General features: G+C 40.8%; 4 protein-coding genes across 4 annotated transcripts; all 4 read left to right on the top strand.

Annotated features, from left to right (window-relative positions):
* The first annotated feature begins 1,720 nt into the window (after window positions 1-1,720).
* LOC146635246 (butyrophilin subfamily 2 member A2-like) lies at window positions 1,721-6,026 on the top strand. Its single transcript, XM_085346151.1, has 3 exons — window positions 1,721-1,787; window positions 5,342-5,695; window positions 5,791-6,026. Exons 1-3 carry the CDS (start codon window positions 1,721-1,723, stop codon window positions 6,024-6,026), a joined length of 657 nt encoding a protein of 218 aa, XP_085202277.1.
* A 4,410-nt stretch (window positions 6,027-10,436) lies between these two features.
* On the top strand, window positions 10,437-14,164 carry LOC146635245 (uncharacterized). Its single transcript, XM_085350064.1, has 3 exons — window positions 10,437-10,488; window positions 13,319-13,672; window positions 13,944-14,164. Exons 1-3 carry the CDS (start codon window positions 10,437-10,439, stop codon window positions 14,162-14,164), a joined length of 627 nt encoding a protein of 208 aa, XP_085206190.1.
* Window positions 14,165-17,066: 2,902 nt separating this feature from the next.
* Window positions 17,067-34,823, top strand: LOC146635244 (uncharacterized). Its single transcript, XM_085350063.1, has 9 exons — window positions 17,067-17,097; window positions 17,869-17,904; window positions 21,436-21,696; window positions 21,776-22,021; window positions 22,108-22,347; window positions 22,493-22,582; window positions 24,087-24,171; window positions 34,481-34,606; window positions 34,760-34,823. Exons 1-9 carry the CDS (start codon window positions 17,067-17,069, stop codon window positions 34,821-34,823), a joined length of 1,179 nt encoding a protein of 392 aa, XP_085206189.1.
* Window positions 34,824-35,366: 543 nt separating this feature from the next.
* On the top strand, window positions 35,367-37,634 carry LOC146635243 (myelin-oligodendrocyte glycoprotein-like). Its single transcript, XM_085346505.1, has 3 exons — window positions 35,367-35,609; window positions 36,931-37,263; window positions 37,495-37,634. The coding sequence occupies exons 1-3, from the start codon at window positions 35,540-35,542 to the stop codon at window positions 37,632-37,634; spliced, it is 543 nt and encodes a 180-aa protein (XP_085202631.1). The 5' UTR covers window positions 35,367-35,539.
* The last annotated feature ends 23,314 nt before the right edge of the window (window positions 37,635-60,948 follow it).

The raw sequence follows: 60,948 nt of genomic DNA, 5'->3' as shown, positions 1-60,948 counted from the left end.
ACATTTCTCAGATATTTTGGGCCAAATTGACATGATACCCAAAGTTACTGAAGATTTCCAGAACATCCTAAAGGTTTGTGTTTTATGTGGTGACTGCAGAGGCTGTCTGATCACAGTGAACTGATCGTGTTAAAGAAAAAGTTTAAAATAAGTGGTGTGTTATCCTGCTGGAAGCAGCCATCAGCAGATGTGGTCTGAAAGAGACGGACATGGTCAGCAAGAACACTCAGGTAGGCTGTGATGCTCAGCTGGTACTAAGGCAGGCTGGATCCATTTTCTTGTTGTTCACACGAAATTCTGATTCTACAGTCTGAAAAAACAAATATTTGGTTGGTTCCTATCTTGAAATATGAACCATGTGTGTTCACAGCGAGGTAACATCCAGTCAAAGGCACCGCCTGTCGACGCTCGGCTCTTTTATTTTTCTAAAAGAGGAAACAACTCAGAGCAGCGAGGTTAAAGAGGTCAAAGGTAAACGGTTCACTACTACAGCAGCCAATCAGAGTGAGGAGCTGCAAGAGGAGATCATACAGGTCTCTGAATCCCTCCATTCAAACACAGAATATAAACAATACGCTGTGAAGCAGATCCTGACAGTCTGTAGTGAACACAAGTGTAAAACTCATTTCAATGCATATAAAACATCTTCCTGTTACCTCGACGTTCGACAGAGTCACAAATAAACCAAGATAACATTTTAAAGGATAAAAGACAAACAGGAAACCATCAGCTTATTGCAGGCACAGCTTTTGGTTATTTATTGAAAGAAGTCACAAAATCATTTGGTCATATTTAAAACAGTTTCATATTTTTTAAGTCAATAAGTTGTGTTGTGATTGTTAACATAAAAACCTGCTCTGCAGAGGTTCAGTGAAGCTGTTTGTTCCTGGTTCCTCAGTCAGCATGACGCCTGTGTGTGGTTACGCCCTCTGAGCCCTCCTACACTCCTCTGATTCAGTGAACACAGCGTGAGTCATGACTTTGATCTTGTTAGTGAAACTGAAAGTGAGTTGATACAAATATTCCTCTGGGCTGCTCACCAATAGCTGTGTGTGTCAATACATGCCAGAGAGCTTTAAAACAAAGTTAAACATATTTAAAACCCTCTCAGATTTCTTCATGACTTAATTTAAATGTTTTTGCATTTGTTGTCAGCTTCATTTCTGCTGCTGGGTTGTTCAATAAATATACAAATATGGAAGAAAGATGACATGATTTTAATGTCAGCTCTGAGATTTAGACTTTAAACTGATCTTGCTACAGGCTGTTCAGTGACTTTGGGTCTAACCCTGAAGAATCTGTAGACATGGATGACAGGTACTCTCAGGTATTCTCTGCAGCACAAACAACATGCAAAGTGACACGCAGCTTGTGCTGCTGAAACTTTACCCCTTGGCTTTTTTGCTGGTGTCAGTAACGTGAAACTCAACAGATGCACATGAAACCTGATTCTTTAAGCAGAGAATATATCTCTCTATTATACACACATATATATATATATATATATATATATATATATATATATATATATATATATATATCTCCATGAAGTCGTCATTGGTTGTATTTATTTCTTACATTTAATTTGGTGTGTTTGTAAACAGAAGGTCACTGACTCATTTCCTTTAAATCCTCCACTCACGGATTTACTGTAAGTCAGTATCATTTACCAGGAAGTCTCTTTCTGTTTCACTCTGGACTCTGCTGCTCTGTGGTATTCATGCTCCTGTTAAACATGGGATATTTTAAAATCCTTCTGTTTTGTTTTCTAATTTCTGCATTAACAGGTGAGTAACGTGTTTATATTTTTACTTCTACAAGTTCTCTATCTATCTATCTATCTATCTATCTATCTATCTATCTATCTATCTATCTATCTATCTATCTATCTATCTATCTATCTATCTATCTATCTATCTCTAAATGTCATTTTTAAAGTTAACCATTTTCAACTAGTTTTAATGTGCTCTGTATGTATGTATGTATGTATGTATCTATGTATGTATGTATGTACAGTGTTGGGGAGTAACGGAATACATGTACCGCCGTTACGTATTTAAAATACAAAATATGAGTAACTGTATTCCGTTACAGTTACCGTTTAAAAAGGTGGTATTCAGAATACAGTTACTTTGTTGAAATAAATGGATTACACTGCGGTACTTTCCTGTTTCATATTGTCGCGGGTCAGGACTGTTTGGGTTTTGTTTGACAGCTACGTTCTGTTGTTCCAGGCGGCAGCGTTACGGTTGCCATGGTTACAGGGCGACGAGCTCTCTCTCTGACTGTGTGTTTCCTGGGTGAGAGAGCGCCTTTTCGTTGTTGTTGTTGTTGTGCTAAGCTAACAGGCAGAATGCTACAAGCATAGCTCTAAAGAATGTAGCATCATGGGCAGTGTAGTCCGTGTTGCAGGGAGAATGGACTGCCATACACGTTATGGGTCTGTGAGCGCGAGGAGGGAGAAAAAGGGGAGTGGAAAGGTACGAGTTGTCATCGAGGAAAAACGGGAGCTGGAAGCATGTAAATATAATAATAACCACTGCAGCCAAGAAGAGTGCCTGACGAGCCCGGTTGTAAGTAAGCTATTAAGACTCGACTGTACACCGTGTTCGTGTTTTCCTCCAAAAACAACAAGTTCCGTTGGAGCAGTCTTTCAACGCCTCTCTCTGTCTCTCGCAAGAAAAGTTGACCCACACAACACTGTATTCAGCACAGATGTTTCTGTATACTGTGCTGGACACTTGGTTATGTGGTTCCATGTATGTTCCATGTGGCCTTCTTGTAATCAATCCACAAAGTGCACACGTTGGTCAGCCTGGTTTTACAGTCTCGGGCAATGGCTCGGTCTACCAATAGCTGGTGTATGTGCCTCTGGTATTCTTGCCAATCCTGGTGCTGTCCAGCTCTTCATACTGGAGACGCTTTCTTGGATGTCTGCCACTGTGATGGTTACTGGTCCCTGTTTAGGGAGCTTGCTGTGGTCTGCCCTCAGATCCACTAGCCACTGAGCATTGCCGTTATGGGTTGCATCCTTCTCCCACATGTTCTTCCAGTATTGCTCTATCTCCAGCCTTGGTGGTGCTGTTCCCCTGCCACTGAGAGTCCACCTTGGCTGGTTCTGTGGAGAACAGCTGGTTTATTCTCCTGAGTTGTTGCTTAGCAGTTTCCAAGGCCTCAGGTATGGACAGCTTCCTGTACTTCTTAGGCACCTTCTTCATCGCACCTTTCTGCAGCTCCAATGGTTGGCTAACCTCCCTTCATGCTACCTTGACCTTGGCCTCTAGTCTCTAGTCTCCCCATGGAGGTACCGCTCCTTGTGGCTGTTCAACTTTTAGCCGAGCATCTCATTGATCACTGCTGCCATAGTATTTTTTAGCTTGTTAGTCTTGGTAATCGTGGCTGTATCGTCTGTAGTGCTGCATTCACATCATCTACTAGATTTTCTGAGGGTGTTTCACGTAGTCTTGGTAACCGGCTACTGAGGATCGAGGTTTCAAGCTTCGTCATGATTTGGTCTCTCAGGTCAGTTTCTCTCGCACTCAACACTTCTTCTTCTATTGAACTTGGGGCTTGGCACCCAGTCTTGGGTGGGTGTGATTATATCTCCCCCCGACCTGTCGTCCATGTGGGATATGGTCCTTAGTGCAGCGTTCAGTACTGCTGACCATAGTATTCTATTAACGCGATTAGTGCACGCTGTAGATATTACAGGTACTGTGCTATGATATCTATGTAATAGACTCCAATTTGTAAATGTAAATGGAGAGTCAATTAAGGAGCTTGGAAAGAAAAGCGTCTGGACTTCTTTGAGTTGTTTGAAGACGTTTCACCTCTCATCCGAGAAGCTTCTTCAGTTCTAAGGGTCAATTGGTGGAGAGTCCCAGATTTAAACCCAGTGGGCGTTTCCCCCCAAACAGGGAAAAAGGACCCCCTGATGATCCTCTAACTAATCACATGAGCCAAGGTGTGAAAACGGGTGTGGGTCACAATCAGCCAGGGTTTCGGGGGAGCTCATTGTGAAACCTGGCCCCACCCTATCATGTGATTATGTGATTTCCTGAGGTCAGATGGCCCAGGATCCCCCCCCCCCCCCCCATCATATTCCTTTTCAAGATTTACTTTCTTTAATCACTACATATATCTACATATATTTATAGATACATATATATTTAGTCATCTTTTCTCTTTTACTACGTCTCTCTAATATTTTGGTCTTTTCTATTTTTCTCTTTATTTTTTTATTATTTTATTTTATTATATTTTCTCCTACTGTACCATGCTGCTGAGTGACTGCTGCTCGTCAAACACATTTCATTGCAATGTTGACCCTGTGTGTCCGAAAGTCTCCTTATATTTCAATTGTATCGCTATAAGTGCAGTGTTAATTTCTGCCGATAAGTTCCACTTTGTTCTTACTGTTTGCTGCGGTGATGACGTCACATGCTTTTACGACGCTCCTGCCGTATCACGAGTCCGAGGAGCACTAGCCATGTTTTTCTCCATGAGTGTGGGGGAATAGCGATCTCCAGCCGTGTGCGTTCCTGTGCAAATGTGCACATCCATCTTTTCATGGCCGACCAACCTGCTGCAATTGTTAATGGACACACAGGTTCACCAGTTGCTTCTTCATAAAGACGTCCAGAATCCACAGACATTAAAGTTCATGTTTGGAAAAGTGACACAAGGAGGGAGAAACAATAAGGAACTCTGTTAAGCCTGACAACAACAGCACCACAGCTTAGCAAGAAGGGAATGAATGCAGGAAGGTTCACAATTCATTACTCAAGCCAAGTTAAAAGAGATTTTGCATGAAGTAATAAGTGCATTTCTGCCAGAGGTTTCTTCCTGTTAAAAGGGAGTTTTTCCTTCCCACTGTTGCCAAAGTGCTGCTCATAGGGGGTCATATGATTGTTGGGCTCTTGTACGATCTACTGTACAATATAAAGCGCCTTGAGGCGACTGTTGTTGTGATTTGGTGTTATATGAATAAAATTGAATTGAATTGAATATGTGGAGCATGAGTGGACACTGGACACTCCAGGACTTTTCCTTCCTGTTGAGTTTGGCATCTTTGTAAAAGGTCTCTACAGATTAGCTTTTGGAGACTGTGATTGTGTTTCTCTATGTTAAATATAAATATGGATAAAATATGAAATATGCAATGTAATTTATTTTTGTTTGATTGCCTCATTCTGTCTGAGTGAATGTTTTATTGTGGTGTGAATGGGAGCAGCTGGTAAGCCTTATTAATTAATTACCTTCGGGATTAATAATTAATAAAAAGTGTTTTGAAATGAAATGATAAAAACAAGGGAAAAACACATTATTTTCATGTATTCAGCTCTTCAGCAGGATGTTCAGGGGAGAGTTGGAGATGACGTCACTCTCCAGTGTCAGATTTCAACAGAAGAAATAATCTCAGTGCTGAAGTGGAGCAGAGCTGACCTGAACACAGACGGCTACGTCTACTTTTACAGGAACAAACGCTCCTATGAAAATTACCAACATCCATCTTTTCATGGCCGAGTGAAGCTGAGGGACCCGGAGATGAAGGATGGAGATGTTTCTCTGATCCTGATGAATGTTACATTTAATGACACTGGGATGTATGAGTGTCACATAGCAGTGAGGAAATCTGGGAGAAGTAAAAGAGTTCACACAGAGATCAGTCACTTCATTAACCTCACAGTTACAGGTGAGTTTGTGGAGCTCATCAAATGTAAACTAAAAACTCCAGCTTTATGATCCAGTTAGAATCCTCTCCATCTGTGACTTCTGCTTTCTCTGCAGCTGAAAGACATGAAAGCGTGTCGGAGAAACAAGTGATGGAAAAAGGAGATGGAAACATGCATGATGCTGAAAGGGTCAGTGCTCTGACTCAGCAGGCCATTATTCCTGTTGTTGTTGTTGTTCTTGCTGTTGTTGTTGTTGTTGTTGCCATTGGTTTTGTGGTACACCGACGAACTTGTCAACATAAGAAGCAACGTCTAGTCAAACTTCCTACTGAGGACTCAGCTGAAGTGTAATGAAGCTGCTACAGAAATGCATAAGCTCTGTTGCTGAAAACTAAAGCACGCTGTTACAGCATGAACACATTTATTTTTATACAACTTTTAACAAATTATTAGATCATCATCATAAACCGAGAAAAAGCACCCAGCGTTACAAACTGCTTTAATACGGGCTCTTCAGTGAGTTCTTGACTGATATAATATATCTCCAAAAGTTGAATCTGTTCATCATAGCGTTTTTGTGGGAGAAAGGTCATTGAGACTGTATATTTTAGCCATGATAATTGTCCCGCATCTTCACAATGAAATGAAAACAGTTGTTTTATTATTATGTCACGATACAACCTGATGTTATAATATTTAGAGGGATTGTTGAAGCTCACTGTGAACTAAACTAAACATGAATTAAACGATGCAAACAAATGTGTACTGAATGATCCCACCCTGGGAAGTAAATAGGAATAGATAAGTTTGTAACATTGATGAAAGTCAAAACTTTAATATTTTTGTTTAATGCTGCTCAAAATTGTTAGTTCGGTTATAAGAGCTGTTGAATTTTCAGGTAACTGTTGTTTTCATATCAACACTAAGTTATTGTTTGAAAATATTAAAAAGTCATTCACACTGATGCTGGTTGCCAGATGTGGTGGAAGCTGCTCTGTGACAATGAATGTATTTATATTTGGCTTGAAAGATCTGTGAACGTTTGCATTGGTGATTTTGTCTGTCTTTAAATATACATACAAATATACTCATAAAACAGAGCAAACAAAGGAAAATTAAAAAAAGACAAGAAATAAGAAACGTTATGTACTTTGTGTACTATGCACTATGCCTAATTATAACATGTTATTGTTATTAACACACCTGTGTGTAACATATATTTATCATTAAAATGCTTTAAAAAAATAAGCTTTTTTTGACACATGGTGTGCAAAAAAAATAAATCAAGGAACATTATATTACATATGTCACATTTCCCAGTGCATCTCATCGGCTGTCCCCAACATGTGTCATGAAAGTATCGGGGAAACTTCACACAGTGAGAAGAAGAAACAGTTGGTATTTCCTGTTTCTCACCCTGTGATTTATCAGAAAACCATCACATTATAAATCACTTCTTAAAACATGCCCCTTTTCAGTGGCCACAGAGTGACAGCTGATTTTTAAATTGTTTTAAAGTCTTTTCACATAAATGATTTTGTATTTTTATTCTGTTGTTAACTTTGGTCAGCACTTGCTGTTTTAAAGAACTTTACTAATAAAGTTGGCTTGGTCTATCAAATATGTAAATTAGTTATTTACTCAGGAAGTCTGAGTAAATATTGTTTATATTCCAGCTACAGGCCAGTATTCAACACAGTCACAGATGTGCATCAGTCAGCTTTTTGTTAATATTTATTCCTGCTGGATTCTGAAGTCTGTCTTCACAGCCACATCTTTTCCTCTTTTGTTCATTTTTTCCCTTCTCTGCATTTAATACTTTAATAATCATGCCGTCACGGTTCCTGGGCCTTTGACACAGCATTTGGCGTTTCTGTTGTGGACTCCTTCATTCTTTTTGGACTTTGAGATGTGGCTTATTTTTTTTTATTTTTTTTTTTAGTTCAGTCTGTTTGTTCCCTTATGTGTTGTTCTGCTTCTAAGTTTCTCTTATTCCTGTTCTATTCTCACTTTCTGGTGTCTTGCATGCTTGAGTTTAATTCTACATGCCATGTCTCCTTATCCTGAGATTATTATCAACTGTGCTCCCACCTGTTTCCTTTTCCCTCATTACCTGTTGTGTGTATTTAAGCTTTTCAGCAGCCATTCAGCCTTTTTAAAGACAGGAATAATCGTTGGGACCATTGTGTGCAACACTCCGGGAGCCGTTCAGTATGGCTTCCACTTCACAGAAAACTGTATGATGCCCATCATCATCCCGGGTCTGCTGATTTAAAATGATGCGTTCACACAATCCACCAAAATGAGATTATTTTAACCTAATTTAAGTCTGACTCTGCTTCCCTCCACGCTCAAAAGCCAGTATAAAAACTTTGTACTCAAGTGAGTTTCCATCAGCACGTCTCACACAGGCAAAGATGACGAATGACAGCTGCTGTGATCTCCTTCGGTTTTTGCTTTATATTGAAAATGCCTTCAGGTGCTTCCGCCTCGACTTTTGGCTGCATAGTTTGCATTAATCCCTAAGAGAGAACTGATGGTGCTGGCTGTTTTTCATGCACATGAAGCCCATGAAGAAAATCACAAATATTTTGACTTAACTGCATATTACCTGCATCTTTCCTTACAGCGTCCTAAAAGTGAAAATGATCCCTTCCTTTAACAGACTCTGTAAATGGATCGTATTCCTTTGCCACGGAGTGAAGGGTGTTAGAAACTGCAGGTTGCCGAGTCTTCCTTTCCAGGTGCACTGTGGCCGATGATGCAGTTATTTCAGTCTAAAAAACACAACCTACACACTCAGTCGTTGACCCTGTTTCTCCATCTCGTGCTTCTCCATCAGAGCAGCTGTCCCAGTTTCCTCTGTAATGCGTGCAGATGCAAACTGCCTTTACATTCGATGCACCATCCACAGGAGAAACATCCTCACCCACCTCGATTTGACTTCCCTATTTGGTCCTTACATGTGACCCTGTGTGTAACTGAGGAAGTAACAGCTCTTGACGTTTCCAAATGTGTAACAACACAAACTACCAAAGAAGGGAATAAATGACTCTTACAACATGCAGTGAAACACAGAGGCTTCCCAGAGCTGTCTGTGGTTTCTGTCTACACATAGAAGACTCTGACACTTTGACTCATTGTCAGTTTCATTTCTTTTAAGTTTTATTGTGTTTTAGAAACTAACTGTGAAACATTTCAAACATAAATACAAAATACAAAGAACAAACACACAAGTCAAACCTTTATATGATTCAGAGACAGACTTAACTGACTGTGTCAAGAGATTTTTTTCTTATGAATTTAACTTCAAGGTAAAATTTGTTGTTTCACGTTGACATTTTACTGAGAAAACCATGAACCAGGTCAGACTTCAATCTCTGAGTCAGTTGTTCATTAACTTTGACAAACTTCTCCTCATTGGACCACAGATGCAAATCTATTTCAATATTCAAATAGTCAAGCAGGGACTTGACACCTTTATACTAGTGTACTTATTAAATGTGCACTCATTCGAACTGCCCTATGAGAGCATGAGGGTGGGAATGGATGTTTGTATCTGTGTGTGCCTGTATGTCTGTGTCTATATGTCAGGTTGGGTGTCAGGCGCCACCTCTCTGGGGACATCTCAGGCCCTCCAAGGTTTGGAGGCCTATCTCCCCCTACCACCACTTCCCCTGCCGGTGGCGGACTCCCTCAGGTGTCGGTGTGTTGGTGGTTCTTTGTGTCTGGGGGTGGGCGTCCAGGTACACACCGGCTCACTCCTTGGCGGCCGCTTGTCGGGGCCTGGGGCCTGGGGCTCGCTCGGGCCCCTTTGGAGGTGGGGTGCCCCCGGCCTCTCGGCCTGGGGCTCGGTCACTCAGGCACAGCTGGGGGCCGGCGGAGCTCACGGGCGCGTCACTGCAACTCCCCCTGACTTCTGCTCCGCGGCTGCTGGGCGAGCCCTCATCTGGGACTCTCCTCAGCTCTTACTGGAACAGTGGCGCGGCTGCCCCTCTGTTGGTCTTCCATGGTCTCTTGTGTTCTGGGGGCCTCTGGATGTCTGGAGTTTTGATCTCCTCCATACCCGCTTCACACCCTGGAGGACGGGGCTGTGGCCCCCCCACACTCCCTAGCAGATCATTACATGGAGAAACCTTTGGAATGCAAGCATGCTGATCCACACAGGTATGCACACATGGGTATTCACAGACGCGGACTAAAGCTTTCTTGGCTGCTGCCTCAAAGCACACTGTGCGCTGTCTATCTTGCGTGCTGCACAATATCGTTTATTATTTAGTAAATATTGATATCTATGGCTAGCTAGTTTATTGTGATGGTGCTTTGTTTTCTCTATTATTATGTTGCTCTTTGTTGTTTGCTGTCTCCTCTGTTTGTTTTTTTTTTTTTGTTTTTTTTTTTTTCTCCATACAGGTGACCCAGGAGTTCTTTTTTTTTTCTCTCTCTTCCCCCCCCTTCTCACCGTCTCTTCTCCCCTTTGGTTTTCTTTCTTTCTCTCCCCCTCTTTCTCTCATTCATTCCCCCTGTCCTATTTATTAAAAAAAAAAAAAAAAAAATGACAAAGGATGAACTGAAGCTCTGCCATCACGTAATGTCGCATACTGCTGTTTCTGATGTCATTTAAGAAAAGAAAAGAAAAAAAAAAATGTGCACTCGTGAGTGAAAGAGGTGTGAACTTCTCATCTTGTGCTTTTTGGTAAAGCTGCTCTGTTTCCTTTCAATCACCACTTTCCTCTCTCAGTTTCTACCCTGCTGTCATGGATGGCTTCTCTCAGCATGCTCCTGTCCCTGTGTTTGATTTCAGCATCTGCCGGTGAGTTAAACCAGAAAACAGATTATTTCTAATTGTAAGTAATGTTTAATCTGTATCATTCTGAGTAATTTGTTTAACACGTTAAAAGATAATTTGAGGGGTTTGTTTGGAGCAGCAAATGTTGCAGTCAAATAGTCTAAAATATAACATTTTCTGTCTTCAAATCACTGTTTAATCACCTTGATGGAGATTACAACAGCTAATAATGAGACGGTAGCTGTTGTTAACAGTCTCTGTTTTGAGGATTTTTTTTTAAAGGAGTGGAGATATTTGATCAGGAAAAAGCCTCAAATTCAGCCCTTCTGGATAAGTGAGAAACAAGATTCAAGATTCTTTATTCGTCACATGCATAGTTATACAAGTACAACACGCAGTGAAATGTAACCTGACACGCTCCTCGACTGTGCAAAAAGGGAGAGAAGAACAACATTATATATTATATACATTAAGTGACTGAACAGACTGAAACATAGGACCTTAGATGACCATGACCAATTCTGAATATCTACACAACGTCTGAATTTGATATGAACTGTGACCTAACCTGGACGTCAATATGACGCTCAAAATTTTGACTTCACACTGGGTAATTTTTTTGGGGGGAGCCAGGTGCAGGGAATTTGAATGATTAATAGATCAAATATTTTTTTATTTATAAATAGCAACATCGTTATCAACATGATAAATATGATAATTTATAAACAAACACAATTTATTATGTGTTAGCCTATTGATTTATTCAGGTTTTTTCTTTCTTATTTTACACTTTTCTTTAACTGTTTTATTTATTTGGATTAATCTTAATTAAAACGGTAATTTATTAAAGTGTATTTAAATATAAAAGAATACTGATTAAAGGATTTAGAAAAACATACTGAATTCCTTTTACAGGGAGTACAATGTGTTTAATAAGTTTAAAAGAGCATTTGTATTTATATATGGTTTTTATTTTAGTGAGGTGTGCATCTCGGAGATGGTCCAGTGGTCACGCTGCTCTCCTTCACACATAACTGTTTCTGTACAGAAAACATGATCTCCACTCTCTGGAAACATGGGACTACAGAGCCTATACGTGTATAAGCATCATAAAAACCATGTCTAAAATGAGTTTGAAGTTTGACGTTGAAAAGTCGTCCACCACGACCACATTTGGACTATAAATAACCCGAACATGGTGGTCCTACAGACGTCAACCCTAAAAGTGCAGTAGACAAAAAAAGGTGTTGCCTGGTGTTACAAAACAACTTCAGTGGATCGAAACCATACGTCCAAATATGACAAAATGAAATGAAATGAAAAAAATCACTTTGCTCAGTGGGTATAGTGCTTTTATACCCTACCTGAGCCATTCACGTCCTTTCATACAAGCACTGTTTTCTATGCTTAAGCACTTTCTGTCTAACATTCACACTCTGAAGACTGCACAGGAGGGAAACTTGGAGTTATTAAGAGATCAAACTACTAACCTTCCAATGGGTAGGTGACCTGCTCTACCTCCTGATCATCCAACATAAAAGTAAAGTAAAAGTAAAAAAATAACCACTAACCGACAGAATCATATTCCCTGTTTAAAACAACACAAAAAACTTCATTACAGTTAGAGTTCAATAGAAGCCCCTCAGCACCTGAAGCTAACATCACGGGATGCAGAAAACCGATGTGTACGACCACTGACCTTTAAGAGCAACAGAAAAGGTCAAGTCAAAGATGAAATGCTCAGACAGAAAAGTCATCTCAGCTTTCCCTCCACAGGCCCACCTGCCTTTGAGGGGGATTTTTTTAAATGAAATCCTGCCTGAAGTATGACTATAATGTGAGACCACTTGAGAAGAAGGGGCTCATTACTGAGCATCATGTGATGAGTTGGACTGTTTCATGCTAACACATCAGGCAGAGCTAAAACCAAAAGGTTTTACAACATTAGTCGAATAACTTCTCAAATACAGGAAAGTCAAACCTCACACGAAGGGAGGTGGAGACAGTTTGTAACCATATCTGTTCAAACAAATCATATTTAACATGTTGGCCCTAAACATGCGTTTACCTAGAAATTAAAAATATATGACATAAGAAATGAAAAGCATTTCCATGAAGGTTTAATCACTGACTGTTATGTGAAAGTCATTAACATCAGTCTGAAGTCACTGTCTGACGGCCAGGAGATAATTCAAAGGAGACATGTGTTCAAGTGTCCATCTGACAGCTGGATACAGCTGTGATCACATCTGCTCGGGTCTGGTGTCAGAGAGCAACACTGGTTCATTATCTGGGTGGAGACCATTCCAGGTGTTTTAAATCTAACTCGGAAAGCTGGTGAAGGAAACTCGAAACTCGATATGTCACGAACATCTTCAGGGAATTTGATCATGTTTAACACAAATGTTTACCTGATCTGAAGGACCAGACTTTTGTTTCCAAGAGTCAAATATCACTTTAACATCAGAAAAAAAGTGTTTTTGTGTTTCCAGAGCAAATCTACAGCAAAGAGGCTGGAAAAACAGAAAAATCTGACGCTGTAGTTGCAGAGTTGTTGTGTAAACATTTCAATGAAGTGAAGTAACATTGTAAAGAGTTGCCCAAAATTCCTCCACAGAGACATGAAGTCATACAGAAAAAACCTAGGGCATTCCTATCAAGTCACTGAATCATGAGTGTGCTTACATACCTTACTGAACACTGTGGGCGGATTAAAAGAAGCACGTTTGTTTGACTCACTAAAAAAAGTTTCTGGTGTTTTCTCACCTGAAACCACGTGATTTATGTTAAATGTTCCTGTGAGTTCAGGTCACTGAGGTGTGTTAAATATTAAAAATATCACTTTTTGCTTCAGCTCTTCAGCAGGATGTTCAGGTGAAGCTTGGAGATGACGTCACTCTTCAGTGTCAGATTTCCACAGATGAAATAATCTCAGTGCTGAAGTGGAGCAGAGCTGACCTGAACACAGACGGCTACGTCTACTTCTACAGGAACAAACGCTCCTATGAAAACTATCAACATCCATCTTTTCATGGCCGAGTGAAGCTGAGGGACCCGGAGATGAAGGATGGAGACGTTTCTCTGATTCTGAAGAAGGTCATGTTTAATGACACTGGGATGTATGAGTGTCACATAGCAGTGAGGAAATCTGGGAGAAGTAAAAGAGTTCACACTGAGATCAGTCACTTCATCAACCTCACAGTCACAGGTGAGTTTGTCACCTCTGAGAAACTGCAGCACCGCCCATGTTTACAGCCCTGCTAGAGTTTCCTGCACTTGTGATTTAACACATGAACATCCAATAGATGCTGAGCTAAAACGCTTCACTCACAGCCGCCTTGATGTTTAGATGTTTTCTGTGTCTAAGCTGAAACTGCTCAGAAACTGAAGCTGTTCACTTGCAGAACTCACACCTGTTAGTTTGCTGCTGTGCTGGTGTGTGAAGGACTTTGCTCTGACAGCTGCTGTTTTCTCTGCAGGTGAAACACATGAAAGCGTGAGGGAGCTGGATGGTGTGAAAGAAGAAGAGGCACAGAGAGATGTGGATGACACATTCGAGGTGGAAACTTCAACCACCCTGAAAGTCGTTCTTGCCGTTGTTGCTGCTGCTGCTGTTGGTTTCGCTGTTCTTGGTTTTGCGGCACTTTGGAGATTTAAAAGAAGCAAGAGTCAGCTCACTGAGGTGGACAAGGAGGTGTGAAACCTCCTGTTCTCACCACAGCAGCGATCTGGTGTCTGTGCAGGATCAATAAACTTTGGTCTCACTGGGTCTTCTTCTGCTCTTGTGGTTCTGTTGGTAAAGCACAAAGAACAAAAAAAACTTGACCTCAGGACTCTGTTTCACTGTGAAGTACAAATAACATGATTTAATACCTCAATATTAACGCATTACATGTTGTAGATCATTTGGTTAAATGATCACTCCACAATGTTTGTCTGTTGAGAGCTGCTGTACCTACATCTCTTACAAACTACCTCCAACGCTTCAGTGACTGGGATGCAAGTGAAGACGGATGTAACATCGCACGAGACCACGGTTTCATCTGCCTTCATAATGACTTCTCTCACCTTCTCAACAAAATCCAACGTGTGGTGTTCAGAGCTGAGGATCGAGGCAGAAACTTAGAGATGTGACGGAGTTGATCATACAGACACCTGTATAAAATGATGACCTGTTTATGTATCTTCAGTAAACCACACAGACCTGGTGTAAGTCTGATGTCATTAGCTGTTTAAGAGTCCAAACTCTGCTTCAGGTCCCAAAAGTCAAACGAACACTGCAGCATCCTTGCGAGTTAAAAACTGTCTAAATTCTTTCATCTTTAATAAAATGATCAGTTTTGCTGCTTTGCCAGGTGTAACAATGGAGTTTAACATCCAGGCATCTATGAAAACAGAATTTATTAAATTAAACAGAGTTAGAAGTTAGCAGGGAGTTAGCTCACTCGTCTCCACCTAAACATGATTTACTATTATCTGACTGAGTGGTTTCAGAAACAATTCAAACATACAGCTCTGCTATCACTTCCAACATAAATGAGCCTTATGCCCATGTTCTGTTTTGCTTCCTTCCTGTTGCCTCATGTTTAATTAGGTTCAGATGTATTGTTTGCATGCCAATTCGTAGCTTCCCTCATTACCTTGCATGTTATAGTGTGTGGATTCCTTTGTGCATCGTTGGACACTCTTGACACTCTTCAACACCCACATTCATAGTACATGTTAAAGTGAAGGTACTATTTATTGACAGATGAATGAAATACATCACTTTTAATAGGAACAGCACAACCTGAGCCTCTCATTTCCTGTAATAAACTATGGAAGCATCACTGATGACCTGCTTGTATTCAAGAAGTACTTAAAGACAATTTTCTCCTTCTAGTGGTCATGTATGAAACTATCAGTGTGTCCCTGGACAGCTGTGAGTGGAATGATCCAGTTTGACTAAATCAATAAAAATCTAATAGATTGTTGGAATAATCTGTAATCAGAGGTGACAAATCATCAGATCTGTAGTGACTGAAAAACTGAACACAAAATGTTTAATTTTGAAAATGATCGCACAATTTACATGTGAGAACTGATTATTATGAAGCAAACTAGCATAATCTCCATGGAAATCCACACTCAGAGACAGGCGCTCATTGTAATGTTAATACAATTGAAACTGGTTTAAATCTTCACTGCTGACAATAAGAATATAATAACATATGCTTTGTTGTTGTTTTGAGGTTGTTTTGTTTGGTTTCAGATGAAGGTCATACAAATATCTCTCTCTCAATTTTATTTATATAGCACCAAATCACAACAACAGTCACCTCAAGGCGCTTTATATTGTACAGTAGAGCCTACAATAATACATACAGAGAAAAACCCAACAATCATATGACCCCCTATGAGCAGCACTTTGGCGACAGTGGGAAGGAAAAACTCCCTTTTAACAGGAAGAAACCTCTGGCAGAAATGCACTTTTACTTCATGCAAAATCTCTTTTAACTTGGCTTGAGTAATGAATTGTGAACCTTCCTGCATTCATTCCCTTCTTGCTAAGCTGTGGTGCTGTTGTTGTCAGGTTTAACAGAGTTCCTTATTGTTTCTCCCTCCTTGTGTCACTTTTCCAAACATGAACTTTAATGTCTGTGGATTCTGGACGTCTTTATGAAGAAGCAACTGGTGAACCTGTGTGTCCATTAACAATTGCAGCAGGTTGGTCCTTGGCGCAATGACGCAATGTCACCACCAGGGGGTGGGAATCATGCAGGTCCGAGTTCGACTATCACTCCACCTGATGATGTCATCATTAGGGGTAAGGTCTTTAAGTACTGGAGCACTACAATAATGTGCATGTGTATGAATCACCACCATCAGTATTTCTATGACGACAAAACAGCATTAATATAACTGTGATGAGTTTTGGTCTATTTAACTTCTTTGTTCTTTAAATAAGACAACAACAATATTTTGTTCTCTCATCTCTAGACTACACAGTGTAGAGATCTCCATAGTTTCTTTTACTATTGTGCTGAACAGACACACAACAAACATACAGTCACATGAACAAATGAATGTAATCTTTATTAAGATTTAAAGAAAATAAGGCCATTTCATTAAGAACAGCAAGCGTGCTGAGCGTGTGATTTATTCGCTTATTATAACAAACTGTAAAAGAATTAATGATCTAATTGTATTCATGAAGTATTTAAAGTCAAGCATCGCCCTCTAGTGGCCATAAACAACCCTTGCGGGAGGATTAATGTAACGTTGCAGTTATTAAGCGTAGTTTCATTATTATAAAACACTTGTTTCTTCTGGATGTTTTTAGCTTTTAATGATAAACTCATCATCTCTTGGTGTTGTGTGTTTGTTTGTCAGATCTAAGTCAGTGTTTTAATTCAAATTATTTAAAAAAAACACACTTCAGGTTTTTCACTGGTGAACAGTATATTTAAATAATTGTATTCACTTCTATCTTTAGACAAGAAAGTCAGTCTCCCACTCAATGTGTTTGAACCAATAGAAAGCTGGTGCTCAGAGGAAGAGGGCGGGCTTTACTTGGTGTCAGTGACAGAAATGACAAAAAGCTCAAATGAGTGAGAAGGACGATGAAGGAAACATCTGTGCTGTGTCTGCTCTGTAAGTAGAATCTCTGTGTTTGTTTGAATTCTTGTACTTTGACTGTCTGCTCTCCTGATAACTGATGATGGAGGAGAAGACATGAAAAACAAATCAGGCTGAATTCAAGTTCAAAACACCACGAGGACCAACTGCAGGTCTGAACTGACTCTTTATCTTTGCTCAGGAGTCGAGGAAACACAGCAGGCAGTGAAAAGATCAAATCATTCACTCATTATATCAACACAGCTGCACAGTGGACACATGACTTTTAAAAGTAGTTGATAATTTTTACTCACATTAAAGTCAATGCACATAAAAAGCAGCTTTCAAGATATAAACTGTGAGAACAGTACAAAATTACATCATTACTTGTCAATAACTGTAAGATAAACCTCAAGACATGTTAATAAAAACAGAATTTAAAGATATGTAAATGATATTAAAAAGTACAGATGTGACAGATGTGCAGTGGTTAGTGTCTATGTAGGTTTCCTCTCACAGTCCAAAGACAAGTTAGACTAACTGATGATTCTAAAGTGGCTGCAGGTGTGAATGTCTGTAATGTAATAATAATAATAATGTAATAATGTAATAACAGCTGTGATAGAGTCTAAAGTGGACAAGCAGCAGAATGGATACATGGTTCTGTTTTTTTTTTTTTTTTTAGTTTTACACATTTTTCCAGTATTTTTTTCCAGTGAGTTTGTGTGTTTGTGTGTTTGTCAGCTGTTTGTGTGGAGTTGTTCTTTATGTTCACCTCAAATCAACCTGAGTGTCATTTCTCTTTAGTTCTGATCTCACTGCTGAGCTGCACAACAAACCAAGGTCAGTAACCTTCTTCTGTCGTCTCATCTGTAATCCTGTTCTATTTATCATTTAATATATTAATGTAAATTTTAAACACTAAAGTTGACAAGTTTCACCAACATCTAACCACTAACACCTGCGACACTTTGCCTTCACCACTTCCCTCAGACCCGTTCACTTGCATACTTTCAAATCGGAAACTTTTCGCTGTTTCTACAATTTCTAACCTTATTCAAAAATTCAAGTAATCCACTCGTCAGTTTGACCCTCTTAAAACTTACCCTGTGTTCACCATAATAACTGATATTATTCAGTTTTCCTTCACCTTTCTAATCAGCCTTTACAACACCTGTACTTAAGAAACTGCATATAAAAAAAATAAAAACAATACCTCTCATCCTAAATTCAACTCTTTGTAACTAACATCCTATCTCTAAACACTCTGTGGCTTGCAAACCCTAAACATGCTGCACGAAAATTGGTCCACCCCAAGGATCGGGTCCCCCGACACAAACAAAGGAACATAGTGTTCGCTGTTATGTGCCAAAATTTATACATCGGGGAAACCAAACAACCTCTAGTGAAGCGGATGGCACAACACAGAAGAGCTACCTCGTCAGGCCAGGACTCTGCAGTCTATTCACACCTACGGGCGTTCCTCTGTACACATCCTGGACAGGGAGGAACGCTGGTTTGAGGGCAGAGTAAAGGAGGCCATTTACATGAAAAGGGAAAGACCATCTCTGAATCGAGGAAGGGGCCTAAGGGGACATCTGTCACCATCTTACAATGCTGTGATTGCAGCCATTCCCCAACTCTCTGTGAATGGTACTCATGGCCATTGATCAGTGGTTGTTGATCAATGGTCATGAGAATTTGCATATTAATGATCAAGGAACTGACCTCCCAGCCCATTGTTCCTTCAGTGGTGCTAGTTTCACTCATTATGCAAATATAGTGTTTATAAACCTGCAGTCAGCTGAGACTGAAGAAATCACTTGAACGAGTTACAAAAAGTTTCCCCCACTGAAAACATTATGTCCAGATGAACAAAATCAACCTTTTGGGATTCTTTCCATAGTTTTTCAGTTGGATTCAGGTGATTGGCTGGATGGATTGTACTTTATTGTACTTTATTGAGCCCCGTGGGGAAATTGCTCTCTGCATTTAACCCATTCACTCAGTGAAACAGTGGGCAGCCATTGGGCGCCCGGGGAGCAGTGTGTAGGGACGGTACCTTGCTCAGGGGTACCTCAGGGTAGCTGTTAAGGGGAATCGAACCCCCGACCTTCCGATCATGGGGCAACCACTCTACCTACTGAGCTATCCCGGCTGGACCATTCTAGCAGCTTTATGGCGTTTTTGTGAAACCAGCTGAGTTTCCTTGGGTGTGTTTTTGCAATCGTTGTCTTGCTTGACTCTGTTGACCCTCGCTTCATCTTCATCACTCTGGTAGACGGCAACAGATGTTTCTTCTTGAGCTCTCAGCGAAGGCGGTCGCACTTTCTCCTCTCCTCCTCACCCTTATCTTCCCTGCTTCGCCTCTATGTCCTTGTCTTGTCTTGTGTGAATTTACTTTCCCTGGAACAGTCTCTCACTGTCGTTCTCTAAACCTAAAAGAGAATTATGGATTTGATCAACTGGTCTCTGAGTGCTATTGACACCCTTTTCTCAACGAGAAGTCGGGGCTCGGGAGAGCCTGAGTGCCCTGGAGGGACTTTCCCTGCCGGTTACACGATGGACGGGTGGCAGAACTGGAGGACCGTGTGCCTGGCGGGACTGTCGATCGAGGACGCTGAAGATATCTACCTATTCGGAACCATGATAACAGGGTTCATGCTGATCGGCGTTGGCCTAGCCCTGCTTTATCAGAGAAATAAGAAAGCGGAACCGGCTGTTCAAACCCCCACAAGGCTGCCCGCTGGATTCGAAGCGACGGGACGAGGTGCGACCTCTCACAACGAACGTAATATGGTCAACACCTTGGAGACGCTTACAGCTGCTGTGAAGGCTCAAAACAACACCATTGAGCGTATGAGGGGAAACATCAGAGAGAGGCCTGCTCAAAATGAGACCCTTGAGCGACAGTTGGAAAACATCGCGGAACGGATCACTGCAGGACTGATGGTAGTGTTCACCTTTTTCTTCTCCGGACAGGCCTTTTTCCAGATGCCCCAAACAATCGGAAAGGGGCTTGATCAGAGAATATGACTTCACCCCAGTCCTCAGCTGTACTTTTTGCAGAATACCAGTTCTTCCCTGATGGTTTTTTGGAGAGAAGTGGCTTCTTTGCTGCCCTTCTTGACACCTGGCCATCTTCCAAAGGTCTTCACCTCACTGTGTGTGCAGATGCGCTCACACCTGCCTGCTGCCATTCCTGAGCAAGCTCTGCACTGGTGGCACTCCGATAGCGCAGCTGAATTATCTTTAGGAGGCGGTCCTGGTGTTTGCTGGACTTTCTTGAGCGCCCTGAAGCCGTCTTCACAATAATTGAACCTCTTTCCTTGAAGTTCTTGATGATCTGATAAATGGTTGATTTAGGTGCAGTCTTAGTAGCAACAACATCCTTGCCTGTGAAGGCATTTTTATGTAACACAATGATGGCTACATGTGTTTCCTTCCAGGTAACCATGTTTAACAGGAAGAACAATGATGTCAAGCATCCAGTCTGCTATTCTAACTCAGTCAGCATAACAAAATGATCTCCAGCCTTGTGCTCGTAAACATTGTCACTTGAGTTGATGAGAACATTATTGAAATGATCTCAGCAGGTCCTTTTATGGCATGAAATGCTGAATGATGAAATGCAGTGGAAATTGAATTTTTGAGATTAATTTCATTTTCATGACAAAGAAGGATTTTGCAATTCATCTGATCACTCGTCATAACATTCTGGAGTATATGGAAATTGCTATCATAAAAACTGAAGCAGCAAACTTTGTGTCATTCTCAAAGCTTTTGGCCACAGCTGTACAGTAAAAAAACAAACACTGCATAAGAACTATTCATTGGTTTTAATCATCATGAGATGTTTCTTGTGTGACATTTTGATAATGAGACACATATGGAAGTGAACCAGCTGATATTAATTTGCACTAACTGGCAGGATTGCTTTCTAATTATTTATAGATTTCAGCTGGTTTCATGACTGCCCATGCCTTTCTACCTCTCTCTCTCCCTTTCCTCTGTCATTTCTCATTATTACGCACAATTTATGGATTTCTACGGTTTGATTTCTTTGCGTGTGTGGATCGGTTGTCACCCACACCTGGTGTCAGTAGCATCTTTGGAAATAAATTTACTGAAGAAATTATTGTACTTATTTTTACTTATTTTACCTGCTGGTAATCCTCTGTTATTAATGGTTTTATGTATTGCAAACTTAAAATATTTTGGTTTATTCGTATTGCTTTTAACTTAAGTTAATGTTTCCAGAATGGATCTCAGATATAAAACTGATGAAACAACTGATTAAGCAAAACATGCTAACAATTGTGTCAGATTTCATAAAATAAACAGATCATTGGTTTTTCATTGTAACCCTCACAGCTCGTCTGACTGTGAGTCCCAGCAGCTCTCAGTTCTTTAAAGGAGACTTTGTGTCTCTGAGCTGTGAGGAGGACGACAGCTCTGCTGGATGGACTCTGAGGAGAAACACAAGCAAACAACAGATGAGTCAATGTGAAGATGGGTGGGGGGAGGCAGTTGGTTCCTCCTGTGACATCAATGTTTTCCCATGGGACAATGGAGTTTACTGGTGTGAGTCCAGAGAGGGTCCCATCAGTAACATGGTTAACCTGACAGTCACTGGTAAGCTGAGTGTGTGGAGTTAGTGTTGATGAAGCTGTGTGTAAATGGATGAAATGCTGTAGTTTGTCTCTGTGTTGAGGTGGATCAGTGATCCTGCAGAGTCCTGTCCTCCCTGTGATGGAGGGAGATGACGTCACTCTGCTCTGTAAAACAAAGACCACTCCCTCCAACCTCCCAGCTGCTTTCTATAAAGATGGCTCCCTCATCAGGAAGCAGCCTACAGGTCACATGACCATCCAGCATGTTTCCAGGTCTGATGAAGGCCTCTACAAGTGTGACATCAGCGGTCATGGAGAGTCTCCATCCAGCTGGATCACTGTCACAGGTGACACACTCACCTGTCTGTGTTTCTGCAGCTTTCAACATTCACAATGTGACGACAACTTAATGACTGAGTTTGCTTTATTTTAGGGGAACACACCACCACACCTCCACCTACATCCACACCTCCACCTACATCCACACCTCCACCTACATCCACACCTCCACCTACATCCACCTGTCCTCCTGGTTCCACCTCCATCACTCTTCCTCCATCACTCTCTCCTCCTGTTCTCTCTGTGTTGTCATCTGTTGGATCAGTCTGTGTTGTGGCTCTACTGGTTTTGCTGGTTCTGCTGATGAGACGATGTGTTCACAGGAAACCTGAAGGTGAGACTCAGACTTCCTGATGTTTCATGTCTGAGTTTGTTTATTAGAATAAATTTCACATTCATGATGACCACAGTAACAACTTTCTTACATGTAATCTCTGTTTACAGAACTTATATTATTGTTTAATTTTTATCGGATCAAGGTAATGGAGAAGATGACATCATCACTGACATCACGTGCAGTGTCATCAACATATCCAAGTGTCTGCAACAACCAATCAGAAAAAGTGAAGGTAATGCAATGTTTCAAACTTTTTTACGTCAGGATATTTGTAAATATTTTAAGACATCTTTGGGAGGAAATTTCCAAATATCATAAAAGTAGTTCTTCCTCTCCCTCCACTCATAAGCAAGACTTAAATTCCTCCATTTGGGGCTGAACTCATCCTCCTTACCCGAGGACCATGGCCTCAGACTTAGAGGCGTTAATTCTTATTCCCCTCTTGGCTGTGAACTGCTCCTGAGCGAGCATGAGTACATCACCTGATGAAGCCCTCAGTTATGAAGAGCATCTGTGACAAAGGGCCCAAGACCTTGGGCTCTTTGTCACAGAGCTATTCCAACTGTTTTACATGGACTGAATTGGTTGTAGCATTGAACAATATTCCAAGAGGTGAAGTTACATGTCCCAGTTGCAAGACTTAACAGCTGAGTATACATCCACACTTCACTGCACCACACATTAGACCTGGCCCATATGGCAGCTCCTGTGGGTGGACGACTGACAGAAAAATTCCACATATCTTGAAGCTGGCCCTCATGGCCTATGGCCCAGCCACCAGGTGCTCCATTAAGCATCCTCCCCAGGCTTGGCTCCAGGGTGGGTCCTAGTAACCCAGTCCCAGAGAGGGTAAACTGGTCCTTTGGTTTATTGCTTCTTATAGGGGGTCACTCTTTGTCTGAACACACACTCTGGTCCAGTCAGTCTTAGGAAGCCCTAACAGTCCTTGACAACACAGTCTGTGGGATCACTGGGACACACAAATACCTCCACCACAGTATGGTGGCAATTCACTGACTGAAGGTCTGTGAAAATATCGCAGTATCGCGATATTTTGGATTTTGAAAATATTTTCTACCTGTATAATAAAAAAAGGGAAAGAAGAAATGTCTAAAAAATTTTGAAAGGCAAAGGTAGGAGAAGATGTTTTCATAGCAATACACATATACTTTTGTTATGAAATCGCCTTAACTAAAATGTGCAAACTTAGTCTTTCACTCTGTGCTTACTGAGTGTTGTTCACTGTGAGCTGGACTGTGTGTTTGTGGTCTGTGGTTAACTGAAGCTAACAGCTCTGCAGTCGTCCAGCATCCTGTTTCTGATAGAAAGAAAACACGCCAGCTGCAGGTGTTTCAACACAGAGCTGTTCATTTTAAAAACACATCTCCAAGGACATGGAGACATGATCTGGAAAAGAATTTCTCTAAATCCTGCACACAGAAATTCAGCCAAAGTAGATTTAATTTTTAAAATAGTGTTCAGGCTGCGACAAGTGTTTGCTATGTGCTCTATAGTAAAGAGAGTCAATCTGCACTGAAAGCAGGTGGCAGCTTTGTGGTCGTCCAGTTTTCTTTTCCACAGAAACACCCCCACTTCTCTATTGTCAAAGCTGTGTCACAGTTGAGGTGTTAAGAACACTGAAAAGCTGCTGTGGTTTATAAAAATGATCACTTAATCTCTTCACAGTGCATCATGGTAAACAAATAATGCAGTAATCTAATATGTTTTATTCTCAGAGTGTGACTCAGCTGTGATCTACTCAGCAGTGAGAACTGAAGACATCGGTTATGGACAAACAACCATCAGAACAAGAAGGCCCAGGTTCAGCTCCTTATCTTTGACTATGGACAGAGACAAGCGGCTCACCCTTTTTTCCAGCCATCATGGTAACCTAAGCTGAAAAAAAAAACCACACGCTATGACTCATGCTCTTTACCAGATAAAAGCTCACTTCACACTTATAAACCTTTATCTGGAAGCCTGTGAATCAAAAAAGTTGAAACTGGGGCTGATTGAACTGCAAAGCATGTAATCACTTTGCCACTGCTTCTTTTTACTGTTTAAACTGACATCCAGATAAATGCAAAGTATGTTTATTCCAGATAAACATACGTTGCATTTTTCAAGAAAACAGTATCAGCATGTTATATGTCAGAGATTGGAGGACGATTTTCATTGTGATGTTCATACAATTATATTATACTCGGCCTTAAGACAAATGGACCATAACAGGCCATTCAAAGCAGAAGTTATTACAAAATGCTCTGTAGTAACCTTTAGCCATCCAGAGGAAACAGAACGTTTCTTTTCTGGATTTTGAAGCTTGGAAATATTCAAGTCAAAATGATCTAATTACACTTAAAATAAGACACAATCAGCTACAGAGCAACATTTCTGTAAGATACAGAAACTTGTTTCAAGACAGTGAATCTTGAAACTAGAGAGAAACTAGAGAATTTTCACTTGTTTCCATGGCAGATTTTTTCACTTACTACAAGATATTTTAGGTTGAAATTCACTAGATTCACTGTCTTAAAACAAGTTAATATACAGTGGGATTCAAAAGTTTTGACAGCCTTGTTATCAATATCAGTCATTATTTTCCTGTATAAATCGTTGGTTGTTACAATAAAAAATGTCAGTGAAATATATCATATAGGAGACACACACAGTGATATTGCAGAAGTGAAATGAAGTTTATTGGATTCACAGAAAGTGTGCAATAATTGTTTTAAACAAATTTAGGCAGGTGCATAAATTTGGGCACCACAAAAAAAAGAAATGAAATCAATATTTAGTAGATCCGCCTTTTGCAGAAATTACAGCCTCTAAACGCTTCCTGTAGCTTCCAATGAGAGTCTGGATTGTGGTTGAAGGTATTTTGGACCATTCCTCTTTACAAAACATCTCTAGTTCATTCAGGTTTGATGGCTTCCGAGCACGGACAGCTCTCTTTAACTCACACCACAGATTTTCAATAATATTCAGGTCTGGGGACTGAGATGACTCAGATACTGAGTGGAATCCATATGTCCCTCAGCTTTGACAAGATTCCCAGTCCCTGCACTGGCCCCACAGCATGATGGAACCACCACCATATATTTTACTGTAGGCAGCAGGTGTTTTTCTTTGAATGCTGTGTTCTGTTTCCTCCATGAATAAAGCCCCTTGTTATGCCCAAATAACTCAATTTTAGTTTGATCAGTCCACAGCACCTTATTCCAGAATGAAGCCGGCTTGTCCAAATGTGCTTCAGCAAACCTCAAGCGGCTCTGTTTGTGCTGAGGGCGGAGAAAAGGCTTCCTCTGCATCACTCTCACATACAGCATCTCCTTGTATAAAGTCCTTGTGTAAATTTTCTCAATATGTTCCTAACTAGGGATGGGTACCAGTGTCCGGTGCCATGATGGCACCGGTTCTGACATAAACGGTAGTAACCAGACCGAAAAGCAGCGCACATTTCGGTGCTTTATTTCGGTGCTTTTTTTCCCTGAGCTGTGATACACTTCTAGCCAATCATTTTACGTTTCCGAGGATAGTAGGCGGGTCCAGGTACGTACGTTCTTTTATGCAGAGCTACAGATTAAAAATGTCCAAGGCGAAGCGGCCAAAAGTCTGGCTGTACTTCACAGCAAAATATGCAAACTCAGCAGCCTGCAACAAGTGCTTTAAGCTGATACTGTGATGCAAACATCATCATAGCTACATGCGGCTGTCTTCTTGTTTGATGGCAGATGCTCCCTTCACCCTGGCCAAAAAGGCTAAAATGACCAAAGAAAAAGTGGGAAACAGCTAAACATGAGAGGTTTTTGGACAAAGTTTGTGTTTTTTCCATTGTTTAAGCACTGCTTCCAGCCAAGAGTGATACCATATATGCCCCATAGCTGCAGAAAAGGCTAACATTGTTATCTTTTTACAAAAAAACAGCTGAACATGAGAGGTTTTTGGACCAATTTTGTGTTCTCCATTCTTTAAGCACCGGTTTGAGCACCGTTTAAGCACCGGCACCGTTTCAAAAGTACCGATTTGGCACCGGTATCGGATAAAACCTAAACGATACCCATCCCTATTCCTAACTGTGGAAACAGACAGCTTAAATTTCTGAGACAGCTTTCTGTATCCTTCCCCTGAACCATGATGGTGAACAATCTTTGTCTTCAGGTCATTTGAGAGTTGTTTTGAGACCCCCATGTTGCTAATCTTCAGAGAAAATTAAAAGAGGGAAATTTACAATTGACCCCTTAAATACTTTTTCTCATTATTGGATTCACCTGTGTGTGTGTAGGTCAGGGGTCACTGAGCTTACCGAGCCAATTTGAGTTCAATAATTAGTTCTAAACTTTTTGGAATCAATAAAATGACAACAGTGCCCAAATTTATGCATTTACCTGATTTTTGTTTAAACAATTATTGCACACTTTCTGTAAATCCAATAAACTTCATTTCTCTTCTCAAATATCACTGTGTGTGTCTCCTATATGATATATTTAACTGACATTTCTTATTGAAACGACCAACGATTTATACAGGAAAACAATGACTATTAATGAGGTGGCCAAAACTTTTGCATCCCACTGTATCTCACTGAATTGTTACTCTTTAGCCTAATGTGTCTTATTTTAAGTGTAAAGAGATATTTTTGACTAGAAATGAGACAAATATACTTGGTAAGATTTTGAGTTTTTGCAGTGAGTAAATATTCTGGTGCCAGTAAACTGTCTTAAAATGGTTTGTCTAAAAATTTATCTTGTGGTTAAAATGTATGAAAATAACACTGCATGTCTATGCAGATGCTGTGTGATCTGACACATCAGCAGAAAATATGTAAAAAAGTTAAATACGTCACATGATCAAAAGCAGAACGTTAAATTATTTTAACTGTGATGCATTCGCTGACATGTCCTCATTCTATGCTGTTTATAAAGAGAAGAATGAAGCTTGGCTTTGTGCTCGTATTCTCCTCCTGTGTGTGGATTTTTTTTTTGTTGTTGTTGTTTTGGCAGAGTCAAATGTCATCTAATCACTGAAGTGGTCCACCAGTCCACCCTCTGGAATCTAGCTGCTGTTCTCTAACTGGTCCACAAATCCACTGTAAAACACACTAGTTTATATTATCTTTGTTCTCCTCATAAAGTTACCCTCACTGAGGGGCAGAACATTCAAATGGAGAGATTTTTATTTTATATAAAGATGCAGAAAAAGAAAAAAAAGAATGGCACCATAAAGATTTTTTTATGGTAACTTCACCACCACTTTCTAAGTGTGCTGTCGTCTCCACAGCAGTGATCTGGTTTCTCTGCAGGTTCAATAAACTTTGGTCTCACTTGATCTTCTCGATCTACCCTTATTTTAATAGATCCATATGAAGTTTTGGTGATCTGGAGGAAACTTTATTAATAAACTGACTTTATGTACAATGTGTTGGAGTTTCTTCTAAACATAATTATGAAATTGTCTTCAAAGAAAACTCTGTAAATGCACCATAGGCACATCTGATTGTGTTAAAGCGCCCTCTGGTGGAGCTGGACTATAAACACTGTTCAAGCCTCAATAACAGACTCAACAGTGCTTCAGGTTCTAGAATATGTGGCCCACTGCGCATGCTCAGGAGGTGTCCTGTCAGCAGTCAGCGCTGCAGCAGTTGTTTCCACCAGAAGTGAATACTGGTATCAAAAATATTATAGCATGATCACTAACAAGTGTGACGTCACCTGTGAGCAGATGATAGTTTAGGTTTATTTAGGTTATTTTTATTTACGCTTTTTAAGTTTCATTTTTTAGAAGCCTATTAAGTGAGGAAATTAGTCTTTGTTATACAATCTTCAATTCAACGTATTCCCGATAAAAGTGAAAGTTGGCTCCACCCACTGTGACGGTTTGCGGGACAAGATGTGTTTAGGAGAGATAAGGACCCAAAACGCAGGCACTGGCTGAGATGTGAGTGAGCTTTATTGCAGGAGGGTGACATACGACCAAAAGCGAGAGTGGCAAGAAACAAAACCAAGAAAGAGTCTAAACTGGGAAAACTAACAAAACAAAACCGAAACCTGAATTTGAATCACCAGGGAGGGTGCACGGAACACACTGACATCAGATACGGACCTTCAAAATAAAACAGGACATACATAGACTGGATTTAAAGACACGGTACAGACGGAGAACAGAGGAAACACACGGGCAGACACTAAAAAGAAGGAGCACAGAATCCAAACCCTACGAACTAACAAGTCTAAACCCCTGTACATAATCAGAATACATTAGAAAACAAGATTATGATATAATAATAATGATAATAATAGCATCAGATAACCACTCGCCTTGTATTGTTTATTTATTATAATTTTGTGCTAGTCTCCATCTGGTCAGAATGGTCTTTTTTCCATTTCCTTAATCCACACATCCTCCTGAGAACCGGTAAAAATGAATCTTCACATTGAACTGTTTGTGGACTTCAGCTCTGCCTTCAACACCATCCTCCCAGACCATCTCCGAGGCAAGCTTTCCCAGATGAATGTGCCTGATCCCATCTGCCGGTGGATCACTGACTTCCTGACGGACAGGAAGCAGCATGTGAGGCTGGGAAAGAATGTCTCGGACTCCCGGACCATCAGCACCGGCTCCCCTCAGGGCTGTGTTCTTTCTCCTCTGCTCTTCTCCCTGTACACCAACTGCTGCACCTCCACCCACCAGTCTGTCAAGCTAATCAAGTTCGCAGATGACACCACCGTCATTGGGCTCATCTCTGACGGGGATGAGTCTGCCTACAGGAGGGAGGTTGAACGTCTGGTGTCTTGGTGCAGCCACAACAACCTGGTGCTGAATGCCCAGAAGACAGTGGAGATTATTGTGGACTTCAGGAAGCACACAGCCCCACTCCCCCCCATCATCCTGACTGACACCCCCATCACCTCTGTGGACTCATTCCGCTTCCTGGGTACCACCATCACCCAGGACCTGAAGTGGGAGCCCACCATCACCTCCGTCATCAAGAAAGCCCAGCAGAGGATGTACTTCCTGAGGCAGCTGAAGAAATTCAACCTGCCAACACGGACGATGATGCAGTTCTACACCGCAATCATCGAGTCCATCCTCACCTCCTCCATCACCGTGTGGTACGCTGGAGCCACTATCAGGGACAAACAGAGACTGCAGCGTGTTGTGCGCTCTGCTGAGAAGGTGATTGGCTGCAGACTCCCATCTCTGCAGGACCTGTACACCTCCAGGACACTGGGGCGTGCAGCCCGGATCTCAGCTGACCCTTCTCACCCTGGACACAGTCTGTTTGACCTGCTCCCCTCAGGCAGGAGGCTCCGGTCCATTCGCACCAGAACCTCTCGCCACAAGAACAGTTTCTTCCCCTCTGCTGTTGGACACATGAACAATAACCACATGATTGTCCCCGCCACTAACACATGACCCTACGCTGTGTCACTGCATCATTTCATGTTTGGCACTGATCACCACCTGCACTCATGTATATATCTTTCTACGTAGCACTCATAATTCTTATTCTCATGTATATATCTCATGTATATCTCATGCACATATCTTTCTTTCTACATAGCACTTTAATTCTTATTGTCTGCACTGAAGCACCGCAGCAATTTCCTAATGTTGTAAACCTCAACATCTGGCAATAAACCCATTCTGATTCTGATTCTCTGAACTCTTTTGTGGTTTCATTAAAAGCTCACATGTAAAATAAGATAAGCTTTATTAGTCCCACATGTGGGAAATTTGTTGTGTCACAGCAGAAAGTGGACAGTACAAGTTACAGCAAAAATGAAGAAAAACAATGGACTGGGATAAGATAATAAGAATAAGATACTATATACAATAGAATAAAATACTATGTTAACAGAAAAAAAATTACACTTAGTGTTATTGCACATGTGTGGATGTGTGTGTTTGGTCAGTTGTGAAGTCTTTGTTCAGGAGTCTGACAACAGTTGGAGAGAAAGACCTGAGAAAGATCTCTCCGTCCCACATCGTGGGTGCCGCAGTCTCCCACTGAAGGAGCTGCTCAGTGCTGTCACAGTCTGCTGCATGGGGTGGGAGACGTTGTCCAACAGTGATGACAGCTTAGCCACCATTCTCCTGTCACTCACCACCTCCACTGGGTCCAGAGGGCATCCTAGAACAGTGGTGGCCCAGGAGATGCTGTTGCCCCAGCAGACTACACCATAAAAGGTGGCTGAGGCCACCACAGAGTCATAGAAGGTCTTCAGGAGTGGGCCCTTCACTCCAAAAGACCTCAGCAGCAGGTACAGCCTGCTCTGTCCCACACCGTGAGTCTCTTTTCTTTAGAGAGCGTCTGAGTTATGAGTCCAGTCCAGTTTATTGTTCAGATGAACACCAAGGTACCTGTAGCTGTCCACAGTCTCAATGTCCATACCTTGAATGTTTAGTGCCTGCAGAAGTCTACCACCAGCTCCTTGGTTTTATTAGTGTTGATCTGGAGGCAGTTCAGCTGGCACCAGTCCACAAAGTCTTGGGTCAGTCCTCTATACTCCTTGTCGTCCCCATCAGTGATGAGGCCGACTATTGCAGAGTCATCAGAGAACTTCTGCAGGAAGCACTGGGTGGAATTGTGGGAGAAGTCTGCAGCGTAGATGGTGAAGAGGAACGGAGCCAGAACCGTTCCCTGTGGGGCCCCCATACTGCAGACGACCCTGTCCGACACACAGCCCTGACTGAGTTCTCACATACTGTGGTCGGTCGGTGATGTAGTCCAGTATCCATGTAGTGAGGTGATGGTCCACTCCTGAGTTCTCCAGCTTGTCCTTCAGGACCGTGGGAAGATTGGTGTTGAAGGCACTGGAGAAATCAAAGAACATGATTCTCACAGTGCTTCCAGCGGTCTCCAGGTGAGCGAGGGAACGATGTAGGAGGTGAATGACGGCATCATCTGCTCCAATGCCAGGCTGGTAGGCAAACTGAAGTGGGTCCAGTGATGAGCTCACCAGGTGCCGAAGCTGAGCCAGGACCAGCCGCTCCAGCTTTCACTGTGATTCGTCAAACACACGAGGAACAAGGAAACACAGGTGCATTTCCTCGTTGGTGGCTGTTTGATACAGAGGTCTCTTTACTTTCAGATTTTTAATTTTTTAAACTTTTTTGATTGTGAGGATAAAATTTTAAGGAAGTTCCTCTTGACCTCACAAATAACAACAACAGGACACATGGACCTAACACAGTTTAAAAAATATCTTTCACTGGATAATTTTAATTTTTCCATCCTGACGATCAGAAGAGTTTTTGAGGGTTTCAGAGATCCTTCAGAACAACAGTAAGTGTTCATGAGCTTGTAATAATTTTACCAAGTTTCTGTAATTTCACAGACAGTGTGGAGTGGGAATTTCTCTTTATATCTACCAGTGTTAGTGGAAAAAGGTTCTCATTCTTATGCTTCTTTCTTTTCCTTTGAATTTGAGGTATTTGTTTGTCACATGTCTGGACTTGCAGCTGTTCAAACAGGACAAACAAAGGTGGGCGTGAAAGTGTTGACGCAGGTCACAGATGTCTGATATAAAACAGCTGACAGGGAAACACAGGTTAGTTTAGTCTGCAGCTGTTTGATACAGACACACCTTTACTTTGGGATTTTAAACTTTTACATTTTTTATGATTTGATGTTTTTTATTTGTCAAATATTTACATCTGAGTAACTTTTTACTTCTTTGTAACAAAACTTCAGTAGCTTCCTTTTCACCTACTGAAAAACCGATGGGACACACTGACCTCACAGTTCTTTTATCTGTCAGGAGATCATTTTACTTTTTCCACTCTGATGATCAGAAGAGTGTTTGAGTGTTTCAGAAAAATTGTAAGTCTTTAAAATGACGTCTTTCAGTTTTTTAAGTAATTTGACAGGCTGACTGAAGCATGTGAGCGTTAGTGGATTAACCCGTTACTGTAACCACTAACTGGTTCTGCTGGTTAGATGAACGTCATGTCACGTTAGTGTAAAACATTTGATTCACTGTTGGCTGGTTTCGTCTGTGAAAACACATCGAATTAAAGGAATTCAATGTGTTTCATCAGCTGAAGAACCAAAAGCTGTCAGAAGAAAATCCCCTCAATCACAAACAGGAAGTTTACTAAGTTACTCTCCTGTACTCTGATTACAGTCATGTATGTTTTCTCTGTGTCTGCTTCTTTGTCCTCACTGTAAACAGATGTACTGAGAGACTCCTGCACTGATGTTTCATAGGAAAGTCCAAACAGCCTCACTGGTTCTCCATAAAGAACAAAGATTTGCTCTCTGTGGCTCCAACACAACTTAAAGACAATCAAAGGTGGACAAAGTTCTCTGTGGTTTTATGGAGGCTACAGCTAAATGCTGCCTCCTCCATAGTACAATATACATGTTTATACAGTGACGCCATTTTCATATTGATTCAATTCATGTGTCACATAGCATGTGTCACTCCTTAATAAAGAACATTGTCATATACAAAACTACAGTGGCACTCAGTGTGGCAAGAGATTATATCAGGGTGGCACATGCCACCTCTGTAGATCTGCTCCTGGGTTTTAAATGGTTGTACAAAAAAGTCACAATCATTGGTTACATTTTAAGGCATATTACACTATGTAAAAGCTGCATATGTGTAAAGAAACGACTTTGATTTTGCCCATTTGATTTCAATGCCACTCTAAGAACATTTCATTACATCCAGCCCTGTGACAGAGACAAAGAAGTGTAATGTGTGTGTCAGTGTGATGTGTTGTAGTTTCAGGAGTCAGTATGCAGCTACAAAGCTTTTAGTTCAGTCTATACAAACAGCTGTAGCTACATAAAGGCAGCATGCAGAGACTCACAGTGTCTCATAATGAGAGGCTGCTTTCTCTCACACATTATGTTCACTTATTATCAGGACGTGTTTTTGTTTGTGGAACCTGCAGGAACTCAGTTCAATAGCTAAACTGTGAAAAACACAAGAAACCAAATGTCTGTGAGTTCAGACCAGCCGTTAACATGTTTACACTTAACACCCGCTCACATTAATAATGAGGATTATGAAAAATAATCCATACAAAGTCATGGAACAAACAGTAACACAGTTAACTTTACATATATAACAGTATTATTACAGAATTTAAAAAAAAACCCCCACACACAACAACAACAAAAAAAAAAATCTAAATGTCAACGAAAAATAAACATGTTTATCACGTAAATCATCTTATAATGAGAGGGCTGCTCGTGCACTTACTTACTTACTCGCCTTACTCACAGTTTGTGTCTGATTCTCAGACTTTTATCTGATTTAGAGCTCAGATCAGATAAAATGATAATTGTGGGTGATTTTAACATCCATGTAGATATGAAAACTGGCAGCATTATTAACAATATTTCCTGAAAAACGTCTCTTGTCTGATCATATCCAAATAACATTTAACAACGGGGAATAGATTTGATCAGATGTCTTTATGAAAACTGTATCTAAGTTTAAGGATATAATTCCTCCACTCTTATGTTCTTCATTGTCAACATGGTATCTTGTTAACAGTGTTACATCCTCACTGTAAACAACTCAGGATACTTTGGCTATTCTGAAAAAAAGAAAGGATCAAGTCAGAGAGATTTAACTCGGAAACATGCATTTTTAAGCAGATAAATTCTAAACTGAAGTAGAAATTGTGTTGAATAAGTTAGAAAATCTTCATTTTATTTGGATTCAATTCAGTTTCATTTCTATAGCAACAAATCACAACATCAGCTTTCAATACACCCTCAATAACCTGCTTGAATTCTATATGACTCATTATCTACTAATTTACATCTAAACTATCAGTTTGTCTTAACTTCAATATTTATGTCCTCTGAGCCATTGTGTCTGTTAGGCCCCGCCCTGCACGACTGTTCAAGTGTTTTTTCATAGGACGTTTTCTCATTGTTTGGGTTTTGTCTCTTGCATTGAACGATCTTTACATTACAATATGAAACACCTTGACCACACTGTTCTTATGAATTGGTGCTATGTAAATAAAACTGAATTAAACTGAAGTGTGTGTGAGCTCAATGATCTTTTGCTGTAGCTCCTCATTCTGATTGGCTGCTTTAGAAGTGAGCAGTTGAACTTTGACCTTTAAACTCTCTGCTCTCTGTTGTTTCATCTTTCAGACCAGAAACCATCACAGCAGAGCCTGGACAGAACGTCACTCTGCCATGTCGAGCTCCAAACAACAACATCAGAGCTGTAGAGTGGAGCAGAGCTGACCTGAAGGACGAATATGTCCTTTTGTACCGGTACGGTCACTTTGATCCAGATGAGCAGCATCCATCTTTTAAGAACCGGGTGGATCTGCAGGACAGACAGATGAAGGATGGAGACGTGTCTTTGATTCTGAAGGATGTGACGATTAATGATAGTGGAACATACGAGTGTCTTGTCGTGCAGAGAGAGGGAGACAATTTGAAGCACGTCAGCATCATCTACCTGACTGTTGATCCTCCAGGTGAGTGAGTAGAGCTGAGTGTGTGTGTGATCAGAGGTGAAGCTGCTTCCTGGTTGTTGATGTTTGTTTCTAAAGATGTTGTTGATGAGACTTTGTCACTTGTGTTTTGTTAAATGACATATGTCAGCCATAATGTTTCATAGGAAAGTCCAAACAGTCTCACTGGTTCTCCATAAAGAACAAAGATTTGCTCTCTGTGGCTCCAACACAACTTAAAGACAATCAAAGGTGGACAAAGTTCTCTGTGGTTTGATGAAGGCTGCAGCTAAATGCTGCCTCCTCCATAGTACTATATACATGTTTATACAGTGACGTCATTTTGAAGTCCTTTGGCTGATGAGGGTCTTTAGTATGTAGCTGATGGTTGATGATGAGATGTTTGTGTTGTTCTGTGGAGATCATTCAAGAACTGAACCTGTTAAACACTCAGACCTGCTTCAGATTTCACCGCTTTAGTTATGACGCACTTATTTATGGTCACCCTACAGCAGCGTAAACACACGTGACCCTGACGTGACTTCCTTCAGAGACGATGACTTGGACGTATTGAGTTTGAGCGAGTGTCTAAAAAGTCAGATCTGTTCTCAGTCAGAGACTTTCAGGATCATTTAAACCTTAAATTTAATCTCATGTAGTCAGGATTTAAACTCAGGTTCAGTTATTTCAATAAAACCATCCTGAGACATTTAGAACAATCGAAGCGTCGGAGTTGAAGAACACGGAAATGTCTGCTGTGACTGCGTCGCTCTGCTCGACTTTGCTGTTTGTCGGCCTCTTCGTGTTTGTCTCTGCAGGTGAGATTCACTCTGTGGGACAGAGAGGAAAAGCATCAGTCTGTTTACATGTTAACAACATTTCCTGAAGAGTTATTTTCATATTGATTCAGTTTTTCCGTGTTTGTGAAGGAGACACGAGGCTGGGTGGAGTCTATGTGGACCTAACATGTCGGTGTGATCAGATCTCACAGAGACAAAGAAGTGTAATGTGTGTGTCAGTGTGATGTGTTGTAGTTTCAGGAGTCAGTATACCGCCAGGAGCAGATCTACAGATGTGGCATGTGTCACCCTGATATAATCTTTTGCCACACCGAGTGCCACCGTAGTTTTGTAAATGACAATGTTTATTAAGGGTGGCACATGCCACTCCATGCCACCTCTGTAGATCTGCTCCTGGGTTTTAAATGGTTGTACAAAAAAGTCACAATCATTGGTTACATTTTAAGGCATATTACACTATGTAAAAGCTGCATATGTGTAAAGAAATGACTTTGATTTTGCCCATTTGATTTCCATGCTACTCTAAGAACATTTCATTACATCCAGCCCTGTGACAGAGACAAAGAAGTGTGATGTGTGTGTCTGTGTGATGTGTTGTAGTTTCAGGAGTCAGTATGCAGCTACAAAGCTTTTTGTTCAGTGTATACAAACAGCTGTAGCTACAGAAAGGCAGCATGCAGAGACTCACAGTGTCTCATAATGAGAGGCTGCTTTCTCACACACATTATGTTCACTTATTATCAGGACGTGTTTTTCTTGGTGTAAGAGTCATATTTGGGTTAGTACCTTATGTCTGCTGCCAGAGGTCACCTTTTGAGTTTTTTTCTTTTTGTTATGGTGTGTTTATATGAAGGTTTTATAAGGTAGACACACGTAATTTGCCAGCACATCACAGTAGTTTTTTTTTCTACTGCTGAGTGACTGTCTTCTGCTCAAATACATTTCATTGCAATGTTGACCCTAACTAAATATGCTAACTTGCATATGACAAATAAAACTGAAACTGAAAACTAATTTGCCTCAGGTGTGTTGTTGATCAGGAGAAAGCAAACAGTTTGCGACCGCTGGGCTGTTATGGTAAGTACAGCTGGAGTTATTGGACAATATAAAATTTATTAAGTTTTAATTTATTAAGTTCATGCATATTAGTTACATCGTGTAACTCCCACCAATGAACACCTCAGTGGATTCAAGCGTCGGCTTAGTATCTACAGTTAAATCATTGATAGAGTTCTTAAATTAACAATCTAAGATTTAAAAAGTTAATAAAAAACAACAGCAAAAACAAACAAACATTGACCCCTTTAACCTCCCTGATTTGTGTTGTTTCCTCTTTCAGCCCAGAAAAACATCACAGCTGTGTCTGGACAGAACGTCACTCTGACATGTCGAGCTCCAAACAACAACATCATAGCTGTAGAGTGGAGCAAAACTGACCCTGAGTCCGGACAAGTCCTTTTGTACCGGGACGGGCACATTGATACCTCCAACCAGCATCCATATTTTAAGAACCGGGTGGATCTGCAAGACAGACAGATGAAGGATGGAGACGTGTCTTTGATTCTGAAGAATGTGACAGCTGCTGATAATGGAACATACAAGTGTCATGTCTTCATGAGCGGACCAAACAATGAACTCATCTTCATCATCTACCTGAGAGTTGATCCTCCAGGTGAGTGAGTAGAGTTGAGTGTGTGTGTGATCAGAGGTGAAGCTGCTTCCTGGTTGTTGATGTTTGTTTCTAAAGATGTTGTTGATGAGACTTTGTAGAAAGCAGCTGGTCTGAGTGATGTGATCAGAGTGCAGTAGATAATGTCTGACAGCAGTTTGAAGAGGAAATGGATTCTGTTCTGTTCTTCACTCATCACCTACCTGACAGCTGACACCTGTTTCTCACCTGCAGGTCAGCCAGGAGGGTCTGTTAGACTCATCATCGGTCTTTCAGTTCCTGTTCTTCTGTTTGTTGCTGTTGCTTTTTTGATCTACCAAAAAAAGAAGGTTAAGAAGGTGAACTATGAATCTACTTGCTCATCACAGTCCTAAATTCTGTTTCACTGAAATCAAGAAGGATGATTTTAAAACAAAGAAACTAATAATGCTGAACCTCAATCAGAGGGACATCAAACGCGTCCATATTTATTTTTGATTTCACATTTCTCTGATTTTCATCAGACTTGTTTAGACTGTTACATGAAATTTCACATGATGAACCTACAGCATTGAAATCTGTGACTTATTTTATCAGGTTAGCTGCTCATCCCAGTGTAAGTTTCAAGTCTTAAAGTTATTTTCATTTCTGCCTCATTTCATATGTGGAGCACACAGGAGGTCACATTATCAAACAAATACACATCAAACAAGATCAAACAAAATATTCAGCTTCTGAGTGAACTCATTTTAAACAAATCTGTGATTGTGAGCAGACTTTGTTCATCATTGGTTTGCCCTCAATATTTATCACTTCAGTGTCCTGTATGTTACAATAACAGAGTCACTGAGTGTGTTTCATCTTCAGGTTCAGCTGTTTGTGAGATCAAACTGGTTCTGTGAGGTTTGAACAACACAAATTAATCCTCATGCAGAGATCAGCTGTTACAGTATAATTATTGATACTGACTGAACCAACCTGCACCATAAACACTGCATGTGGTGAAGAAACGATGGATTACTGTGGATTATAAACGATCAGTGATCTGCCTGATAGTGTTTAGGATTTATTGATCATCTTCAACTGAATGAATGTTATAATGTACAGTGTTATAATGTACAGTGTTATGTTATTTTTCAGTGTAACTGCAGATTTGGATGTTTTCTCTGATCTTTTCTTTCCATCAATGCATCTCTGTTACTGCAGTCTACATTTCAAAATCAGGTCAAATGTTATTGATTGATTAATCAATTTATTTATTTTTTGTGACTCTGTTTATTGACAATAAAGTTTTGAAAACAATTTTATGGCATGTTGTCTTTTCATTCTTTTCATTTAGTTCAGCAGAGTTTGAACTCAAAACTCGGACTAACCAGTGGTTCCAGTTTTTATGATGATGTCATCGTTAGGTTTGTGGTGTGTTGGAGCAAAACAATGAATTGTTATAGGTGAGCTCCTGATTAGATCATGAACATATTCTAAAATCATTTCTCTATATCAGCCTCATCTACATGTCTGCTATCTGATCATCGTGCAACCTGCAACACTTTCACAATAAAAGCCCCCTTAAAGCTCTCTAATGTAGCCTTGCTACTTAATTAAAAAGTAATGTAATATAATACATGTAAAAATGAAGGAACTGACTGCTAATGAGAACTAGCAAAACAAACTAGAAGCATCACTGACAATTGGCTTGTATCGTTATAGACTTTAGGGTCAAACACTGCCCTCCAGTGGCCATATATATATAAATGATGTGGGAGAATAAATGTTCCATGACAGTTATGAAATATAATCAGATGATCTTAAAACACTCATGATCTTCTGGTCGTGTGTGTTAGTGTGGCAACTTTAAGCCACAGCATTTTATTTCAAAGTATTTCCAGAAAAGAAAAAAAAACTACACTTTGTGTACACTGATGTTCTTTATATTTAATTCTATTCACTTGTATCTTTAGACAAGGCATAACATGAGTTACCTCCTCTGTGTTTGAACCAATAGAAAGCTGGTGCTCAGAGGAAGAGGGCGGGCTTTACTTGGTGTCAGTGAGAGAAATGAGAAAAAGCTCAAATGAGTGAGAAGGACGATGAAGGAAACATCTGTGCTGTGTCTGCTCTGTAAGTAGAATCTCTGTGTTTGTTTGAATTCTTGTACTTTGACTGTCTGCTCTCCTGATAACTGATGATGGAGGAGAAGACATGAAAAACAAATCAGGCTGAATCTAAACTGCAGGATGAAAGGTGTCCCATACAATCACACTGATTACTGTTCTAGCAGCTGAATGGCTGATGTTTACAAAGAGTAAAAATGTAAAATGTAAAAAATGTAAAAATTGTCATTGAATTGAAAACAGGCCCACGTTTATTTTCAGCACTGAAGCCAAGTTCAATTCAGTTTATTGAATATCAAGTTCTGCATCAGATTAACTTTAACTAGTGCTGACTTCATACATTTCTCTACAGACTCATTACTCTACTAATTTACATTTAATCTGTAGATTTATCTGATTTAACATCAGCAACTACTTCTGATAAACCAGCCAGAGTCTGTGCTGTAGCCAACTTAAAAAACACGAAAGTCACATGGGCCCTGTGAGCTTAAATCTTCAGTCTAATCAAAATAGAGTTTTTCTTGACATTTTTGTTAAAAAACAAAACAAATACATAAATCACACAGGATATAAACTGCTAATGCCACCCAGTCATGTGCAAAGTGTTTGGGAAATTGTGAAACCCACCAGCCTGGTAATCAAACTTAAGCACAAAAGCAATAAATTTAGGTCAGAAAAATGGGTAATATCACAAACTAACCACATCCTAATTACCTGTTTTAATAATTATTTTGTAATATAAATATCATCATAACCCTAACCCCGGCAGCCTACATCTATTGCAGCATAACTAAGGGAGGATTCAGGGTCACCTGGTCCAGCCCTAACTATATGCTTTAGCAAAAAGGAAAGTTTTAAGCCTAATCTTGAAAGTAGAGATAGTGTCTGTCTCCTGAATCCAAACTGGAAGCTGGTTCCACAGAAGAGGGGCCTGAAAACTGAAGGCTCTCCCTCCCATTCTACTTTTAAATACTCTAGGAACAACAAGTAGGCCTGCAGAGCGAGAGCGAAGTGCTCTAATAGGGTGATATGGTACTACAAGGTCATTAAGATAAGATGGGACCTGATTATTTAAGACCTTGTGAAGAGCAGGATTTTGAATTCCATCCAATCATCTTCATCCGCTTTATCCGGGGACGGGTCGCGGGGGCAGCAGCCTAAGCAGAGAAGCCCAGCCACCTCCTCCAGCTTATCCGGGGGAACACCAAGGCGTTCCCAGGCCAGCCGAGAGATATAATCTGCCCCGGGGCCTCCTCCCAGTGGGACATGGCTGAAATACCTCACCCAGGAGGTGCCCAGGAGCCATCCTTGTCAGATGCCCGAACCACCTCAACTGGCTCCTTTCGATGTGGAGCAGCAGCTGCTCTACTTTGAGCCCCTCCCGGATGGCCGAACTTCTCACCCTATCTCTAAAGGAGAGGCCAGCCACCCTTCGGAGGAAGCTCATTTCTGCCACTTGTATCCGCGATCTCGTTCTTTCGGTCACTACCCACAGCTCGTGGCCATAGGTGAGGGTAGGGACGTAGATCTACCGGTAAATTGAGAGCTTCGCTTTTACACTCAGCCCGACGGACCGGTGGATTTGGATTAACTGAAGGCTTTTCAGGGAGTTTTTTGGACATCCTGATAAAAATGAATTGCAGTAGTCCAGCCTGGAAGTGATGAATACATGAACTAGTTTTTCAGCGTCACTCTGAGACAGGATATTTCTAACTTTAGAGATGTTGCGCAAATGGAAGAAAGCAGTCTTACATATTTGTTTAATATGTGCGTTGAAAAGACATGTCCTGGTCAAAAATGACTCCAAGGTTCCTCACAGCGTTACTGGAGGCCAAGGTAATGCCATCCAGAGTAAGAATCTGGTTAGATACCATATTTCCATAACTCCATACAAACAGTTTGTCAGCTGTTTGTGTGGAGTTGTTCTTTATGTTCACCTCAAATCAACCTGAGTTTCATTTCTCTTTAGTTCTGATCTCACTGCTGAGCTGCACAACAAACCAAGGTCAGTAACCTTCTTCTGTCACAGTTTAAACCTGATAAATGCTCACTGATATGACCTGATTGAGTTTCAGAAATAAAATTGACAAACCAAAGTGCATTTTTAACGACTGTCTAAGACAGAAGTTATAAAATATAAAATATCAACAGTTTTTCATTGTAACCCTCACAGCTCGTCTGACTGTGAGTCCCAGCAGCTCTCAGTTCTTTAAAGGAGACTTTGTGTCTCTGAGCTGTGAGGAGGACGACAGCTCTGCTGGATGGACTCTGAGGACCAATAATAAGACCACTCAGTGTGGAGATGGGTGGGGAAGATGGTCTGGTTCTTCCTGTAACATCACTGTTTTCCCTCAGGACAGTGGAGTTTACTGGTGTGAGTCCAGAGAGGATCCCATCAGTAACATGGTTAACCTGACAGTCACTGGTAAGCTGAGTGTGTGGAGTTAGTGTTGATGAAGCTGTGTGTAAATGGATGAAATGCTGTAGTTTGTCTCTGTGTTGAGGTGGATCAGTGATCCTGCAGAGTCCTGTCCTCCCTGTGATGGAGGGAGATGACGTCACTCTGCTCTGTAAAACAAAGACCACTCCCTCCAACCTCCCAGCTGCTTTCTATAAAGATGGCTCCCTCATCAGGAAGCAGCCTACAGGTCACATGACCATCCAGCATGTTTCCAGGTCTGATGAAGGCCTCTACAAGTGTGACATCAGCGGTCATGGAGAGTCTCCATCCAGCTGGATCACTGTCACAGGTGACACACTCACCTGTCTGTGTTTCTGCAGCTTTCAACATTCACAATGTGACGACAACTTAATGACTGTGTTTGCTTTATTTTAGACGAACACACCACCACACCTCCACCTACATCCACACCTCCTCCTGGTTCCACCTCCATCACTCTTCCTCCATCACTCTCTCCTCCTGTTCTCTCTGTGTTGTCATGTGTTGGATCAGTCTGTGTTGTGGCTCTACTGGTGTTACTGGTTCTGCTGGTGAGACGATGTGTTCACAGGAAACCTGAAGGTGAGACTCAGACTTGTTGAGTTTGTTTTTTATTTTGCAGGATAATTTAGAAATTGACTTTCAGTCCTCATGATTAGAATTTCATTCCTTACCTGTGCAGCTAACTCTTTAACACTACAAATCGAATAACGTTTTCAGTTTTCTTAAAACCTAATTAGAAAAATTAATTTGCTGATGATTTGATACATTTAAGGAGCTCAAGAAGAAGCTGCAGAAGATGACATAAAGTACAGTGACATCAGAATATCAAACTGTCAACAACAGCCAGTCAAAGGAAAGAGAGGTACTTCATTTTAATTATTTATTTATTTTTGGACAACTAAGTAACATCTATGTTATGTCTCTTAGTATAATTAATGGCACAGCTCAGCAGCCATATTGTGTTGCTGAGACAATTAAACATTAAAACCTCTCCAAAAGGCTCCAACAGTAGGTCCGGTTCAGGAAATTCAGTAAGCTAAGTTGAATTCTAGCTGATAGCTAGCAGCTTAAGGTGCCTCACATTTGACACATGGACCCATTTTTTCTGCCTTTTAAGCCTCAGAAGTTGATGATTGGTTTGTTCAGTGCTCATGTGTCAGAAGCCAGCGATGGTGATCACATTGATGCTCTGGGCTGTGACGTTAATGAAGCTGTAATGTTTGAAAATTTGACACATGTATGGCAGAAATGTGAAGTGCATTAAGTCTTCATGACGTCCGAGTATGAACTTTTAATGCTATACAATGTACAATGCTATGCAAATGTACCATTTATAATTTACAAAACTGGATTATAGATGGCAGAGAGTAATCCAGTTTTGAGATCCCTTCCCAGACGCCTTAACGCCCACTCACATCCTGGGCCATCTGATCTCAGGAATTCGCATGATAAGGTGGGGCCAGGTTTCACAATGAACCCACCTGAAACTCTGGCTGATTGGGGCCCACACCCAGTTTCACACCTTGGCTCAGGCGATTAGAGGATCATCAGGGGGTCCTTTTGTCCCTCTGCGGGGGGTCACTCCCACTAGGCTTATATCTGGGACTCTCCACCATTTGACCTTAGAACTGAAGAAGCTTCTCGGATGAGACGCTTTTCTTTGCAAGCTCCTTTGACTACGATGACCTGGATGACTGAGAACCTACACAGACATATTTTCTGTCATACGCTTTTTCTTCTTCTTCTTTTTACCTGTTTGAGACACACTCCCATATAGTTCCACTTGAATTGATCCTGACTATGCGCTGCTGGAAGTGGATGCTACATGTGACTTCTGAATGTTGATTGGTTGATATGTGGGCCTTCAAGGAGAGAAAAAAAGATGCACAAAAAGCACAGAATGACTACAGTGACTCTTTTCATTTTAACTATTGGTTTGGCTTTATCTCTTCGTACGTTATAACTTTGCTCTCCTTCACTTCTCCTTCCTGCTCAAGAATAAATACAGACCTAAAAATCATTTACAGCAGCTCTAATATAATATTATTGCACTACTGTAGTTCTATCTGTTTTTATTTATGTGTTTAATTCTACAGAGAATAATCGAGCTGAAATCTACTCAGCAGTGAGAACTGAAGGCGTCTGTAATGGAGAACCAGTCATCAGGACAAAGAAGTCCAGAGGTACAGCTGCTCTGTAACTTTGACAGAGCCAAGCTAGCTTCTTTCCGTTTTTATGCTAATGATATTTTCACTCAAGCTCAAGATATCAAGCTTCCAATCTTTCTGTGAGAGACACAAAACAATTAGAGACAAAACAGCTGCACTTAATAAGTGTACATGCCTATGAGACACAGATTATGAGGCTCATAATACATTTTCATTAAGATGTATTCTGGAAATTGAACTCAAATCTGTCAGTTTTTTATTCAAATATAGACAAAAATATCTACTGTTTCAGTGGTGACCAGAAATGACCAAAATTACTAACAATGAGGTCAGTCTAAGTACAAGTAATCCTTGTTAGCCAGTAACTGCAGACTCTAAACCATCAGTTTATCACAGCTTTTCTTAGCTTTTGGCTCTTCAGTACACAACATTTTAAATAATTATCGGTTTTATTCATATCTAGTAGGAAGAAGTTTGTTTGATCTAGTGATAACATCTTATCATCTACAGATCATATTTCCTGTGGCGTACCACAAGGTTTAATTTAAAGTCAGATTTATTTTTTCTGTCCATAGTTCACTTGGTTAAATTTTGCATACCCACTTCTGCACTCACTGCTATACTGCTGCTCACTGCTCACTCACCCAATAAACATGAGAGAGAGAGAGAGAGAGAGAGAGAGAGAGAGAGCAAAGTTAAACAGTTGGCCTATAATTATTGAAGACAGTCATCACAGCACAGAAACAGCTTTAATGAAGGTTACAAATGATCTTCTTATGGCCTCTGACAGTGGACTCATCTCTGTGCTTGTCCTGCTAGACCTTAGTGCAGCATTCAATACTGTTGACCATAATATCCTATTAGAACAATTAGAGCACGCCGTAGGTACAGTGAGATGCAAAAGTTTGGTCAAATTTGTTAATAGTCATTATTCTCCTGTATAAATCATTGGTTGTTACAATAAAAAAAAAGCCAGATAAATATATCATATAGGAGACACACACAGTGATATTTGAGAAGTGAAATTAAGTTTCTGGATTTACAGAAAGTGTGCAATAATAGTTTAAACAAAATCAGGCAGATGCATAAATTTGGACACCACAAAAAAAGAAATGAAATCAATATTTAGTAGATCCGCCTTTTGCAGAAATTACAGCCTCTAAACCACAGGTGTCGAACTCCAGGCCTCGAGGGCCGGTGTCCTGCAGGTTTTAGATGTGTCCTTGACCCAACACAGCTGATTCAAATGGCTAAATTTGATTTAGGTGTGTTGAAACCAGGGGCGGAGCGTGGGGGTGGCTTACTGGGCTTAAGCCCGGGTTGTTTTGTCAGAAGCCCGGGGTCTTTTGGAGTGTAATTTTTTCATAGTTAGATGCCTGGCTGACAACTGTATAAAACAAAAAGTACACACAATATTCGAAGCACATAGTGCACACTGTGGGAATTTACGACTGTGCATGAATCCCCCCTGATATTGGTATGATCCGAGCTCAGTCACTAAGCGACTGAGAGAGGGGGCGGGGGCAGCTGCTGCCTGTGTGCGCTGTTGGAGAGACGGAGCCAGCCATACTAAGGAGAGCTTAAGTTTGACCAGGTACCAAAGCAAATCATTCGTACCGTACAAATAATGTAAATATGACGGTGCATCATGAAAGATTGATATCAAACTGATCACTTGACCAATATTACGTTACTCGCTCTTCAAGTGAATCAACAAATGGCGAAATGAAAAGCCGAACAAATGCTATTTTTTTAAGAGAGTCTTAGCTTACGTGTGTTTATTTCATATTTTCAGTTCTTACCCTCCCCGACTAAATCGGTTTCAGTTATGTACTGAAATATAAGAATGGACATTAGAGGGTTCTTTCAAAGAAAAAACTCAGGTAAATGTTATTTTATATATTATGCTTTGTATGTTGTTCAGTATATTTCTATGCAAAACAAGAGGGATTTCAGTACACAGCAGGATATTCACATTTGTAACCAGATATTTACATACACTTTAGGGAGAAAACATAAAATATTTTTACTGTACAACATCAATTTAGAGTAAACTTTTGTTTTAGATAAATATTGAAATATATTTTGAATTAGTTAAATTTCAGAATAAAGAGAGACAGAGCTGTCTATTTTTTATCACTTTCATCAAATTTAGGAGTACATATACACTAAGTTTATTGTTAATTAATAAGAAAACTCCAGACGATTCCATTCTGAGCTGAAGAAGCTTCTGATAGGTTAGTAGAGTCCATGTGAGTAAACTGGTGGCACAGCTGTGGATGCATATAAGGCAAAACACAGAGCCTGTTTCTGTGACATGGGAACATCAAGAGATGTCAACCAAAACACCAGGAAAAGAACTGTGGAGCTCCATAAGTGTGGCTCAGTTATGAATACAATTTGGTGCCATTTACAATTAAGAAATACAGATAGTTTCTCTCTTTACTCTTAAAGTTAACAAATGTGTTTTTTATATTTATCAATCAAAAAAAATAAACATTTAGTCTGATTTGATGTTGCAATTAAAAAAGTGTTTGTGTTTTGATCTGAAGAGTTTGTAAATATCTGGTTTCACCTGTATATTTGATGATTGTCAGCACACAGAGGGAGAGAGAGGAACAGAGAGGGAGAGAGAGGAACAGAGAGGGAGAGAGAGGAACAGAGAGGGAGATGGAGAATGAGGACAGAACAGAGATGGAACAAGAGCAGGTGAGACACACATGTTAGTCAAATGGTTGCTTACTAAAAGTATCACCGTATCATAGGTCCTCATGTATCTCGTACCTAGTGTTTCTTTTTAGGTTTGCTATTTTTCAAATTCTATATTTATTAAGTTCTGCAGGCTTGTTTGCACAACAAGGCTAAATAATTATATAAACTTTTCTCAATCTAAATAGTGGACTTTGGTAGAATTAAACAAGTGTAGTGCAGGTCTATGATGATTTTTAGTGCTACTATCATCTAGTTCTGATTGTGGTTCTGCCTTGGTTAAATCCCAAGTACTCCTGATTTTGAACTCTTGTAGTCCTGTTTTAATTCTGGATCAGTTCTGGGTCTGGTTGAATTGGGGTTTAGTCCTCATGTCTTGATACAGCCCTGACTTTGTTCTGCCTTGCTGCTTAATTAAAAAACTAGTTTAAGGTGTCCTGCACATGTGATATATATTTTTCCCTATAAGAAGACATTCTTTTTTGAACAAAACTCAAAACAGAGCCTATTAATCTTTCACTCATTTCTAACCCCCCCCCCCCCAAAAAAAAAAAAAAATCCCACATGCATACTACCCTTTTGGGCTAAGCCCCGGGTGTTTCAAATGTCTGGCTCCGCCTCTGGTTGAAACAGGGTACTATCTAAAACCTTCAGGACACCGGCCCTCGAGGCCTGGAGTTCGACACCTGTAATGACTATTAACAAGGTTGCCCAAACCTTTGCATCCCACTGTATTACTGCACCACAGTGGTTTTTGTCATATCTATCTAATAGACTCCAATTTGTGTGTGTAAATGGAGAGTCCTCTTCACATAAATATTGGTGGACATTTGAGAATTATGCCACAGAGTCAGGTACTTCTGATTTGAGGTCTTAGTTTTCACAGGAGCTACAGTATCCAGAGTCGTACGTAGTGAGGAGGTGAAATTATTAACAAGATAATCGACCTCTGTTGGGGTAGCGTTCAGATAGCTGCTCTGCTCTGTGTTGGTACAGGGCATTGGAGATGATAACAGTGGGTGGATTATATTCTTAAACTTAGTTACAGTGCTTTCAGAAAGACATCTACTTTGATAAAGTCTACTCTTCACCGCTGTGTAATCAATTATTGTAAATGTAAATGTTTTTCAGTTTTTCTTCCATAGATTAAAATAAGATCTAGATGATTGCAGTGCCTTCAACTGGCTTCTCTACATTTTGAAAGAAGTCAATTGAGTCTGATAGCAGATTAAATGCTGTGTTGAGGCTGTCATTTTTAGCATTTACATCAGGAGTCTCGAACTTAAATGAGCTGTGGGCCACTGATGGCACTGTCATCTCATTGGAGAGCCACTTTAGTGTTCAAATAAAAAAATAAATAAAAAAAACCCCCAAAGAAACAAACAAGACATTTTCCAAAAATTTAGTATTTTGTTTTTGTTTTTACATTTCAAATAATTTATGACATGACAAAACTGCAAATGTGAATACATTTTTTTAGCCTTTCATTAGACTAACAAATAAACAAATTGGTACTTCAGACTGCAGACATAAATACATACATATTAGTTTTTGACTGCTAGTGAAAATTGTTTTCTTTCCAAATAAATCTCTTACGAACTAACACAGCCAATCAATCCCTCAACGTGTTTGTACTCTCTGCTCTTTTTGTCTGCATATTAAATATATATATATATATATATATTTGCTTTTTTAAAGAACTTATTTTAACATTGCACTCAACAACCAAAAATCCTCTTTAACAAAAAAGTAACTTCATGGGTCAAACTTATTATTATATTTCTTCAATATACAGAGCCACAGGTAGGGGTGATGTGGGCCACAAGTGGTCCCTGGGCCGTAAGTTTGAGACCCCTGATCTACATGAATGTTAAAATGACCCACAATAATTATTACTGAGCTGAGAACTAAATCAGATATAAAGTCTGAGAAATCAGACAGAAACTCTGTGTAAGGCCCAGGTGGACGATAGATGATAACAAGTAAGACTGGTTTCTGAGTTTCACAGCTGGGGTGGAGAATGTTAAGCATCAGGCTTTCAAATGAATTAAAAGTCTGTCTTGGTCTTTCATTAATTAATAGGCTGGTGTGAAAAATTGCTGCCACACCGCCCCCTCGGCCTGTGCTTCGAGATTTCTGGTAGTTAGAATGACTCGGGGGTGTTGATTCATTTAAACCAGGGGCGTCAAACTTCAGGCCTCGAGGGCCGGTGTCCTGCAGGTTTTAGATATCACCCTGGGACAACACACCTGAATCAAATGATTCAAATGGTTCTGGAGAACTTCAAGACATGGGCTGTGTCCCAATTCAGGGTCTGCACGCTTGAAGTACGAGCACTACGCGTACTACGTACGGTGCGTACTATAAGTACGAGAAGTGCGGAAGTGAGAGGCTTGTGAAATGGGACGGTATACGCTTCGTTGCGCTGTTCAGGTTGCCTAGCAACCATGATACTAACTGCGAGACACGTTACATACAGCTTTGTTTGACAGAAATGAAGGAGAAAAATGTTTTGTTGGCCATTCATTTTTGTCATGACATCACTTTGATTAGTTGAGTATCTGAGGCTGAGACCACGGGACTGTGAAACATGATTGTTGGGCTTCATTGAATATTTCTAACATTTTGAGTTCTTTTCCAGTGTTAGAAAATCAGCACTGCTCAGTGTTAGCCATTGTTAATCTTCAAAACTGACTAGGTTACTTTTAAACATATAACACTGTCAAAAGTGTTAATTTAACACTCAACAGTGTTGTATTTAACACTCAGAGGTGTGGACCCATATAGACACTTTCTAGTGTTAATTTAACACTGGAGATTTTGCTGTGTATGAAGCCCACATAGTTTCTTGGACACCACTCAGACAGCAGCAATTTAAGGAGAACATGCAGCTAAACATGTTACTCCTGGTCTGATTGGGACCAGAGAAAACTAGAGTCCAACATTGTTTTGGCAAAGTTACACATCAATTCAATATCGATTTTAGTGACCTCCGATAGACGTAACCGGGTGTCATTACTGTCAACGTGAATTATAATTTTACTGAATTTAATCCCTGGTGGATGTGTTGTCAAGTGGGAAAAACGATTAGACAAATGAGCAGGTTAGTGGTGTACAGGTATTGTGCCAAAAAGTGATTTCCTGTGTTTCTTTGTGTGTGTGTGTCTGTGTTTACATTTGTAATATCTTTACTTATGTCGGTAAATAGGTTTTAGTGAATTTATAAAGGATTTATATTTACATATAGGATTTATAAAGAGGTTATATATAAAATGAAAAAATGACCTGTTTTGCAAGAAGTTTCTAGACTGAATTATTTTACCTACATTATAATCAAGCCAATCCTTGTTTGCCTATAATATGTGAAATATATGTCAAATCAAGTCATCTTGAGCTACAAAAAACATTCCTGTCATAAGTCACAATTAGTTTTTGGCAAAGTGTCATGTATATATTTATTATTTATCCAGTTACAAAGGTCTAATTGACATTAAAAAAACATTTTTTAAGAGAGACGTTGTAGAGAGGGCAGCAGAAATTGCAACAAGTATGACAATGGTTCTATTTTATTTGACCAAAAAGTAATTTACAGCAGTTTAAATATGGGCAATCATTTTTGTGATTTGCGATGTCACAGAAAAGGGAAGTGATACTCTATGGCAGAGAGAGCCAAAACCAAGTGAGCGCGCCAATCAAAGGAACAGTTCAGGTCAAAGTAAAACTACAAAGCTTCTAATCATGTTTTGTGTTGTTTGAACTGTGTGTGTTTATTCAGACTTTAAACCAGAGCCAGATGTCTTCTACTCTTCACTGAAGTAGTCCACCAGAATCCAGCTGCTGATCAAGCCAATACCTCAGACCAAAAGTTGCACCCGCTTGTTACAAAGTGTGTATAATGTATTTATTTAAAAATAAAAAATCAGATTGTATTTTAACTGGAGCGTTACACATTTATTTTCCTGCAAAGTCAACAGTGGGAACGTGTATATGCTAACATTTTCTTATGTTCTCAGTAACTTGACTCTTTTATTTTTTTGTGTGTTGGTTGTTGTTCACGCAGCAGAGGTGCGGTTTCTCTGCAGGAGGACTGAAAGCTTGTTCTCGCTTCTTTTTCCTGTGTGGTTCTGTGAGTTTGACCAAAGTGAGAGACGATAAATTTATCTTGTTCCGATTTGGTTGTGGCTCACTGATACATGTTTTTTTTTTATTACAGAGAACACACACACACACACACATTTTCATTAATTGATTGTAGAAATAATATTACGGCCAAGGAAATAAAATACTCATGTGATGAGTGTTATGTTGATAATATGATATTGTTACAAAGACATCTGCTCAGTCAAATATGTGGGTCCATCTGCTGCACTGAGCCCTTGTGAATGAGGGAGAAACTGAAAAAGGCTTTAGCTTCAGGTGTTGATCAGCAGAGTGTAAGCAGAAAGCACTTCTTACTCCTGACTGTGTTTCTTAAATGTTACATGTTCACTCTACTCTGTAATAAATGAGATGATCTTCTTTTAAAAAGAATTATTACAGCCTCATGTCTGTTTGATATTTTTAAAACGCGTTTACATTAAGTTAATCTTTACTTGGATATAAATGCATTAAGGCCATTTTAATAAGAACTCCACATACTTAACATGTTTTTATGTATTTATTAATATAGTAACCACAGCTTGTTCAGTGCAATAGAAAACTATATGGGTACTTATAATGTTGCCAGTGGAGAAATATGTATTGGTATCAAATCAATACCAGCGTTATAGGATAAACTCTTTAGTTCATTTTACTCCTCTGAGTTCAGTACGTTGTTCCCATTATATCAAAAAGCTGGCATGTTTATGCAAACACCATTCTTCTCATGCAGGCAGACTTTGCTCTGTCTCCTCGTCCCTGCTTCACTATGTTTGGCCTGTGGTACATGACCAAGCAGAATCCTGCAGGCAGAATGTGTAAGCAAGAGTTACAGCAGATGAAAAACTGCAAAGAAGAATAATCTTAATACTGAAAGCAGCAGCAAAAGAAAAATAGAAGGCCGGAAATCTCTCAGACAATGGTAGTATATATATATTTATTATTACTATTATTAAATTATAATAAGGCAGACATGCTTTTCCAGCACCCTTTCATAGACTTCTCCAGGGATGCATGAGGAGTGTGATCCCCTGTAGTTGGAACACACCTTCCAGTCCCCCTTCTTGAAGATGGGAACCACAACCTGGGTCTGCTAATCCAGTGGTACCACTCCTGATCTCCATGCAACATTGTAGAGGTGTGTCAACCAAGACAGCCATACAACATTATGAACCTTCAGGAACTCAGGGCGAACCTCATCCACCCCAGGGGCTCTGCCACCAAGGAGTTGTTTAACTGCCTCATTGACTTCACCTCCAATGATGGACAAGTCGTCCCTCTCGTCCCCAGAGTCTGTTTCCTCTACAGAAGACATACCAGTGAGATTTTGGAGGTCCTTGAAGTATTCCTTTACCCAACAATGTCCTCAGTCGAAGTCAGCATTACTTCAGCCACACTATTCACAGTTCAGGTAGAGCACCGCTTTCCCCTTCCTGAGTTGTCTGAAGGTTTACCAGAATCTCTTCAAGGGAGTCTGAAAGTCTTTTTGCACGGCCTCTCCGAACTCCACGCACACCTGAGTTTTTGCTTCAGCCATTACCTGAGCTGCGTTCCATGTCTGCTGGTACCTATCAGTTGCTTCCAGAATATCACAAGCTAACCAAGCCCGGCACGACTCCTGCTTCAGACTGATGTTTCCCCTCACCTCCAGTGTCCACCATCTGGTTTGGCAATTGCCATCATGACATTCACAAACCATCTTGCAGCTGCAGCTCAGTGCAGCAGTTTCAGAAATGGAGGTGATGAACATGGTCCATTGGATTCAATGTCCCCAGTCTCCCTCAGACCACTGTTAAAGCTCTGCCGGAGTTGGGAGTTTAAGATCTTGTGAATTGGGGCCTCAGCCAGGCGTTTTCAGCACACAATGACTATACATTTAGGTGCCCCAGGTCTGTCCAGCATCCCCATTACTGAATATAATAATGAACACCGTGTGAAGTTAATGGGTGTTCATTATGGACAGACTGGGGTTTGCAGAGCAGTCCAGAAACAGAACACCACTCTGGTTCAGATCTGGCAGGCCGTTCAGTGGCACCCCTCCAGGTCTAACTGTCAGTGCCTAAACTGAAGTCTCCTAATAAGATGACAGAGTCCCCAGGTAAATTACCCTCAAGCACAAAACCCAGGAATTCCAGGAACTCTGAACTGTCATTAAGCTTATAGGTACAGAGTTGGGACCCGTTCCCCGACCTGAGGGAACAAGGAGCAAACCTTTTCATCTGGTGAGAGCCGAGAGAGGGTCCCATCAGTAACATGGTTAACCTGACAGTCACTGGTAAGCTGAGTGTGTGGAGTTAGTGTTGATGAAGCTGTGTGTAAATGGATGAAATGCTGTAGTTTGTCTCTGTGTTGAGGTGGATCAGTGATCCTGCAGAGTCCTGTCCTCCCTGTGATGGAGGGAGATGACGTCACTCTGCTCTGTAAAACAAAGACCACTCCCTCCAACCTCCCAGCTGCTTTCTATAAAGATGGCTCCCTCATCAGGAAGCAGCCTACAGGTCACATGACCATCCAGCATGTTTCCAGGTCTGATGAAGGCCTCTACAAGTGTGACATCAGCGGTCATGGAGAGTCTCCATCCAGCTGGATCACTGTCACAGGTGACACACTCACCTGTCTGTGTTTCTGCAGCTTTCAACATTCACAATGTGACAACAACTTAATGACTGTGTTTGCTTTATTTTAGGGGAACACACCACCACACCTCCACCTACATCCACACCTCCACCCACACTTCTCCTCCTGGTTCCATCTTCATCACTCTTCCTCCATTACTCTCTCCTCCTGTGGAAGAGTCACAGGATTACTCCACCACATTCTACAACAAAACCAATCAGACAAAGAGAATGTACAGTACTGCAATGTTTTCAAAAACATTTTTATTATGTCAGGATATGAAAATATATAAAGACATCTTTGGAAAGCAAGTTTTATAATAAAATCTCATAATATTAGTTTCTCCCTTCACTCATGAACAAGATACTTAAACATGTAGGCAGGAACTCATCCCCTTGTCTGAGTACCATGCCCTCAGACATGGAGTTGCTAATTCTCATTCCTGTCCTTGAACATTTGGCTGCAAAGTGCTCCAGTGCCAGTTACCCCCCGAAGATGTCAAAAAACCTCATCATCCATAAAAAGCCCAGATGAGATTGTTTCAAAGTGGAAGCTCTCCACCACCTGCCTATGCCTTGATATTCTGTCCGTGAAAATTATGAAAAGGGTGCAACACCATGAATGAATGAGTTTGATTTATTGTACATTATTTGGACGAAGCTCTTGGAACTGTTGTACATGGTCTGAATGGCTTGTGGTGCAGTTATGTGTAAATTTATATTGTGGGAATTTCTTTATATCACAGGTTTCTGTGGCCTGTAAGTATTTTTTTTTTCATTTGTAATTATTTATGCGGTAATAGAAACATTTTATAGCAACTAATTTATAGCATTAATAAAAATGAACTTCCACCTGTATACTAAACTCAGTGTTGTTCACTGTGAGCTGGACTGTGTGTTTGTGGTCTGTGGTTGAAGCTAGCAGCTCTGCAGTCGTCCAGCATCCTGTTTCTGAAAGAAAGAAAACACTTCAGCTGCAGGTGTTTCAACACAGAGCTGTTCATTTTTTTAAAAACAGGAAGGAACGTGGAGACATCATCTGGAAAAGCATTTGTCTAAACTCTGCTCACAGACCATCATCTCATTTAAAGTGAATCTTAATTATATTCAGAACTTCTGTTCCAGTATCATTCACTGTTTTCCTCTATATTTATCCTTTGACTTTTTCTTATTTTTATGTGACTTCAACATTTGAAATTCAGTCTATCTCAGCAGCTATAATTCATTTATGTCTTCTAGAAAGTCAGTTTGTTAGTTTCTGTGCCATGACGACATGTTGACCACATGATTCTAGTTTCACTGTAGTCTGAAGCTGGTGACACCTCTCACCACAGTCTGAACTGGTTTGGCCAATAATAGTTTCTATGTTGTGAGAAAATATTTGCTTTGTGCTCTGTGGTAAAGAGAGTCAGTCTGCCCTGAAAGCAGGTGGCAGCTTTGTGGTCATCCATTTTTCTTTTCCACAGTGTTATGACCCCACGATGTAGGTCAAGGGGTGTGTGTGGGACTGGTAAAAAATGGGTCCAGAACAGAATGAAAGGAGAACAGACAGAGGTGTTTAGTAAATAAAATAGTTTTCATTATAGAGAACTTTAACATAAAGAGCCGGCAACACTGTTTTACCAGTAACAATAGAAAAAGAAAAAGGTTGCAACAACAAAGAACACAACAACCGAACAAAAAACTCCACACCACGAGGAGGCTCTTCCAGGGGCCTATAAGCTCACCCTGTCACTAGCAGCAGCTTTACTGCTGCTGAGGCCCACAAGCCCACACTACTCACATGTAGCAGCTACACTGCACACTGCTTCCACAACTCCACACCACAGGCAGGACAGTAACACACTGGGGCGATCGTGGCTCAAGAGTTGGCAGTTCGTCTTGTAATCGGAAGGTTGCTGGTTCAAGCCCCAGCTTGGACAGTCTCGGTCGTTGTGTCCTTGGGCAAGACACTTCACCTAACGCCTACTGGTGAGGGGCTGATGGCGCGATATGGCAGCCTCGCTTCTGTCAGCCTGCCCCAGGGCAGCTGTAGCTTGCCTGTAGTGAATGAATAGTGGAATTGTAAAGCGCTTTGGGTGCCTAGAAAAGCATTATATAAATGCAATCCATTATTATTTTCTAGAATACAAAGCAGCGACACCAGAGAAAACCACCCTCTCACATCCAGTTCATCCCCAGCTTATATGACCTCAGAGAGGAGATTGCTGACTGCACCCAGGTGGTAAACGAGAACAGCAGCTGTGTCCTGGGGAGAAAGAAGAGTGCGAAAGAGACAGGGGTGGAGCAAGAGAGGAGGAGGCGGAGAGAAAACACCACACCCACACAAGGGCAGTTTCAGGAGGCCCAGCTAGGGCCGTAACACCCCCTCCCATAAATACAAACCAGTGGTTTGGCACAGGATGTCCTACACAATTCTTAAAATATATCACTTACCATGCACCATAATAACGGGTAGGCATAGCCTGCCGAATCTGCCAAGACCCTTTCGATGGGTCCAAAACACTGAATGGGGTTGGCTCAATTCTCTCAAAATAGCGTCTCAAGTGACAGCCAGATGTTTTTTGAGCCATAACATAAGGAGAACCCAGCGGATAGCTAGAAGGCCTTACTGAAACACTTTTCAGACGCTTCTTCGCTAGGTCATGGCGACAGGAATGCTGGTTAGCCAGAGGTGCAGGTTGGAATAGTTGTGTCACACACTATCACACTGCAGGTCATCTGGACCTGAAAGATGGTCAACAGGTGGCGGATCCGCTGCCTATAAGCTTCTGGGAACAGCTCATAAGCTAGCAGGATGGCGCTTTTCAGCCTGTCATAATTCAGACTATCCGCAGCTGACAATGAGGCACAAGCTTGCTGAGCCTTGCCTACCAGCTTGCATTGCAGTAGGATGGCCCACGCATCCCACGGCCAGTCCAAAGCTGTAGCTATTCGCTCAAATGACTCAAAATAACTGTCAACCTCAGTGTCGCAAAACACTGGAACCAGACATTAAATGGTGCCTCTTTCTGCCAAATGGAGGCAGTCGCAGGAAGGGAAGCCTGCTGGAGTTCCAACTGTCGCAACTTGACAGCTGTCTCCGCCTCCACCTCTTTCAATTCAACCTCTCTGGCCTTCACAAGCCCTTCCTCTAAACGCCTAAGCTCCAACTCCTTCTTTAGCTGGAACTTCCTCTCTTGATCCTCCCTTTCAAGCTGTAGACAAGCCAGGCATACACGGAGCCAAACAGCCTTCTTTGAACCCACTGATGACTCTATGGCAAGGGTAGGCAACCTTTCTGATGACGAGTGCCATCTGAAATTTCCTCAGAAGTCAATGTGCCTACGATTGCATTAGCAATAAATTTAATAACGCTCCATATGAACAGTTACACACTATATAGAACCAATTTATAGAATTATCAAATTCAAATTTTATTTGTCAGACACACAACCATACACAGTATGACATGGGGGTGAAATGCTTGTAGCTGTGCAATGCAATGCCCGACCATTAAATGACAGTGGTTTTACAGTATTTAAAATTTACAGGTTATTAAAAAATTTACAGATTTAACTTAGAAATTTACAGTAAAAATGTGCAAATAGCAGAAAGAGATTCTAAATTATAGGAAGTGTGCATGAAGAAAAGTGCGTGTGGTGATGTGATGTGTGTGAGAGCCCAGTCCTACACCTGGTTCAGGGCCCGAATAGCCTGGGGGAAGAAGCTCCTCCTTATTCTCTCTGTTTTGGCCTTAAGGGAGTGGAAGCGCTTCCCAGACCTCAACAGTGAGAAGAGTCCATTGTTGGGATGGGAGAGGTCCATCATAATCTTCCTAGCTTTGGTCTTGCACCGCTTGGTGCAGATGGACAGCAGGTCAGGGAGCTCTGATTGAATGATGCGTTCGGCCGAGCGCACCACTCTTTGCAGATCTTGTCTGTCGTGCTTGGTGCTGTTCCCAATCCAGGTGCAGATGTTTCCCATCAGGATGCTCTCGATGGTGCAGGAGTATTTACATTTGTTTGCAGATGTTGGCAGCTATCAGCGAATAGTTATCAGCTATTTTGAAACAAAAAAAAACATTTTTTATCCATAACAGCAAATGAACTGTGCAACAGAGAATACAAATGCTATTTATGGTCTCCTCACAACAATGATAAGAAAAATAAACTGAGCCAATATGGCATGTTTGTTAATACAGAGATACACATGTTAATGTGATCTCTGGTCTCCCACTCAGTGGGAGTGTCCAGCATTCAGATGGCTACCTGAGGACTCATGTGAGAGAAAATCTGCTCACACAGATATGTAGAGCCAAATACAATAAGGCCTCTGCAATGTTCTGAAGACAGTTAAACTTGTCAGTTAGTGATGTCCAGCAGGTGAAAATGCAAGCTCCATGAACACGCACAGCTGTGGATTCCAGCTGCTTCGATTAACTGGCTGAGTTAATGCCAGTTAATGCGAGACAAATCCAGCTGCTCATTAAAGATTTCTGGTTTGATCAGAAAAGAAAACATTGGTCCATACACCTGAAAGTCCCAAAAACGCATTGTGAATTGTCTCGAGTCTACAGATGTATCCGTGTATCTCTGTGGTGCTGATGCTGTGCTGAGCAGAAAGCTCCTGAAGCTTTTGAAGTGTCGGAATGTGGAGTGCTAACAACGTCCCTCTCATCAGTAGGCTAAGTTATTTTTAGCCAATTACAAGTTGAATCTGATAGTTGTGGTTGTTAGCTAAGATAGCGTCATTAAGAAGCAGCACAACTAATCTGTCTATGCGAGCTATTTGCGATGTGCACCGCTGGCGCAGCTATTTATTTTTTAATGCACCTTCTCAGATTAATTCACTGTGTGTTGTGCCCAGGGCTGGACTGGGACAAAAAAAATCGTCCCACCAGGTATTATAGGAAAAGCCATAAAGCCTTTGAATGAAAACAAGTGCTGTTGTGACAGTGATGTACACTGTCTTGTTGGTATATGTATGATTTCTATACATTTTACTTCAGATAAAAATTTTGGTTGTAATCTTCAGATAATTATTTAATAAAAGCTAGATATTTTAAATGAAAATACGAAAGAAAAGCATTTGTTTGTGCCCCCCTCTCCCTGTTAATGCCCTACCTGACTCCCTGGCAAAACTTTGCTAGACCCGCCCCTCCACAGTTACCAGGTCAATTATGGTGTTCCACAGGGTTCAGTGCTAGGACCAATTCTGTTTACATTATACATGCTTCCCCTACGCAGCATCATTAGAAGACTTAGCATAAATTTTCACTGCTATACAGATGACCCCCAGCTCTATCTATCTATGAAGCCAGATAACACACACCAATTAGTTAAACTGCAGGAATGTCTTAAAGACATAAAGACCTGGATGGCCGCTAACTTTCTGCTTCTTAATTCAGATAAAACTGAGGTTATTGTACTCGGCCCTGAAAATCTTAGAAATATGGTATCTAACCAGATTCTTACTCTGGATGGCATTACCTTGGCCTCCAGTAACGCTGTGAGGAACCTTGGAGTCATTTTTGACCAGGACATGTCCTTCAATCCACATATTAAACAAATATGTTAGACTGCTTTCTTCCATTTGCGCAACATCTCTAAAGTTAGAAATATCCTGTCTCAGAGTGACGCTGAAAAACTAGTTCATGCATTCATTACTTCCAGGCTGGACGACTGTAATTCATTATTATCAGGATGTCCTAAAAACTCACTGAAAGGCCTTCAGCTAATCCAAAATGCTGCAGCAAGAGTCCTGACAGGGACTAGAAAGAGAGAGCAGATTTCTCCTGTTTTGGCTTCCCTTCATTGGCTTCCTGTTAAATCCAGAATTGAATTCAAAATCCTGCTCCTCACATACAAGGTCTTAAATAATCAGGCCCCATCTTATCTTAATGACCTTGTAGTACCATATCACCCTATTAGAGCACTTCGCTCTCGCTCTGCAGGCCTACTTGTTGTTCCTAGAGTATTTAAAAGTAGAATGGGAGGGAGAGCCTTCAGTTTTCAGGCCCCTCTTCTGTGGAACCAGCTTCCAGTTTTGATTTGGGAGACAGACACTATCTCTACTTTTAAGATTAGGCTTAAAACTTTCCTTTTTGCTAAAGCATATAGTTAGGGCTGGACCAGGTGACCCTGAATCCTCCCTTAGTTATGCTGCAATAGACGTAGGCTGCCGGGGGATTCCCATGATGCATTGAGTTTTTCCTTTCCAGTCACCTTTCTCACTCACTATGTATTAATAGACCTCTCTGCATTGAATCATATCTGTTATTAACCTCTGTCTCTCTTCCACAGCATGTCTTTATCCTGTCTTCCTTCTCTCACCCCAACCGGTTGCAGCAGATGGCCGCCCCTCCCTGAGCCTGGTTCTGCCGGAGGTTTCTTCCTGTTAAAAGGGATTTTTTCCGTCCCACTGTCGCCAAAGTGCTGCTCATAGGGGGTCATATGATTGTTGGGTTTTCCTCTGTATCTATGAAGCGCCTTGAGGCGACTTTTGTTGTGATTTGGCGCTATATAAATTAAATTGAATTGGTGCCACGGTGGCACGGTGGTTAGCACTGTTGCCGCACAGCAAGAAGGTCCTGAGTTCAATTCCAACATCAGACCAGGGTCTTTCTGTGTCGAGTTTGCATGTTCTCCCCGTGTTAGTGTGGGTTCCCTCCGGGTACTCCGGCTTCCTCCCACCGTCCAAAGACATGCAGCTTGTGGAGATAGGTTAATTGGACAATCCAAATTGTCACTAGGTGTGAATGTGAGTGCGAATGGTTGTCTGTCCCTGTGTGTTGGCCCTGCGACAGACTGGCGACCTGTCCAGGGTGTACCCTGCCTCTCGCCCTATGACAGCTGGGATAGGCTCCCACGACCCTAAAGTATTTCCAGAAAAGAAAAAAAACTACACTGATGTGCTGTATATTTAATTCTATTCACTTCTATCTTTAGACAAGGCATAACATGAGTTACCTCCTCTGTGTTTGAACCAATAGAAAAGATGGTGCTCAGAGGAAGAGGGCGGGCTTTACTTGGTGTCAGTGACAGAAATGAAAAAAAGCTGAAATGAGTGAGAAGGACGATGAAGGAAACATCTGTGCTGTGTCTGCTCTGTAAGTAGAATCTCTGTGTTTGTTTGAATTCTTGTACTTTGACTGTCTGCTCTCCTGATAACTGATGATGGAGGAGAAGACATGAAAAACAAATCAGGCTGAATCTAAACTGCAGGATGAAAGGTGTCCCATATAATCACACTGATTACTGTTCAGCTGAATGGCTGATGTTTACAAAGAGTAAAAATGTAAAATGTAAAAATTGTCATTGAATGAAAAACAGGCCCAAGTTTATTTTCAGCACAGAAGCCAAGTTCAATTCAATTTATTGAATATCAAGTTCTGCATCAGATTAACTTTAACTAGTAATGACTTCATACATTTCTCTACAGACTCATTACTCTACTAATTTACATTTAATCTGTAGATTTATCTGACCTAACATCAGCAACTACTTCTGATAAACCAGCCAGAGTCTGTGCTGTAGCCCACTTAA

Source organism: Diplotaxodon limnothrissa, linkage group LG3, assembly GCF_057381915.1.
Source record: "Diplotaxodon limnothrissa isolate DT_005_m linkage group LG3, D_limnothrissa_male_GT1.1, whole genome shotgun sequence".
Classification (NCBI taxonomy): Eukaryota; Metazoa; Chordata; class Actinopteri; order Cichliformes; family Cichlidae; genus Diplotaxodon; species Diplotaxodon limnothrissa.
The sequence above is the reverse complement of the archived record's forward strand: the minus strand, read 5'-3'. Positions and strand labels throughout refer to the sequence as shown.

Excerpts from the sequence above, each read along its gene's own strand:
- LOC146635246 (XM_085346151.1), top strand. The coding sequence starts at position 1,721 with ATGCTCCTGTTAAACATGGGATATTTTAAAATCCTTCTGTTTTGTTTT. Across the intron at positions 1,788-5,341 it reads TCTAATTTCTGCATTAACAG|CTCTTCAGCAGGATGTTCAG; the intron begins GTGAGTAACGTG and ends TCATGTATTCAG. Across the intron at positions 5,696-5,790 it reads CATTAACCTCACAGTTACAG|CTGAAAGACATGAAAGCGTG; the intron begins GTGAGTTTGTGG and ends CTTTCTCTGCAG.
- LOC146635245 (XM_085350064.1), top strand. The coding sequence starts at position 10,437 with ATGGCTTCTCTCAGCATGCTCCTGTCCCTGTGTTTGATTTCAGCATCT. Across the intron at positions 10,489-13,318 it reads TTTGATTTCAGCATCTGCCG|CTCTTCAGCAGGATGTTCAG; the intron begins GTGAGTTAAACC and ends TTTTTGCTTCAG. Across the intron at positions 13,673-13,943 it reads CATCAACCTCACAGTCACAG|GTGAAACACATGAAAGCGTG; the intron begins GTGAGTTTGTCA and ends TTTTCTCTGCAG.
- LOC146635244 (XM_085350063.1), top strand. The coding sequence starts at position 17,067 with ATGAAGGAAACATCTGTGCTGTGTCTGCTCT. Across the intron at positions 22,022-22,107 it reads CAGCTGGATCACTGTCACAG|GGGAACACACCACCACACCT; the intron begins GTGACACACTCA and ends GCTTTATTTTAG. Across the intron at positions 22,583-24,086 it reads ACCAATCAGAAAAAGTGAAG|AGTGTGACTCAGCTGTGATC; the intron begins GTAATGCAATGT and ends TTTTATTCTCAG.
- LOC146635243 (XM_085346505.1), top strand. The coding sequence starts at position 35,540 with ATGTCTGCTGTGACTGCGTCGCTCTGCTCGACTTTGCTGTTTGTCGGC. Across the intron at positions 35,610-36,930 it reads CTTCGTGTTTGTCTCTGCAG|CCCAGAAAAACATCACAGCT; the intron begins GTGAGATTCACT and ends TTCCTCTTTCAG. Across the intron at positions 37,264-37,494 it reads CCTGAGAGTTGATCCTCCAG|GTCAGCCAGGAGGGTCTGTT; the intron begins GTGAGTGAGTAG and ends TCTCACCTGCAG.